Consider the following 72,089-nt stretch of genomic DNA (forward strand, 5'->3'; position numbering starts at 1 on the left):
GACAGAAGACAGAAAGAGAATGAAAGTCATTCCCTATGCCTCAGCCATAGTTCTATAAAGTATGCCATGCTGTGTACTAGATCTATTGTATACCCTACATTGAGTTTAGCAAGGGAGTACAATAGTGATCTAGGAGTAGATCACTGGACAACAGTCAAAATTATCCTTAGTGGAATAAGGATATGTTTCTCGAATATGGAGGTGACAAAAGGTTCGTCGTAAAGGGTTACGTCGATGCAAATTTTGACACTGATCCAGATGACTCTAAGTCTCAATTTGGATACATTTTGAAAGTGGGAGAAAGTAGCTAGAGTAGCTCCGTGCAGAACATTGTTGACATAGAAATTTGCAAAATACATACGGATCTGAATGTGCCAGACCCGTAGACTAAACTTCTCTCACAAGCAAAACATGATCACACCTTAGTACTCTTTGGGTGTTAATCACATAGCGATGTGAACTAGATTATTGACTCTAGTAAACCCTTTGGGTGTTGGTCACATGACAATGTGAACTATGGGCGTTAATCACATGGTGATGTGAACTATTGGTGTTAAATCACATGGCGATATGAACTAGATTATTGACTCTAGTGCAGTTGGGAGACTGAAAGAAATATGCCCTAGAGGCAATAATAAAGTTATTATTTATTTCCTTATTTCATGATAAATGTTTATTATTCATGCTAGAATTGTATTAACCGGAAACATAATACATGTGTAAATACATAGACAAACATAGTGTCACTAGTATGCCTCTACTTGACTAGCTCGTTAATCAAAGATGGTTAAGTTTCCTAACCATAGACATGAGTTGTCATTTGATTAACGGGATCGCATCATTAGGAGAATGATGTGATTGACTTGACCCATTCCGTTAGCTTAGCACTTGATCGTTTAGTATGTTGCTATTGCTTTCTTCATGACTTATACATGTTCCTATGACTATGAGATTATGCAACTCCCGTTTACCAGAGGAACACTTTGTGTGATACCAAACATCACAACGTAACTGGGTAATTATAAAGGTGCTCTACAGGTGTCTCCGAAGGTACTTGTTGGGTTGGCGTATTTCGAGATTAGGATTTGTCACTCCGATTGTCGGAGAGGTATCTCTGGGCCCACTTGGTAATGCACATCACTATAAGCCTTGCAAGCATTGTAACTAATGAGTTAGTTGCGGTATGATGTATTACGGAACGAGTAAAGAGACTTGCCGGTAACGATATTGAACTAGGTATTGAGATACCGACGATCGAATCTCGGGCAAGTAACATACCGATGACAAAGGGAACAACGTATGTTGTTATGCGGTTTGACCGATAAAGATCTTCGTAGAATATGTAGGAGCCAATATGAGCATCCAGGTTCCGCTATTGGTTATTGACCGGAGACATGTCTCGGTCATGTCTACATAGTTCTCAAACCCGTAGGGTCCGCACGCTTAAAGTTTCGGTGACGATTGTATTATGAGTTTTTGTGTTTTGATGTACCGAAGGTAGTTCGGAGTCCCGGATGTGATCATGGACATGACGAGGAGTCTCGAAATGGTCGAGACATAAAGATCGATATATTGGACGACTATGTTCGGACACCGGAATGGTTTCGGGGAGTTTCAGACATATACTGGAGTACCGGGGGGTTACCGGAACCCCCCGAGGAGTTTAATGGGCCAAGATGGGTTTTAGTGGAGAAGAGGAGGGGCGGCTAGGGCAGGCCGCGCCCCCCTCCCCCTCTAGTCCGAATTGGACAAGGAGGGGGGCGGCGCCCCCCTTTCCTTCCTCTCTCTCCTTCCCTTCATTTTCCCCTCCTACTCCAACTAGGAAAAGAGGGAGTCCTACTCCCGGTGGGAGTAGGACTCCTCCCTGGCGCGCCCTCCCCTGTCCGGCCACCTCCTCCCCCTGGTCCTTTATATACGGGGGCAGGGGGCACCTCTAGACACAACAATTGATCTCTTGATCTCTTAGCCGTGTGCAGTGTCCCCTCCACCATATTTCACCTCGATAATATCGTAGCGGTGCTTAGGTGAAGCCCTACGGCGGTAGCAACATCATCACCGTCACCACGCCATCGTGCTGACGGAACTCTCCCGTGAAGCTCTGCTGGATCGGAGTTCGCGGGACGTCATCGAGCTGAACGTGCGCTGAACTCGGAGGTGTCGTACGTTCGGTACTTGGATCGGTCGGATCGTGAAGACGTATGACTACATCAACCACGTTGTTCTAACGCTTCCGCTTTTGGTCTACAAGGGTACGTAGACAACACTCTCCCCTCTCGTTGCTATGCATCACCATGATCCTATTTGTGCGTAGGAATTTTTTTGATATTACTGCGTTCCCCAACAGAATCATCACCAATACTTGACCCACAGGCTTCCAAAGAACAAAGTGAAGGTCCTCAATCAAGTGAACAAGATCAAGAGCAAGATCAACCTCATGATGAAGGTGATGCACCAAGTGATGCCCAAGATCAAGTTCATGACTCCGAGCAAGCTCAAGTCGATGCTCAAGATGATTAATATGTAGCTCCTCAAATTCCACTTGAAGAGCAATTGGAGTATCGTGCCGCCAAGATAGCTTCCAATCTCAAGCATAAAGGCCATGTCTTGGAGAACATCATTGGAAGCTTAAGAAAGGGGGTATCTGCTCATAAAAAATTAATAAACTTTTGTGAGCATCACGCATTTGTTTCTTGTGTTGAACCCCAAAAGGTCTATGAGGCGCTCGAAGACCCGGATTGGCTAGAGGCCATGCATGAAGAACTCAGCAACTTCTAGCGCAACAAAGTGTGGCAATTGGTGGAAAGGCCAAAGTATCATAATATCATCGGAACCAAATGGATCTTCAAGACCAAGCAAGATGCACATGGGATTGTCATCCGCGACAAGACAAGATTGCTGACTCAAGGTTACTCCCAAGTGGAAGGTGTTGACTATGGTGAAACCTTTGCCCCTGTTACTCGCCTTGAATCTATTCGCATGTTGCTTGCATATGCATCTCATCACGATTTCAAGTTGCAACAAATGGATGTGAAGAGTGCATTTCTTAATGGTCCTATTCATGAATTGGTGTATGTCAAACAACCCCCGGGGTTCGAGGACCGTACGCCATTGTAGAGGCGATCAAAGACATTTTTTCGCATCCATAAGCACCAACGAAAATTTTCTATGAATAGGGCATTGGGGGAAAAGTAGTCATCCATCAGCGTCAAAATTGAGCACTCGATGACCCTTCATCGAGTGAAATTGAGAACGTACTCTTCCGCATGCTTCATGTCTGCAAGGACCGCCTGCATCATCACCATGTCATCCGCATAGTCCTCGTCAGGCAACTCAACGTAGTGCTCATATATGTACTCCATGTCCGATCCATTGCTTCAAAGAAGGGACAGAAATTTTAGCACATGCATTTCACCAAACACTTGCCGGACGTGGTGGCCCTCGTAAGGGCGGATGGTACCTGCGCGGCGGACATACGAGAGGTGTGGACCGGCGGTGGAGGATAAGCGGCATGGAGGCCGGGTATAGTGGTGGAGGTCGCAGAGTTCTGGGAAGGGCTTGCCGGGTTGGCGAGGTGGTAGAGTGGTGGCAGTGGCAGCAGCGACGAGAGAGAAAGCGGATGAAAGAGAGAGAAGGATGAAAACGCGGGTCCGATGGTCGGAGTCCTATGTGGATGTTGTCCGGAAAACGGACGTCTGAACTGGTCCGCGGACCAATGCGGGACGACGTTGAATGGCACACTGCGCCCGAACAGCTTGATCCAGACACTTGCGGAAGATTTGATGACCCACTTTGGAGATGCCCTAAACAACTTGTTGACTCACTCTATATGCAAAGTAGCACTGGCCATGTAGGGTCCAAGTTGTGAATCTTGGCGTCTGCTACCTAATGTCAATGGAGACAGTATATTGATGTCTTGATCTCTCCATTTTCCTGTGAGGCCATTGTTTGACGAATTAATTTGTAATAAATGGTGTGATAAGTGAGGCCATATGCATCTATAAGAGGCAGGGGTAATAGAAGCTTTTATTATCTTAGAAAAATACAAGGTGTAAAAAACTTTTAAGAGCTTTTGGCCGACAGGAGATACTACCTGCTTTCTGGTTTAAAAGGCTCACATGTACCCCTAGGTCAACAATTTAATCAAGATAACACGAGTTATATGTCATAAAAAATATATCATGGAAAACCTCAAATGTTATATTCTCTAATGGTATAAATTAGGTTATATTGATCAAACTGATAATCCAGAGACACATTGGGTCTTTTAAACCAAAAATGAGGAAGTACGTGACTGAAACTCGTTGAGTTGATTAGGGTAAGCGGTCCACACATAGTGAGATATACAAGTGAGAATGTCCTCCAATAAAAAAAGTATATATGGTTGCAAAAACGATACAAACAAAACACATGCCTATTTTTTTCCTAACATTTGCCAAATTGTTTATTACACCCGGCATTCTCCTGAGCCCTTCTGTATTTCCGGCATATGAGCCCTTATGACTGCCCAGATGCATGTGATTTCTTGGAGTGTCAAGAAACTCCAGGGCAAGTTCCCTACACCTTACAACCTACACTAGGGGTTGGGGCGCCACCTGGTGGCGCCTCTTGAGAGGAAGTTTGTATGGTGCCAGATTGACGAGCAACCTTTTCATCTCTTTTTTTCCAAATTGATGAACATGCACATATAAGCAAGGAACTTGCAATAGAATCTACACCTGATAACCAAACAAACAACCTTTGAACAAACAACAATATTTTAGAGACCTTGATCCCATTGGGTGGTGGATTATTCCCAACCATATTAAACACTATATCGTATGAATAACTACAGAAAATTGTGAAACCAATCTGGCATATAACTAACTGTACGCATAAGTGGCTAGCAGGTTTAAGCTCGGCCAAGAGTGGAAGTTTATGATGACGGAGCAGTTGTTGTCTTTGCTCCTCCTGTTCACTGACTCAAGCTCTGATAGCAGCGGATGTTTACAGCGACGCAAGAGATGTTGTCTTTGCTCCTCCTATTCACCAGTTGCTCCATCAGATGCTCCGCAGCTGCCTGTCCGCCCCTCTAGTGTCATTGATCTCATCAACAGCCTCTTGATTGGTCGTCACCTGAATTTTCATCATACTATAACAAAGCTTAATCGCACCAGAGCCAAAGAAGGGAAATATGAAAGCACTTCTAGATGCAGATAATTTGGTACGAAAAAAGAGCGAGCTAAAAATCCTCACCAAATCCACAAAAATAATAAAATACACTGCTACCTACCGTAGAGGTATAACTGGTATAGCTACAACAAGCAAACATCTTTCAAAACGCCCTATTGTCAGACTACTACTTGTAGACTTTCAGGCACGCAACGCTAACTTCAGTGGCTTTTTCCTAGAGCTTACAGAATGGATAGTAACAGAAAGAGCTACACAGATGTACTGAAGAGGCAACATTGTACTGCAATAAATCAATAGTTCTCATCAGAACAGCGCGTACTTTTCAACGATCATCTGGTCCTTCACATTGTTGGCCGACCGGCATGACAGCTGAGACTTCTGGCAGGCTGACGATCAGGAGAATCAACACGAGGCATATGGTATGCGGCTGCTTCGGGCACTGGAAGAAGAGGCCATTGTTGAGTGTCGATGAGGAGAGTGACTGCAATTAAAATCTGAATTGTATGATGCATGATTACCCAAATCGACATGAAGTAAATACAATAAGAAATATAAAATTACCGGAAAGAAATAGTTTGTGGAAAATCAAAATGAGAATTAAAAGCAGAAGATTTACACATGACGATGACCCATTTTAATTAAGTTGTATAAACAGCAACATTAACATCAGAGTAGGCTAGAAATATAAATTTATCATACATTGGCACAACTTCTGTTGCTTGAAATCAGTGCTGGAGAAACAGTCGTATGTGTCATAGAAAGACGCATTATCAAGGGCAACTTGGCGATGTATTCATCTTCTGAACCACAGCAAGAAGGTTTTCTAAAAAAATCATAGTAAGAAGGCAAGTCACTGTCACTGATTCTAAGTGGTAGTGAGCAAGCGAGTTGCATGGAAGGTGAAATGTTCAAGGCCAATAACCACGGATGTGCTTGTGATATGACTTCCAAGAGCGAATGAAAACACTACAACCTAACTATTAGTTTACAGCAAAGGGAAAGCATACATGATATAAGGAAGCCAAACATTACATATGTACCATTCTAAAATAAGCTGTATTTGATGCCATGAATGAGATATCGCCTATTATGGCAATATAAATTGATAGATTTTGCCTACTCGAAAGACTTACTTAAGTGTCACAGTAAGTAATAATTAACCAAAATGTTTTTAGTATCTCAACAATAAGAATATTATATAAGTATACTTCCGTCAAAAAACTATATGTTTACTTTCTCACAAAAATAACTATATGTTAACGAATATAGTCTACTAACTGAGACAACTTCGTGCAACAATCCATTTCTACAGATGTATAAGGTGAATTGTGTTTTTGTAGGCTGCTACAAATAGTATGTGCCCTTGCAAATTAATTGGTGGTGAAAAATTCTGATGCGAAGACATATCCGAGCCAAAGCAAAGAGCCAAAGAAGAGAGATATCTGAACGGAGTAAGATTCAGCCAACATACTGTATCTGAATCGAGTAAGAGTCAGCGAACATATTGCAAGAAGTTAAAATAACTGGAAAATACCTGAGCAGGTATTTGTGCATTTTGATCTTGCCTACACACATTAGGGTGGCTGGTAAGCAATGTGTTCGAGCAATCACTAAGAAAATTTAACTCACTATCAGTAACTTCAAGGCAAGAAAATATAATGACTAGCTTTGTGAGGCCACCACTTCCATCCAAGCATCCTTAACGCCAGGATACTCCCCCCAAACAAATGTTCTGATAGTGAAATACAACAAGCAGTTATCTTGTGAGGACAAAACTCTGTCTCAAAAGTATACAATATATTTTGCAAGTAAGATTTAGGTCTGAGAAGTTTCCTAGTCATTTAAATGTAGGGTTTCAGTCACAACGAAAACAAAAGGGTGTCAACCAAGAAAACATATGACACCCAATATACTATGACCAAATTGCTGCTTTTTTCTTGTGATGAAGTTCACCCAATTGAAGAGATGGCAACTGATCAATGACCAATCCACCCACTTTCTCCCACCGCGGCTCAACGCATGGCAAGAAGGTGAAATCCCCTGCACCCGGCCAAGAACAAGAGTGATTAGCCCACAACCAGCCAATAGAGAAGGATGACAGGGTGGTCACCTTTGATACTTTGGGGCTTAAAGTATCTGCCGAGATCTTCCCATGTAGCTTTAAGACTTTATAACAACAACCTATAGTGATATAAATGATTAAAAGCACAATTAAATTATTACCCAAAGACAGCACAAATTGATATGATGCTTTAGACTTGAGTATACACTCCCTGGTTTAACTTTTTCATGAACATTGGGTGAGCATGCTTGTAACCAAAAAGGGATCAAAGCGACAGTACAAAGAACTTCTTGAGATAGTAATTAATTGCAAGAATGTGGTTAGCATTAAATACTCGCAAAAATGGCATTCAAATGGGTTTAACCCATATGTTAGGATAATTTGCTCATAATTTGATAGCTTGAACAGTTAATTTAGTAAAATCATGGATTTGTGGAGGTTAGAGAGCCACATAAGATCATCTGTTAGATGTCTATGGATGCCATGAATATATGCCCCAAAAATAGTTTAGTCCACATATATCTTCTTGGATGTGTAGGCTGTGTTTATAGACAGTACAAAACAGAGTTTTGGATCAGGCAATGGCATGTCCTTTATGCTGTGATATTATCTTGGGGCTAACAAAAGGCATCAGCAAGCATGCATTATGCAGCCTTTTCAATTTGACTACACTTCTAACATGAAAACTTTGCAAACTAATCCAAAATGGAGCTTTTTCAGTTCAGAAAGGAATCAATGCAAATACAATCATGAAACATACTACTTGCCTCAGTAACCATGGACACAGATATGCAGACAACCATGTTGAAAACCTGAATTTGGACATAGCAAAATAAAAACAGTAGAAAACATGAACTTCCTACAAGTGAACCTAAATATACATGGTAGGATCAATATGCAAAAGAAAGCATTGCCAATTTGGCTCTTGAACAGATAATGAGGATTAACATTATTAAGGAAACACTGAAACAATACTTAAATGCTCAGCTAACCAATCCCGGCCAAGCAAAAAATAAAATGGCAGATCATGAATATATGAATTCGTTTAGAAGTGGATCAGTCCTATCAACTGATCTGTTGTCGGCGTTTTGTTTGCTTCTTCTGCACTGTTTTGTTAGATAGAGCACCAGATGGTTTACTGACACTCATAAATATGTGTGACTACCAGCCAAGATCTTATCCTTAGTTGCAGCATTTGATGCGTTGAATACACATGTTTTATCACAATATAGTTGGTAAGTTACTCCAGTGAAAATTACATAAGTATATTCCCATATAGAAATAGTATCACTGTATTAGAGGCTCATTGTGCACCTGTAGAGCTGCTCTCTGAGTTCTATTAAAGCGACTTGGTGATTCAAACCAGTGAGGATAGCCTAATTGTTGCATCCCCAAGACTATACGGCCTACGAATACAAAATATCAGCAAGTATGTTCTCTCAAGGATTTTTTTCGAAGATGTTCTCCCAAGAAAATTTCAGCAACTTCAACTTGAGAACTCTATCTAAGTAATTGCCGACTAAAATATTTGATAAAACAAAGTTAGAGCATACCGTATTTTCAACATCCCCAATCAGATCAGCTATCTGCTCAGATATGACATCCTTCCTGTTTTTATCCAACACAACAACCCAATCATGCGCACTACCATCAGAACTATTAGACTACTAGAATCTAATGGATGAGTGAGCTATTTATTAGGCAAAGACAGGTAAGCGTTCAAACATACGAAATCTTCAGCTTTGAGCTGCTGCATCATAGACGAATCTTCTGTTTCAATTTGCACCTTCACATATCTGAAAAGTAAAAGAATATCACATGACGACATCAACAATCAAATTTATCATGAACAAGTTATGGTTTATTAATTTCAAATTCCGTAAGGCGATAGTATAAATCAGAAGAAACAGAATTAAGTGTATGGCAAGTGAACTTGGCACCTGATAAATTCTACAGGCCAATATATGACCACGGGACACAAATTTACATAAATGAACTTCACCTCTTGTGCAGGAAACCATCCCCGACCCCTATCCAACACATGAATATCCAAACTTGGTCCTATCTGAGCCATCTTCAGTTGAACTGAGAAACAGTAATATGATCCATCAGAACCAAATGCTTTAACATCGGCATTTTCCTGCACCAGATAAGTGGCACTGAATCAACAAAGCGTAGTGTTCATGCCTTAACGCAAACAGATTGAGTGTTAACTTCGCAAGATTCTGCTGTGTCGGAGACATCACCTGGATGACGCAGACCGACAAGGAAATTACCAAAGAGCAAACCTCATTATAATACCCAAATTAGTTCACCCGCATCACCAATATAGGAAATAGACAATGAATTTTTTTTCCCAAGAACATGAACTTGCAACACTGGAAAAAACTACAGACATGACCCAATCAAACTGTACCTGTGAGATTGATAATAACAAAAATGGTTTTGCTAAAGGCCTAAAGCACATCTGGATAATAAGATAGCACACAAATCTTGTAATATCTACAACATGGCAAACACATGGTTTAATTGATTGACAAGCAGTCAAGGTAATTCCGCAGCAATATGTATAAACCAACCTGAATAGTTGAATTAGGGGGCTCGGTCAATAGCCATGCTTGAATGCGTTTCAGCTCAAGAGAAAAGGGCATGCAATCCTGACCTTAAGATTAAGTTCCGGTATAAACTGCAGGTACCACAAACTCAATCCGATATGCCAGAATCATGTGGAGATGACGAGAGACGAAATAAAAGGGAACTCACAGTGCAGACCAGGGTGAGAGAGAGAGGGAGACGAACCTGTAGGTCGAGCCAACGCCTCAGAATCAGCAAAACCAAAGAGGAGGACGACCTCGTGTGGGGCAACAGCGGCCTGCACTCCTTTCTGACAAGCGAGAAGAGGGAAAGGCAGGTCGGGATGGAGGTCGTGGGGCTCAATCCGCGGGCAGATGTGGAGAAGGCGATGCCGCGCGGCAAGTCGGGCCCCTCGCCGGACAGCACGCCATCCGGTTTTGGCGGCGGCTACCGCACGCTAGCCGGTCGCCGCAGCTGGCGGCGGAGGGAAGTGGCGTCCCCAAGCATCGCGTGATGGGCCGCTTCACCGACCTCAACCATGGGTGGTGGGTGGGAGCATCGCCAAGGTGGCTGTGGCGGCGCTGGAGAGGGAGGAGGGGGCGCTGGAGGCGAAGAGAGGTGGAGGGTTTCGCTCGACAGCTTTTCCTTTCTTTCTTTTTTCCCTCTTATTTCCTGCCCAACCCACGCATTCGACGTGGCACGCGCCAGCAACCCCCTTGATGCACACCTTATTGTTTTGGATTGCCATGTGCTGCCTTTTTTAACAGCATGTGCAACAATTTTCAGAGCAGCAGCGGCACATAGAAATACTATGCATAACTCACAAGAGAACTGAACGCGGTAAAATGATACGCATTAGATTTAGTCAAACACTGCCTAGTTGCATTGTTAGTAGCATGTTAATCAGTCCATCAGCTAATCCCATACAAAACTAGAGGGAACAAGATTCATAAACAACTAGAACAGTTCAGCAGTTAATATGATGCCATGTGACCATCTTTGTAGACCACATTGTTAGATTGCTACAAGCCCATTCGTCTACTATGACACTGGGTGATACTGATCAAGCTGGCTGCCACTGGGCTGGCTCATTACCTCCGCCATCTCGTCGAATTTGCGTTTCTTCTTGTTGCGCTTCATGACCAATTTCTGCCGATTCTCTTCAGCTCTTCTTATCTTGTTCTCCACTGTTTCCAGAACATTCTTCTCTGCGTTCATCTTTTTTACTTTGGTGAACACATCCTCAGGGTCTTCCAGAATGTCAGGAGCATCAGGCATGACGGGAAATATGATCTCCGGGTCACTGTGAAATGATCAGATGATAAGTATGGACCGCATAGATGATGTCACAAAACATCAATGACAAAAATTAAGAGCGGATAATTCATGTTTTGGTACAAGTACAACTCATGGTGAAATATATTTATGAATGCCAAATCCAAACCAACTAATGTCGAAACAGTCGATAGTCAACCAACGAACTGAGTCTCATTTGACAACCTGATTAATAAATGGGCAACTTGGGAGAAAATCACCAGTTCATTCTGCCTTTGTTCAAAAAACGTAAAAATAACTGACCTGTAACCAAGCAGCAGCATACCATCACCCTTTATAATCCCACCATCCAAAGATATAGCCCCATTCCTCAAATGAGGCATTGCTTGCCGCATGTCATTCCGTGTTTCATAAACTTGAAGCTCTCCAAAGAGCCTATAAAATAAGGTTTCACGGAGACCATGTCCACTACTTGTGATTATCTCCAAGTTCTCTGCAGAAAGATTGATCAAGTTGACTGCAAACCCACGAAATCCCTTGGGCGTCTCCGCATGTGGAAAAGGCAGATTTAGCTTTTTTTGCCTTATGTTCCAAAAGACGTCTCCATTATATGGCCTGTCAAATAAACATTTATTAAAAATGCTGAGTTATCTATCTTGTATGGCCTGCCAAACAATTGAATTTATGCGATAGAATTGAATAGACAAATAATCACCTCATAGAAGAAATTGCACAAGATTTCGTTTCTCAAAATTTTGACAGAAAAATGTTCTATCACTATTTTTAACTAGAAACATTTATCAAAAATGCTGAGTTATCTATCTTGTATGGCCTGCCTAACAATTGAATCTATGTGAGAATTGAATAGAACAAATTATCATCTCATAGTAGAAACTGCACATAAAATTTATTCTCAAAATTTCAACAGTTTTATATATTAGTACTTTGTGTTAGATAAGATAGGTAAATCCACATTTTGTTGATGATACGAGTAGGATTATCACCATATGGCAATCAGCAAACTACGTTTGCAACTTTTACACATACACTTTTTCATATTAGTCATACACAAGCAACGGGGGTTGAAGGGCTTCTGCTTATGGCTATGAACAGGTTCAGGGTTCAGAAGACTGTAAACCAGGAATTTTTTAGTTTACTGATGCATTAGCAGCACTCCGGTTTCAAATTTTCTAACACCCAGAAATGCATCTACAGACCTGCTAAAATTAAGTAAATATAGATATTACCTTATTTCATCCAGGCATATGATAGGAAATCTCCTGCTTATTGGGACTCCTAGTTTAGCTGCTTCCTGATGAATACCAAAGCGAATATCCACATTTCCTTCAGTGTCATATTTTTCAAAGTAATTAGCAGCGTCCTGAGTCTTGCAAACCACTGCAAGCATGTTGTCTTCACCAAGATACACAGAAAGCATCCTACCAAATGAGAAGACAGAGATTCAGATGAATAAAATTATGCATCATGTTAGAATAGGTCTGACATAAATAATGTAGGAGTCTGCAAATTTACCTACTGAGCTCTCTGTTAGCAACAGTTCCGAGAAGAGCAACAATACCAACAACTTCATCCTTGAAAGATCGCCCTGGTGCATATGCTTTACGGTTGGAGAGATTACATAGAACAGCAGCAGCAGTACCAACATTCTCTTCAATTTTATGACGAGTTATCTCTTTTGCGCCAACTCTGTGGCCAATCTCATCTGCATACATGAAAATTAAATTATATAAAGCGACGAGCAGGGAAGACAAGTGCAGGTATAAGAGTAATGTAACAGAGCCCATTATAATGAGACCATGCAGATTAAGTCCATACTCAGCGGAAGACAAAAGCAATAAAAATTTTGCACGAGCACAGAAAATAACCTTTCAGACTGGCAATACGATTCTCCACAGATTTCTTTTGAGAATCAAGAAATTTAATCATTTCTTCTTCAGAGCGTATATTGGAATCAATTGATTCAATCTCATCAGAAACTTTCTGAAAAAAGTGACAAATTAAGGCACGGACAAGCTAATAATAATATTCTGCAGGTCAAAAAAATTGTAACCTCTAATCAAGCTATAACAACCTTTATTTAATGGTGTAAGTATCATAGATTTTGAATCAAAATACACATAATATTTTCAACTACCAAATAGTTATTAATTTTATGAATAATTTAATGATTTATTCTGTCAGAAGGTTTGTATTTTTCTTGATATGCACAGGAGAAGGAACCCCTCTAGCGTTATAATAAGCAACAATTCAACTCAGCTCTACTTCATCAACAATTTAATGATTGGATGGTTTCCATCAACATTGTATTTTGAGTTTTGCACAATATACATTAGACTAACCAGGATAACAGAGGATGCTGAAAAAACAAATCACTGCACTAAATGGGTATTAAGTTTCCATACCAACATCATAAAGACATGTATTGACCCACGGTGCATCATATGCAAATAGCGATAACCTTGGCGCTATTTTGTTTAAATCTGAGTTTGTAGTTTTCTTGAAAAAAGTTTGAGTTCAGAAAACGTTCTAGTTTGAATAATGTATTCCTTAGTAGTTTTTTAAGATCTAAATAAGCCAGAGGACTTCAGCAACACTAGAAATGTTAAATCAAGGTATTGAAGGCTTTTACCCTCAGAGCATCCTCAATGTATCTAACAGATTGACAAGAAGCAAGTTGACTTGGAGATAAAAGATCTTGACTTGATAGAGATGAAGTTGGGTAGCTGCATATAGGTTCAAAGTCGTTCTCCGAGTTTACTCGCACTAAATCAAGAGCATAAACATGAATCTGCCAAAGGAAAATCCAGGACTTCAGTCTGAAATAATTATAAATTGTGCAACAAGAGCTACCTTGTAAGATCAACCTGAATTATTGTTTCCAGGTCAGCAAAATGTGTATGATATGCCACAAAACTGACTGTTCCTGGTTCATTAGGAACCTGTGCACGAGGAAGAACACATCTTCCATGTTCAAATGCATATTGTGCTCCTTGCACATCTTTTAATTGATTCGACCTGATGCTAAGTGTATGTTGGAGTCCATGTATTGACTCGTCAATCACTCCATCACAGTCAGAAACTTCAAATATTATGTTCTCCAAGAAGGTCCCAGCAGGACAACTTTCCGGAACCTGACAAATAATAATAATCACGAGGCTTCCACCTTTTGAACAAAATTAAGCACCACGATGTCACTAATAAGAAATCAAATGAACGAATCAGTATTACTACCTTAACAGCTTTCAAATTCCTGATAGCAATTTGAAATGTTCTATTGAAAATCTTTTTCTTGTGATCAAAAATCGTCAAACAAACTGCACAAATATGCACATAATTATTAGAATGAAAATGTACCAGCAATATTGGAACCACTATGTAACTGACCTTCTGAACCAAATCCGCTAACAACTTTAAGCATTCCACGTAGGTCAACAAATCCTTTGCTGTTTACCTGCAAAATTAACAATATAGTTTATATGCCGACAGACTACAACTGTAAAATTGTCAAACAATTTAAGGGCTCCCAAGATGGCTTCATATGATGGAACCATAGATTTGGAAAAGAATAAGAGTGCAGGATATAAAAGGGTGCTGCATCATCCAATCAATTAGAACCATGTAATTAACAAGCTACTCTTAGTCCCTCATCAGTCATCATAATGTCAAAACAACGGGGTTCAGGTGGCATAGCTCTGGGTTTCGCTAATGCTTCTAGTCCGGTTGAGGGTAGGCCAAGTCAAGCATAGGTAGGAATTGGACCAGACCAGGCTTAGCCTCGTTGAGCCAGTCCATTTGTCAAAAATCTAATAATTCTCCAACCGCTCCCAAATTCAGAAGCAGCAAATCCCAAAGCATCGAAACTAGAGGGGTAAAGTCTTTAGTTTCCTGTTTCCCTGCATACATTTTGCCCCTGTTAAAATGTACTTACTTACTCCCTCAGTTTCTTTTTAGTCTGCATATAAGATTTGGTCAAAGTCAAACTTTGTAAAGTTTGACCAACTTTATAGAAAAAATATTAACATCTACAATACTAAAGCTATATGGTATGAAAGTTTATTTCATGATGCATCTAACAATATTGATTTCATATTGTGAATCTTAATATTTTTTTTCTATAAACTTAGTCAAAGCTAAGAAAGTTTGACTTTGACCAAATCTTATATGCAGACTAAAAAGAAACGGAGGGAGTACTTACTGAGCCTTTTGTCCCAAACAAGTTGGGGTAGGCTAGATATGAAACCCTTTCACGAGGACTTCCCAGGAGGTCACCCATCCTAGTACTACTATCGCCCAAATGGGTTTCATACCCAAAGGACTGGCTAGTTTTTACGTTGGCTCGCCAAGCCTATCACAACCCTTAGATATGAAACCCTTTCACGAGGACTTCCCAGGAGGTCAGCCATCCTAGTACTACTCTCGCTCAAATGGGTTTCATACCCATGGGATAGTTTTTACATTGGCTCGCCAAGCCTATCACAACCCTCCTCCTTTACCCGGGCATGGGGCCGGCTATGCCTAGAAGACATAGGCGGAGTTGCCCCTGTTAAAATGTAGCAGCTCAAATTTTTTCCACCTCATTGACAACTCTGACTGGAAGTCTATTTTTACGTTACTAAATTACATAGAAGAAAATAGCAAAATACAGCACGTGCAAAGAACGATATTTTTTTTAACAATCTCCACTGCAGGACTGTTACCGAGCGCACCACATCATTCTGGCTAATGTTAACCTGGTCAAAATATACATTTACTAGCATTGCAAAAATACAGTTTAAAACAAACGATTACCTTTCGAACAGGTCCGCATTTATCTACAAAGGAGAATCCAACAGTATTGACAATAAGTTCCGTCCCTTCTTCAACATGATTGCCACAATGATCGAGCACCTGCGAATGGTTGAAACAGTATATAGAGGGTAATTTTCGGAAACTGCATACGAGAAATTAGTAAAACAAGCCCCATCGCAAAAGGTAAAAAAATTATTAGATAGTAAACCTAATAAAAATGGTAGAAAAGTTATATATGTGCCATTACAAAAATCCATGTCTGAAAAATGCCACTACAACCTCTCATACTCACTCAGATGCGATTATCCATCTTTTCCCTCAATTTCAAGTCAATACAGGTGAGTATTTGACCTAGTATTTTTGTATGGACAATAATCCCCCTAACCTAATTGCTTTAGTCATCCATCTAGCGTATTTTTGTATTTTTGCAGCAGCGCACGACATGGCAGCATGCAGGAGGCAGGCTAGAGAGTATTGTGGGGTGAGATGAGGGTGAGAGATGGGGTAGGGCATGAGGGTTGTTGGGTGACATGTATGGACTATTTAATATTGTTCAACATAAGGATGTTGTTCTTGGAGTGGAGAACCCACAGGCTCACTTCTGACAGGCTCTCATTGGTCAGCATTTGGCAGACTAGAATGAGATCATCCTCAAGGTTGCCGAGGTGCAACTAACTCAAGAGCAAGATGGGCTTAAGTGGGGCCTTCATACTGGTGGGGCTTTTACAGTGCACTCCATGTATTCAGTTTAGATCTAAGCAATTTTTGGGTCTAAAAGTATCATCAAAGATCAAGGTTTTCCTATGGTTCATATGTCAAAAAGTCATCCTTATCAAGGAGAATTTCATTAAATGCAAGTGGCAGGGGATGCACGATGTAGCTTCTGTTATGAGCAGGAAACCATCCAACGTCTCTTTTTCGATTGTGTTTTGGCACGTATTGCGTGGCAAGTTTTATAATTAGCTTTTAATGAAGACGACTAGGCTCATGCCAACAGTACTTTTCAGAAATTTTACATATTTATATATACTGGGAAAAGGAGAGTACCATTTAGGCATGGTAACAGTACAACTATCTTTTGATGAAATACGTAGTTCTTTTAACTTCTAAAAGGTTCTCAAAAAAGGGGTAATTTTTTCTCAAAAGCAAGGCTCAACGAAGCAGGAGCAAGAAGTCCATCTGAGTAACAAAAACATCAAAATATTTTTTTCGAGAAAACGCAAAGGACTCTCTGCGTTTCATTTCATTGAAGAGATGAGAAAGTACAATCCTCCTAGGAGGTGGTGGTTATATGGATTAGCACCCTATCAGTGGACATCCCAGCTAGTGGGGAGGACTACCCTGAGACCCAAAGCGCCAGCTTGTGCCCAACATTTGGCTTCGGCCTTAATCCTATCTATGAGTGCGGTAGCCGAGGGCCGTGCATTCTTGAAGACGCACTCGTTGCGCTGTTTCCAGATCATCCAAGGAACGAGCATGGTGATGGATTGCAGACCTTTCCGTAGCGCCTGTGGGATCTGCCCTTTCGTTCGTTGCCACCAGTCCGTGAGGCTGGGTTCATTGCTTGGCGGTTGAGAAGGTATCCTCGCCCAAGCCAGCACGTCGTACCAAACCTGCCGCGTAAACGGGCACTCTAGGAGCAGGTGCCACATCGACTCAGGGGCCTGATCACAGAGGAGGCATCGTGGATGGTGCTGTAGGCCGCGACGGGCGAGTCTATCCGCTGTCCAGTGAAAGAAATGGACGCGCCGCGGTGCCCAGCTCTTCCAGGTAAGCTTCCAGGAGGGGCATTTCATAGATCCGTGGAAGGTTGCAGCGTAGCATGACCGTGCCGTATAGGTGCCACTAGCCGTCCATCTCCAGAGCATCTGGTCAGGCCGGTTTGGTAGGCTGATGTGCTGCACGGCATGCCAAAGTCTGAGATATTGGCCAATCTCATGAATCCCTATCGCTCCTTGGATGTCTGCGGCCACCGTTCTTGACTTGCGTCGCCGTTTGGGGATGCATTGGTAGAGTGCCGGTGCGAGTTCGCGCACGGACTGACCATTGAGCCATCGGTCATTCCAAAACAGTGCCGTCAGTCCATCACCGAGCACCATGGTCGTCGATGCGTAGAACAACGCGCGCTCCTCGCTGGAAAACTGGAGGTCGAGGCCTCGCCATGCGCGATCGTCGTCCGTGTGGGAGAGCCACATCCAGCGCAGGCGCAGCGCGAGGCCAGCGCGCTCCAGATCCTGGACCCCAAGCCCGCCGTACTCGAGCGGGCGGCATACACGTCGCCAGTTGACGTGGCAGTGTCCGCCATTAGCAACGGCGCGCCCGGCCCACAAGAAGCCGCGCTGGATCTTTTCGAGCTGTCTCAAGGTCTTCTTGGGCGGCGCAAACGCGAGCAGTTGATGTATCGGGATCGCGGCGAGCACCGATTTGACCAAAGCCAGCCGCCCGGTTTTGTTCATGAGCCATGCTTTCCATGTGGGGAGCCGAGCAGCCACCGAGTCGACGAGGGGTTGTAGTTGGGCAGCCGAGGGGCGGCGTAGCGTGAGAGGGATGCCAAGATAAGTAATGGGCAGCTCCGCCTTCGTGCATCCCACCTGGTCAATTGTTGCATCCGCCTCGGGGTCGCCATTGAGGGTAGTGGCGGAGCTTTTGGCATAGTTCACTCGGAGGCTGCTAGCTTCACTGAATATAGCCAGGATCGCACGTACGGCCTCCACGTTGCCATGCGTGGCGTGGCAGAATAGCATCACGTCGTCTGCGTACATTGATATGGCCGGAATGTCTCGTCGGGGGTGCAGCCGCTGCAATATGCCGGCGTCGTGGGCGCGGCTGATTAGGCGCCCAAGGATGTCCACGGCGAGCACGAAGAGCTGCGGAGATACGGGGTCTCCCTGGCGCAGCCCGCAGCGCCAAACTGGTGGTCCCGGTTCACCGTTGATCATGATCCGAGTGCTCGAGGATGATAGCAAGATCGCGAGCCACTCCCTGAAGCGAGGTCCGAATCCGTATTGGCCAAGAACCTCGAAAAGGAAGGGCCATGACAGGGAGTCGAAGGCGCGCGTCAAATCTAGCTTGAGCATCACTCTCGGAACCCAAGTTGGTGCAGCAGCTTCATCGATTGCTTGACGAGGACAAAGTTGTCGTGCAAGCTCCGTCCCGGAATGAAAGCGTTCTGGTGGCGGCTAACCATGTCTCCCAGTCTGGGCGCTAGGCGGAGCGATAGCACCTTCGCGAAGATCTTCGCCACAAGGTGGATGAGGCAGATTGGCCGGTAGTCGCGGAGTTGGCACGCGTCTGCTCGCTTTCGGAGTAATGTCAAGAGGGCCTGGTTGAGCTTGCTGAATCCGCGGCCGCGCAGCTCAAAGAGCTGCTGGAAGGTGTCGAGGAAGTCTTGCTTGATGATGCTCCAGCAGGCCCGCAAAAATTCCGCGGTGAATCCGTCCAGCCCCGGCGCTTTGCGAGCCGGGAGGCGCTTGACGGCGTCCCAAATCTCCTCCGAGCTGAATGGTGCCTCGAGGTCAGTCAGGTCATGGGGCTCGATGATCTGCGATAGATCCAGCGTGTGGTTGCGGGCGGCGGAGGAGCCAAGGAGCTCGTCAAAGTACGTGAAGGCCGCTTGAGCCATTCCCTCCTGATCAGTGATCACTTGTCCATCGGTCACAAGGCGGAATATGTGATTCTTCTGTCGGCGGAATGAACATTGCCGGTGGAAGAAGGCTGTGTTGGCATCGCCGTCCTTGAGCATGGTGATCCGCGCTCGTTGCCTCGCGATTGTGCGCTCGAGAGAAGCCAGCCCCAAGTATGAGATCTTGAGCTGTTTTCGCAGCCAATCTTCCGGGGGAGAGAGCGCGCGGTCTTCCTGGGCTTTGTCAAAACGCGATATGAGCTCGCGGGAGATGGCCATCTTGTCACGAATGCAACCCTTGGGCCTGGCGCTCCAACTTGTCAATGCGCGGGCCGTGCTCTTAAGGCGTAGCATGAGGCGCCGGAAAGGGTCCGGGTCATGCACCGATCCCCAAGCCGCGGCAACCGTGTCGTGGAATCCGTCAAGTCGCAGCCAGAAATCCTCAAAGTGGAACCTCCGGTGCGCGACGTGCGTGGGTGCGCAGTCAAGGAGGAGCGGGTAATGGTCGGACACGACGGAGGCGAGGCATCTCAAGTGACAGTCACCATGCGCGTCCTCCCAGTCCACGGTGCAAAACACGCGGTCTAGGTGCACCAGGGTGGGCGGGGTTTGCTCGTTGGACCACGTAAATCTTCTCCCATTGAGGTATACTTCCTTGAGCGCGAGATCGTTGACGAGGCGGCGGAATCTTCCCATCATGCGGCGATTTAGGTTGCCGTTATTCTTGTCTTCATCACGAAGGATCAAGTTGAAGTCACCGCATAGCATCCAAGGCCCGGGGCAGTCTGCGCGTATATCGCGAATCTCCTGCAGAAAGGCGATCTTTTCCGCGTCCTCTTGGGGGCCGTAAACGACGGACATCCACCAAGGCATGCCACTGGCCGTGGCCACTCTTGCGGTGACGGCATTTGTGGTGAACAGGTGGTCAGTGATCGACACGACCCTGCTCTTCCACGCGAGCAGGATGCCTCCCCTCGTGTCGTTCGCCGGAAGGTATGTGTAGTCGTCAAACTCCGAACCGAGGGCATCGAGGACAACAGACGAGCACATCAAGGCCATTTTAGTTTCTTGTAGGCATACAATGGAGGCTCCGGTGGTGTTGAGCAACGATCTAACGGCAAAGCGCCGGGCACGCGCGTTGAGGCCGCGCACATTCCATATAGCTATCTTGATGGCATGATCCATGGGTGCACATGATCGACGGGGCGGACGTTACGGTATCCCTATGGCGAGCCGGCCAACCGAGCAGTGGCCGTCGCAGCAGCCGCGGTAGAGAAGTCCGCGGGTAGCTCTCGGTCTACTAGGGCAGCGATGGCCGTGAGTACCGAGAGCGGGATGGGTACCGCAAACATGTCGTCGTACGCCTTCATCTCGGCCGCGGTGATCCTCTGGTTGGTCCCGACTATCCCGAGCGTGCGGAGGATCTGAACTTGCACGTGGCGCTCGGCGGTGGGTGGCGCAGCCGACAAGACGGCAGTGGTGACCGAACGGCCACGTCTGGGCGTGAAGTTCAACGGGCGGCGCGGTTTCTTCCCTGGGGTTGGCAAGGCCGCGGCAATGTGCTTCGTTGCTGCTGCGAGAAACTCGCCCAGAGTCCAAGTCTTCGACGTGCAGGGGCGTGCGCGAGATCGGCGCAACGTGATTGGCGCCGACGCGAACCTCCCCGGTGTCGGACGTGGAGAGCCATGCTGGGCCCCCATAGATATGGGAGCAACGGGGCCCACGATGTCCTCCTGCATGGTGGGCTGGGCATGGGCCTGTCCAGTCGTGACTCGTCCATCGGGGGTGCGGGATTGGGTGGTTGCGGGTCGGTCGGGGACAGCACGCTGGCCTCCACGTGGGGTCCGGTGGGCAGGTAGTCGCCGTCACTAGGGCCCGTCTCCCCAGTCGCTGGCGTGGGGGAGTTGTTGCTTTGCCCCGACCGAGCCGCAGAATGGCCCACAGGCGCTGGCGGCGTATCAGAAACCATGCAGGCGGCGTCCAGATCCCGACAACGCATGGGATCGGGAGAGCCGGACATGGCCCCCACGCGATCGTCCTCGGGCGCGCCGTTCCCAGCCGGGCTCGAGCCCCGCGCTAGTTCCAGTGAGTTCGCGGCCAACGAGAGTTCGCCATCTGGGGCCTGGCCCGCCACCACGCCCACCATCGGGGCCGCAGCAGCCAAAGTGTCGCCACCAACTGGCGCGGTCGTCGTGGTCGCGGGGACAACTGCGTCCCCGACAACCTTATCCACAGGGCCCGCCTGCAAAGTGCCCCTTTGTGATCCTCTGCCTCTTCCTTTTCTGGCGCGTCGACGAGGGGGATGGGTCCCCTGCTGACCAGGCCACGATGGCATGCAAAGATCCCGGCCCAGCACGGACGGTGGCGCGCCCTCGCCGGCGGGAGCAGGCCAAGCATGCGACATGGCGAGTCCGTCCGCGCGTCCCGGCCGGTTTTGTGCGCGCCACAGCACGTCGTCCATGGCCATGCCATCAGCGCGGCCGGGCGGCGCGGCGTCCGTACGCCGGCGCTTGCGGCCCCGGCGGCGCGCTCTGCCTTGGCCTGGTGCGCGGTTGCGGTCGTCGCGGGCGTCGTCGTGTGCATCATCCCCGCCCTGTCCCGTGCCATGCTGGCCACGGAGAACTGGAGCGCTAGCTGGCACGACGCGGGCCACAGCAATGGCGATGGGGTAAGTGAGGATCCTGATGGTGGGCTTGTCGGAACTCAGACGCGCAGGGATCTGCTCGACGATCTCCAGAACGGCGGCGCGGCGGATCTTGTCAGGGTGGTGAGTGCGCGCGGCCAGCTTGAACGTCGCAAGGTTGGCTCTGGAGCGTGTCCTGGGGTGAAGGCGCTCGATCCAGCAGCTCGTTCCCAGGACATGCTCTGCAGTGGACAGGTGCCAAGCCTGCGCCGGAATGTCGCGGAGCTATAGTTCGACGCACTACTCGAACTCGCCGGAACTAGCGTGTGCTAGTTGCTCCATGGCCTGAGGGAGAGCGAGAACCGCGGCGAGTTGATGAAGTGCTCTCCGTCGAGGCGGCGCTTGGTGGTGTGTGAGCCGAAGAGGATCAAGAAGTCCTCGGGGTGGTGCTCATGCACGGTGAAGTCGCCATCGGCCAGCTCGAACGTGTCGATGAGCACAGCGGAGATCTCAGCACCGGACACACGTGGTCGGTTGCCGGTGATGGAGGCGACCAAGGCGCGGCTAAGGACGTCCTCCGCCTCCTCCATCTTGACGGAGTGGGCCATGATTACCCGCACGGGCTCAGGCTCCGACGTGCGGAGGGAAGGCGCCACGACCAGGGCGGCCGTCTGCGGCAAGGGTGGCGGCGGAGGCGCGGCCCAGCGCGGCGGGGGGGTGCCATGGCGCGTGGCCGCATCCACGGCAGAGGGGGCGGAGGTGCGGGCCCGTCCGGCGGCGTCGCGGCACCTGTTGTCGCAGGAGCGCGAGTCGTGGCCGGACTCGAGGCATCGGCGGCAGCGTATGTCGTTGGTGCAGTCACGGACACGGTGGCGATGGTCGAGGCAGCGAAAGCAGAGCCCCGCGACCTCCTCCGGCGACGGGCTGCGACGGCGCAACGGCGGGGGACTCGGCCCAGTCGGGGAGCGCGGGCGGTTGCCGCGATGCCTGCGCCGCGGCTGCTGGAAGCCGTCCGCATCGACCTGAACTCCGCCGAAGACGCGGTGCACCTCAGAGCGGGGGCCGAGGCGTGTTGCAGCGGGCTGCCGGGAGGGCGCCGGGGCCGGCGGGGTCCGGGCGACGTCGCTGTAGGAACGCAGCGAGGACTCACTCTCCGAGTCGAACACGTTGCCACCAGAGGACACGCGGTCGCCGTCGGAGAGGGTCGCTCGGCGCCCAGCAGGGTCAGCACCGGAGGAAGCCATGGCGGGGGCCATGAGGGGAGGGGCTGGGGGAGGCTCGCGGTTGGGAGGAGGGCCGCCGGCGGGGATTCGACGGCAGCTGGCTAGAGGTGGGAGAGGGCTAGGCAGGGGTGGGAGCGGAGCGGAGCCATAAACATCAAAATATCATTGTTCTGGTTGCTGAGATACTGCAAATCGAGTTATAGAATCTACAACTGAAGTACCTGAAGCCACAACAATCTAGGATACTCTTTATCAGTAACAAAAACATAAGTTTATGAATTTGAAATATTGGATAGACAAACTAAAGGAAGATCTGATGTCACTATCAACCAAAAAGAAACAGAAATTTGTGCCATTCATCACTTCAGAAATTATGCGCAAAGAACTAAAGAGATATGGCTTTGTAATTGTAGATTTCATTAATATTAAGAATGAACCAAGAACGGAAGAAACACACCATGTTATCATACCAAAAAGGCAGAAACCATCAGCCAAACAAAAAAATAAAGACAACTTGGTGGTAGACTTTAGCAATGGTGCTATACTGGGATCTTACAAATCTTTCGTCAATTAATCAGGTGTGATAGTTGTGTTATCGGAACTGCATGAGAAAAATTGGAAGTGTGGAAAAAAATTGTGGCAGACGTACTTTGTATTGACTGGAAGAAATTGTGGTGAATTCTATGGTGTTTTAGTACCCAGATATTCAAATCGGCTCTCAAGAGTGTATGCTCCCAGGGTGAAACAAATGGTGTTCCTGAAGTCAAAAAATTCTGAAACAATCTACACATGTACATCTCCATGTTACTATATGTACATATATATTTACATGGGAAAAAGGCAAGTTTTGTGTCCTGTGCGAAAAAATAAATTTGGCGCTTCAAAAATTGTCGTTTCAGAGCACCAGGTTAGGTAGTTTTTTCCCACAGCACAATATATGCCATTTCTTCATGAAAATTTGCATGCCAATTGAAGATGCAAACATATATGACAGGGGACGCTTCCCTGAATATTCAAATCGGCTCCTGAGAGCACATATTCCTTGGGTGAGACAAACACTACCCAAGACAACAGAGTAACGACGTACCTCTAGAAGGGCATCATCAATAACTTCTCCAGGAGTTAAATTCTTCTCCCAAGCAAGGGACATATCCATATTAATTGTTGACGGAAGACCTGGCTTAACTGCGTGAAATATATGTGAACTCTTAATAATAGTGAGTAATCCACATGACGGCAAGAAAAATCTCTTATGAAAAGATCAGCTCAATAGGAAATATCCATCTTATTTCTGGGTATAGTTCACCCACATCTCATATACTACCATGTGTATAATAGCTTATCATTGTTAGTATGTTTTTATACCAATTTCTAACATACCCCAAAGCGAGATACATGAAAAAACTGCAGGTGCGGCCATGGTTTTGGCATATTCACTAAATTCCTTCATTTTTTAATAATCCCTTCAATTTCTACATAAAATAGTAGTATGTGAAAAAATTACACATGCTACCAGTAAATTATATGTATAGGTATGCTACCTAAGTGGTCTTATACACACAAATACTGCCACTACTGCACTACATACTCCTAGTTACGCTAGATACTCCCTAGACTGTACAAAATGCACATGGGTGTGACTACACTGGTAGTAGCAAAATGGCTTGCATTGCAATATATGAAATGTAACCGGAACATGCAGAACTAGTTTTTTCTAGAGAACATGCAAAAAACTTGTAGCAATTCTTTTCATTAAGATGGGAAGCATGATAAATATGAGTTTAGGAGCAGGCCAAACAAGTGTCCACACGCATACAATCTCATAAATGTAAAACAACATGAGAGCTTGTCATCTTACCTTTACATGGATGAGAGAGTTCACTATCAGATAAAGAAATCTTTAACATCGCTTCATAATTCGGCCTTACTCTGTCCAATTTGTTGGTTTTGAACAGAAAATCCTTCATGTGTAGCACAATAACATATATGATTAACATGGAAATGCAGTGGATTCACTAAACTTATGACCAGTTCTATACTTAAAGAGGTACATATGGCTCACCCTGATATACAGAGTCAATAAATCTGTTGAGAGATCCACTTTGATGTCCTTAACCTGAGCCAGAATATCATCACCACCAAGTATAGTTATGACGGCCTTATGTATATCAAGGAAAGGAATTCCGTTCCCATACAAATCATGGCTTCTAGCTGCAAGACATCTAACTGGCATTCCAAGCCTGCACACAATTTTATAAGTAGCTGCAGGTATATGAATGTACGAAAGAAATATAACAAATCAGACAACACAATTCCAGCATTCATGCCAGACTATGGAGTGAGAATTTCGAGGTATTAAACAAAATGAGGGTCGGGCAGTTTGATATCAACATTCTCAAAATCAGTACATATTAAGCGTCGGGCAGCTTGCTTGATCTATCAAAATGAAGATATTGAATAAATAAGGCACTACTGGAGTACTTTAATAGGAAGAATTAGAGAATGTAACATTACGGGGCAACGGACAATGCGTGCACATCATTTTTTTCAGATAGACAAGGCATGGACCCCTCCTTCAGTTGAAGACAAAGGTTGCTTATGATGCAGACTGCTTAATCCAGAAAATGATGGATGGCCAAATTCCAGGTGGTGCAGCTTTGGTGGAGGTAATAAATGTAATGATGCTAACATAAGACTTGACTGATCATTTGCACAGGAAAAAGACAAGGAATGAGAAAAGAAAGGAAAAGAGTACACTAAAGTGAAGCAAAGCTGACATAGTCCCACCAACTAACAGAATGTAACACATACTGCAGAAATATGACAAGTAATAAAGTTTCTATAAGTTGAAACAGGCCATTCTATCTTTTATCCTTTATCAGTTTGAACTTAGGACTATTCGCTAAGCTGCCGCTCGCAGTAAGAGAGTGGACCAGAACAACACCAAGTTTCACAGGCCAAAATGCAACTCATCTCCATCACCAGTGGACATGAAAAGCATTTGGAAATACGAAATTTTGAGTTAGTAGCTAACCTTATATCTACTACAGCATTGTCAGCAGACCAATCAGCATCGCAGGATAACTGCCAATGTCTAGTATTGGAGTTTGGACGAACTGTTATCCTCGTTTCATGCTTAATGACAATTGAATCTCTGCACCTCTACATTTCAACACTTGACATTAGGGTAAGAAAGCAAATATTTCTTGCTCGTTCAACTGGAAATGTTATCATACTTACAACTGAGAAAATAAAACTGTAAACACCAGATTTAGTAAACATGCTTGTCTCTTCGCTCAACTGAAAGATATACAGTCCATTTATGCTATTGCGCGATGAGGGTTTCTTGAGCTTTTTATAAATAAGCTTTGCATGAAGATGATCTTTGCTTCCAGGCAGATGATAAATCTCCATTGCCATCTCTAGATCATCATCCTTCACAATATATCTCTTGTCAAGGAGGCTGGTGGAGCAGGTAGTAGCATTTTGTGGCCGGATTACAGCTATTATTTCACGTGGAAGGTTATAACCAGCCGTTATAACTTTTTCAAACGGTACATCCTGTGACAGTAACAGATTAGATCAAAAATCAAACATAGTATGAACACAGAAAATTAAAGGCCAAAAATTTCAGTCCTGAAAATTTTGCAAAGATTTAACATAAAGATAAAAGTCTGTCGACTACTAACCCCATCTATAGCAAGATCATTGCCATGTAAATTCCGTAAGACCTCAATACACGCTGGAGCCTTTGCACTTTTCTTTCTAAGCATTTGACACCACGAATCCTCGTCCATGGTTTGACACTTCCATGTGTACAAAAAAACATAACTATAAGCATATAACATGCTCAAAGAAATTGCACCAGTAGTATGAACTATAGAGTACTTACCTTGTTATCATCTATCACGCTGATAGGGAAGGAGAAAGATTCCTTGATATTAAGGTGCACACTATCTTGACCTACCTCGAGTAAGCAACCTTGATCACCAGAGCACTCAATAGACCTTGAAAACGAATTCATTTAGCACTTGAAATTGAAACAAATTTCGTACACAGAAAAAATGAAGGCAAAAACCTGCATATAAGTCGAGCTTCACCTGCCACAAAAGAATAAGGTATTAGTGAGGAGATATCGGGCATGACGAATACTTCAGACCATGAAGTGAACTAACCACAGATATCTCCTCGAAGTCCTTCAACAACAACATATTCCAGTGTTCCATAGAAATTGCTTTTCGATGAGTAGAAATTGTTTTTCATTCGTGCAACTACTCCTGGTTGGATTTTCAGATGATCTCCTCTTCTCCATGTTTTTCCTTTTCTGCTAACCGAGGTGTGAACTCTAATAACTTCGACTGCATCATGGTAACGAAAGACAAGAAAAAAATTATATAGCAACAACAGCATGGTTTCTTAACTGAATAAATAGAAGAATAAAACTAAAAAAGTGAGCATAACAAATCACATGGTAATCCCTCACCATCTTTAGATATTCCAAGTCGCTCCTTGTTGCTTGGGTTGATAATAACAGTATGCTCGTCGTCCCCTCCGTCCATTTCCACATCATACTTTGCATGCATATTATTAATCCAGTCATGATACTGCTTCTCCAATTGCGTACGATTTAGTGATCTTTCACCTTTACGAGCATCAACACTAACCTCCTCAACTAGAAAAATAAACATAGAAGTACAACAAAGATTAGAATGATGGAGATTTATTCGTATAACTGACTAGTATATCAGCAAGTTTGAGAGGAAAAAAAACCTGAGCTGTGATTACGACAACTGCCATCAAAGCAGCGAAGTGCCTTAGTAAAAACATCGTGTTGTGCTAAATCAGTCTGCAGTTGAATACAGCTTTAACTGGTTAGACAATAAATACATACTGTGATACTGTAATAAAGAGAACTTGAGTTATGTGCAGGAGCACATAATTGCTACAGATGGGAACTCGGATTTTTCAATTTGATCAGACCGTACATGTTTGAAAATATGCATACGGCATTACAAAAGATTCGGGAAAAAAAATGATGATACGACAAAATAATAGAACTTCCAAAAGTAGAGAAACTAAATTGTGATAAAATCTTTAGGAAGCAGTAATATTGTTTAAATTACAAGTGGAGACGATTGTTCTGCTTACAGAGCTAAAGTCAGAGTGAGGGGAAGCAGCCACATAGGGTTAGGGTTTGATCAACTTTGAGCACGTCTGTTAGATGTGTATATATTGGTGCAGTGCATATACAGGGGTTCCATGCATACTTTGCTCACTTGTACCTCTATGTAGGCTTTTGGCCTTGGACTAATACAAGCCACATTCCTTGTAACATGGTATCGGGCCAGATTTAGGTTTTCTTTCTCACCCTCGATCGATTTCCACTGGTCTCCAATCTCTAATCCTAACCCCCGTCCCCCATCCCTATGTGGTTGGAGGGTACTCTTCTAATATTTCTAGATATTAAGAACACAAGCTTTGCCCACTCTCCCAAGCCTCCACTTGAACTAATCCTAGAGGGTGGGTGAGGGGATTTGAGAGGGGAGTGAGCACCACTTGAGCTTCAAATTTTCCCCCCTTTTGCAAGAGCATTTGAGCAAGTTATAAAAGCATCCTCATGCTTGTTTCTCCTGGGAGTTTGGGGACACCTAGATGGTTGGAGTCCACCGGGAGCATCTAAGTTGTGGATTTGCCAAGGGTGCAAGTGACGTCATGCATTATCTTCGATTTGGGGCTTCTTTGGTTTGCAACAATGGTCACCCCCTAGAAGCTCCAGTTCAAGTTGCATGTCAATCAAACTAGGAAGATCTCCTTAAGCTTGGGCCTCAAGCCAATTGGAGATAAGATCTATGATTTTTCTTACTTCGATCAAACTGTTAGCCCTCTATATAAAGAGGACCCAATGAGATAGAAAAAGCAAGCAAGAATTAGAAAATAACAACTCTTCTATCTTGCCCATGGTGGCGAGAGCCTACCCCCTACCCTCCCTAATCCAAGTATACAACAGTTCATACACCAAATCAACATAACACAGAAAACAAGGAAACATAAGGAAACAGCACGACATAAGCAGCACAAGACTAAACTCAAACAATTGTACCTTAGAAAGAGTTGGATTAAAACCCGCATCCGTTTCTGCAAACATAGAAATAACAATGAAGAAAGCACTAAAGCAACAAAGAATAGAGTTTTCTGATTCTTTCAGATATGAACTTAAAGTAATATTATGAAAACCTCACCAACAAAGCATTTCACTCTCTTGCAGCATCGCTTCAGGAGTTCAGCCTTTTGTCCTTTACTCTGTTTAGGTTCCATGAACGGAAGAGAACCCTGTGGCAAACAAAATATTGTCAGTTGATATCTCCAGCAGTAAAGATTAGCAAAATGTAAAAAAAAAAATGGAAGTGACGACATGGAGAAAGTTCTTTGTCAATGTCTGCAAAAGTACACAACCAACCACATAAGAGAACTTCGTTCTGAACGAAATTGAGCAACCGTTTCATAAAGCTAATTTTCTGTTTATAGGGCATAAGATGCAAATGTGGAGATTAGAGTAATAGAGAATCCTTGACACAAGTCCTCTGTTCATAGTACCAGTCAGAAGATAAGAACATCAACCTGTAGCTTTTTTAATCAAAAAGAAACTGAGGCAGAGATGATTTATGGACGAGTTTAGGACACGACCTGTTGATCTTTATGAACCCACAAATGCCTAGTGGTGTGAAACAGAAAGAAATACATGGACATGTATTTCATTAAGTAGCAAGTACAATATGACCAAATTATAAAACTTGTTAAAAGTCGTAAGTATAACAAAGAAAAGTTCATCTAATATCTGGGATTTTCCCTAGCATGAATCATCCACAGTATCTTACAGAAGTCGACCGCCTAGTTTCTAATCCCTCTGTCCCATAATATAAGCTGTTATTACATTTAATATACTCACATATTAGATGTAATAACGTCTTATATTATGGGACAGAGGGAGTACGTTGTAGACAAATATCACTGAGGTACTTATAGTAGCATGTAAAAGACAAAAGTTAACAACATGACCTAGTATTTGAGAAGCACCAAACTGAGAAACATAACTTAGTCCTGAACTAGACAGGTCTAGGAGGCTAAAGCAGAGTTTATAACCATTATGAGCAGCATCATTATTAGATGGTGAGAAATTCAAATGACACATAACATATTAAGCAAGAGCTTCTGTAGAGAACCAGCCAAAATTATCTCATGAAACGAGGTTCAGGTTGCTTAGGCCAAATTAGATAATGAAATGGTTCACTAATGAAACAATGTTTTAGTACTATTTCTGATAATAAAATGAAAGGACACGCAGACAGAATTATTAACAATTGGCACGCTTAATACTTCTAACAAGAAAAAATTGGCAAGGGTAGGTGAAAAGTTGAATATATTTATGGGAATATTAAGATGACATTCAATATAAATGAAGCTGCCCATGAATCAGCTTACCTAACACACACAGAAATAAAAGAAAATATAGTAGTAATACTGACAACGTGGAAAAGCACACAAATTGATCAGATTAGAAAAAACAATCATTGAAGTACATAGGAAAATGCTGGGAAGATTACAAAGACGGAGAGGAAAAGATAAGCTGTAGAAAAAACCCAGTATGGCAGACATCAGAATAGCCTTATGCAGGCACCAAAGATACACTTGCTCACTTGCTATGTGCAATCATAATCAAAAGAAATGTCTAAGAAGGAAACATCTTATTGGGGTGGGTTTTCGAGTACGAATAGCGTACCCATCTTGCATCAGGGAGTAACCGGCCAAGTCGGCGGACTGACACATGTGAAAAATTGTCAAAGTTTTCTTTCACCCCCAAGGCATTTTCGCTTAACTTTTCTAAAATAGAATCGATAGATTCTTTTCCCTGTGAAAAGAAATTGTTGTCATGGTAGGAAATTATAAGCTAGCTGTTTAATAGTTATTCCATTATACCTTGACAATTGGAAAGTATACACACTTGATCCGAGCATGTGCTTGGCGACTAGCTGTGATTCATCATGAGTATAAATTAGGGAAAGACATGCAGTAAAAATATATGTTTATAATTTTAAGTTAAAATAATTTGTTACCTGCATTTGTTGAAGTACAAGCAAATTTTAGATGCAGATGAAAATCAGGACCATTAGAAGAGTGCAGATTAGTAAGTGTCACTTCACTTTCCTGTATTTCTGCTAAATCTACACCATTCACCTGAAGATAAAACAGATCCAGAAAACACAGCTATAAAAACAAAATATACATAAGGCCCCTGAACATAGCAGAGCTATAGTCAGTATTTGATCATAAAGTAGACAAATCTAAGACAAGTAATTCGGGATGGAGGGAGTATGTCCATATTACATAAATATAGTAAGGCAGATCGTAACACAAGCTTGCTTGATTTCCTGGAGAACTCCGTTCATATTACTCCCCTGCCCCCACCCCCTTTCTAATTTTCAGAAGTCCAAATTACACCATAAGATATAAACTGCTCATGCCTTTTAACCAAGTGCAAATTTCATCCACTTGGACGATGACTACTCCTTAGTTGAAAGGAACATAGTGCAAACCAAAAATTCATTGGAAACAACACCACATGGGTTGCTGAAATCAGTATCCCGTATATGTGTTGTTATGTTTTGTGGGTGAAGCCCAGGGACAGCCCCATAAGATGCATGGTGTCTAAGGCTAGGGGTTTTCAAATTTGTCCAGTCAATTAACTCATCTCCCAAAGATAAGACTAGATTTCTCTTCCCAAGTATGTTAGACAACTGCAGCGACTTCCGCGGCCGGGCCTTCGTCCCGTCTGTTGAAGGAGACGACCAGGTCATGGAAGCCATGGCCAGGTTCGATGAGGGACTGCCGCTCATCCAAAACGCCCCTCCGTCCCCGCTGGCGGTCGAAGCCAGCAACGATCTTCTGGTCACGCCTCCTGCGGCCACAATCTCCGACGTCCAGCTGCCTCCTCCCGCAGCTTCCCCGACCATCTTCAACACCCGCCGGAGCGCTCGCATCTCCAAGTCTGAAGAGCCAACCTGTCTCTCAATGCTGGAGAAGGCCAAGCTGCGCAAGAGGATGAAGCTGGAGGGCAAGAAAGCGGTGAGAGGGCCGGATCTGCTGCTCCCGGAGGTGGAGCTCCTTGAGATCGCCGGGGAGGGGAGCCACCTATCCCGCGCGATGACGCATTGTGCTGGGAAGGTGCTGCTCCCGGAGGTGGATGTCAGACCCGAGTTGTCTGACGGACTAAATTCAGAAAACGCACTCAGAATTCAGAGAATATCAATAGCACAGCTTGATTTCAGAGGGAAGTTCTGCTAGGGTTTTGGTTACAAAAAGACCAACCGGGAACACCAGCGGCTAGGGTTTACCCCAAGGGAGAATAATCATGAGCACGCAGGCTCTCAAAACCTGGCTATATAGCCTTACAAGACTCTAGAAGGTGCGAGAAGCGCACATGGAGGAGAGGGGAGTGGTTGAGCTTTCCAGAGAGATCAACAGCGACGCCTTGACCACCCAGAGCCGTCCGATGAAAGATTAACGCACCACGTCTTCTGTAGCTTGCCGAAGCGGTACGAAGCCACCAGGAGCGTTGGATGGAAGATGGATGGTTCCCACAGCTTCACGCCCATGGTTAGAAGTCTGAATTCAACTGAATCACGAAAACAGAGAGAACACTGCAACTAGGTCCTGACAATTCCTCCGTGCGAGACCAGACCTGTCCTCAAGGCTGAAAGGAAGGAAACACCTTCTGAATGAACTGAGCATCCTCCCAGGTGGCGTCCTGCAATGGCAAGTTGACCCACTTGATCTTCCAGCGTACTACTGGTATGTCGATGTCCCCCTGAGTTCGAGGAACCAATTTCCTTTCCAGAAGCATTTCTGGTTCCAGTAGGATTGTGCCATCTGGGTTGATCAATGGAAGTTTGGGATTGGGCACAGCAGTAGGGCCGATGTGTTTCTTTAACTGGCTGATGTGGAATGTGTGGTGAAGCTTGCAATCCTCTGGTAACAGCAGCTTGTAAGCGACCTTGCCTATTTTTTGTAGGACTCTGAAGGGGCCATAGAATTTTGAATGAAGCTTCAGGCACCTGTGAATGCTTAGTGTGGTATGTCTATACGGTTGCAATTTTAAGTAGACCATGTCTCCCACTTCCAAAGACCGTTCACTTCTCTTTTTGTCTGCATAATGTTTCATTCTTTCCTGTGCTCTGAGTAGGTTGCCCTTGATCTGATTGGCCGTCTGTTCAGCAGTGAGCACAGACGGTAATGTGTCAGTGCTGTCCTCAGGATATAAAGCAGCTTCAGCTAGCATTTGAGGTTTCCTGTTGTACAAGGCCTGAAATGGTGTGATTTGGAGAGCTGTGTGAAAGCTTGTATTGTACCACCACTCAGCCAGGGAAAGCCACTGGTGCCACTTAGTTGGTTTGAGGAAAGCCATGCATCTTAAATAATTCTCCATGCACTGATTAACCCTCTCGGTTTGACCGTCTGATTGGGGGTGATAGGAGGTACTAAGGTGGAGTTTAATTCCCAGCTTCTTGAAAAGTTCCTGCCACAAGTTGCTAGTGAAGATCTTGTCCCTGTCAGTTACTATCACGGATGGAAGACCATGGAGCTTAAAAATATTATCCACAAAAGCCCGTGCTACAGAGCTGACAGTGATAGGGTGTTTCATAGCAATAAAATGGCTGTACTTGGTGAACCTGTCCACAACCACTAGGATTAAATCCTTGTTGTTGGATGTAGGCAGCCCTTCCACGAAATCCATGCTAATATGGCACCAAGCAAAGTCAGGGACCGGCAGTGGCTGTAACAGGCCAGGATATCTGCAATGCTCTGCTTTGTTGATTTGGCAAACAGGACACTGTTTGATATAGTCCACTATTGCTTGTTTCATGCCAGGCCAATGGAATAGTAGCTTGATTCTCTGATATGAAGCTCTGTGGCCTGAGTGACCCCCCAATTCAGAGCTGTGTAAAGCAGCAATTAATTTGTTTTGAAGGGGTTTGCTGTTTCCAATCACAACTCTGTCTCTGTATCTGAGAATACCATTCTGGAAAGTGTAGTTGGGCAAGCCTGCAGGATTAATGGATAATTGGGTGATCAAGTCTTTGCACTTGCTGTCAGATTTGTAAGTATCAGTAACCTCTCCTATCCAAGCAGGTTTGGCTATACTAACAAACAAACTATGGAGTTTGTGTTGCACTCTTGAAAGTGCATCAGCAACTCGGTTGGTATTTCCCTTCTTGTACTCAATTGTGTAATTGTATCCCAACAGTTTAACCAAGAGTTTATGCTGAATGCCTTCAGTAAGTTTCTGGTCTTGGATGTACCTTAGACTTTGTTGGTCAGTTCTTATTATCAGAGAAGAAGCTGAAAAGTAATGTTTCCACTGTTTGAGTGCTTCTATAATGGCCAAAGCTTCCTTGTCATAACTGGACCAAGCAATAGCTCTAGGTCCAATTGCTTTGCTGAAGTAAGCAATTGGCCTTCCACCCTGCATGAGAACAGCACCAATTCCATAAGCACAAGCATCAGCTTCTAGCACAAATGGTTTTGTGAAGTCAGGTAGAGCAAGGACAGGAGCTTGGGTCATCTTATGTTTTAGGGTGTTGAATGCCTCTTGCTGCTCATTTGACCACTGGAAATTGTCCTTCTTAAGGGCATTGAAAAGGGGTTTGCAGATATATCCATAATTTTGCACAAATCTTCTGTAATACCCTGTGAGGCCCAAAAAACTTCTCAATTGTGAAACATTTTCAGGGGCAGGCCATTGAGTAATTGCTTCAATCTTCACAGGGTCTGTGGCAACCCCATCTCCCCTAATAATGTGGCCCAGGTACTCCACCTGAGGTTGAGCAAAAATACATTTGCTTAAGTTGACCACCAGTTGGTTTTCCTGTAGGGTTTTAAAAACCTCCTCCAAGTGTGCCAAATGATCCTCCAATGTTTCACTGAATATCAGTATGTCGTCAAAGAAAACCAAAACAAATTTTCTGAGATATTTCTTGAGGATTTTGTTCATTAGCATTTGAAAAGTGGCAGGAGCATTGGTTAGGCCGAAAGGCATGACCAAATATTCATAATGCCCACAATGAGTAGTGAAAGCAGTCTTTTCAATGTCTTCCTCCTTCATTCTTATTTGGTGATAACCACTCTTCAAATCCAATTTGGTAAACACAGTAGCCCCATGAAGCTCATCCAGCAAATCCTCAATAACTGGAATAGGGTATTTGTTCTTGATAGTTTGGGAATTTACTTTTCTGAAATCATTGCACAGCCTCCAAGACAGATCCTTCTTTCTAATCAGAATAGCTGGAGAAGAATAAGGGCTAGAGCTGTCCCTAATTATTTGCTTATTGACCATGTCCTGGATGATTGTCTCCATAGCATTCTTCTGATGATGTGGCAGTCGATAAGGTCTTTGATTGACTACTTTGGCCCCGGGCATAAAAGGAATTGCATGGTCACAAGCCCTAGCAGGGGGCAGCATAGTAGGACTAGAGAAGACCTTTTTGTATTTTCCCATCATGGCCTTAATTTGAGGATGCGCAGGGGCCTTTGGTGTAGCTTCAGGTTGTAGCTTGTTTACAACAATGACTGCCCCACAGACTGATTGCTCCAATATATGCTTATCCATGCTAGATTCAGTGACAGGACCAGATGGCAAGCTCTCATCCGAGAAAGTGACCAACTTTTGTTTGTCCTTTGTAATCTGGAATTCCATGAGGTCAAAATCTAACTTCACAGGGTTGTGGGTGGACATCCAATCAGCTCCCAAGATAATGTCATAGCCCTGAAGTTTTAGAATTCAAAAATCTGAAACAAATTCCTCTCCCTGAATGATATATGGACAGTTTGGGGCCATGAATTCAGTCCATAAAGTGCCTCCATTGGCCTACGTCCTGCTTACAGTGTATATTGATCAATGGGAAAACAATGCAAGTGTAACTAGGTGTGTGTGTGTGTGTGTGTGTGTGTGTGTGTGCGTGCGTGTGCTTTCAGCTAAAATAACCTATTACTATTTTGTGCTTGACATTTGAAAAGAAGCCAATGTTGGCAGGTTCATTCTAGCCCCTTTTAGCAATCATCTAGCATCATTGATATAGCTAAAACTGGATACAGATGGCCATACCATTCAAGTAGGCCAACTTTTGGCTAGCAGAAGATCTTGCACTGCACAATTATCTAGATATTACAAAGATAAACATGTAAAATAAATAGCTCAGCATTTGATGAATAAGATGCCACTAAAAGAACAAGCTGAAAAGATCCACTCAACAATCAAAGGGGCAAGAAATAAAGGAGAAAAATCCCGTGTTTCCAGTAGTAACTATATGACAATAGTCTTATTATTCAAGCCTACAGTAGTGATAGGAAATTCTGGACAGACCTCAAATTGAACTGGCCTCCTTGTACTCGCAGATCCATTATCCTCGTCATACTGGAAGAATTGACAAGGTATTTCAGTTAGCATAATTTGTTGAGGTAGGTAACTGCACCAGTATGAATTTTAAGAACTTTGCACACAAAATAATTTTAATTCACTTGAGCTGAAAAATACTGAGTTGTAAACCTGTAGAGAGCTCCCAAAATGGCACTGGTTCAACAAGTTATTTGAGATTAGCTCAGACTTGACTTGCCTCAAAGCACAGAATTCGTAAATTCAAGCTGTGCTTCACTCATCATCAATTCAGAATCAGCTTGGACTAGATTTTTTTTACGCGTGCTTGAACTAGATTAAGTACATATACATACTATATTATTACAAACAAGAGGGCAGAATTGAGCTAATCTTGAGCCACATATGTTTCTACTTTGATCTTCTAATACTCCCTCCGATCTATATTAATTTCGCTGATTTAGTACAAAGTTGTACTAAATCAGACAATTAATATGGATCGGAGGGAGTGTTATTCTTTTAGTTTGAACCAATTTCTTAGTTCGTTTTGAGCTTGAGATATTATTTCAAGTGAAAGCATGAACTTTAGTGGGCTTGGTCGAGTTCAGCTTGTTTGAAACCCCAGTACGATGGATAATTGAGACTAAATCAAACAATATGACAATTGTACGAAACAAAATACATCTGACAGCTGCACTGTATCATTGCACTGTACATTCCAACCACATCAGTGAATTGGCCAAGACAAGGAACGAGCATCGTGACATAAATTCTAAAGCAATGTCATATTGCTAGTAAAATCATATGTTTTTCTCCAACATCCACAGAACTGCAAAGTATTCAGCATGTATGTTCGTTTATTTGTACTTCCATCTCATTCAATCAATGCTTCAATAAATGATTATGGATTTGTTCAGAAAGGAACCTGTATATATGGAAAATATATGTCCTTCAGAAATCCTCGAAGTTTAGCTGGCTCCAAGTGCCTATTCAAGCCGTGGATTTCCACCTGTAAATGTTGACAGAAGCATGTGCGTGGACACGCATAAGTGTCGCATTAATGAATTTAACAAGACTAGCAAAAAAAAATTATCATCACAAGAAATCCATGAATCTGGAGAACATAGGTTCCTGAATGCCAAGAACCAGTACTGTTTTGGGTCTAGTATTTGAGTTTGATAAGTCAGCAAAAGCTAGATCTCTAAATTCCATAAATCATCTCAGCTTTAATCGTAAGATATAATTAACCGGTGCATGACTCTCAACAGAAAAATAGCAAGTTACAAAATCAGAAGTAATGTGTACTAGATATTTTTAAGTGTTGCATAATCCTAGATAGTAGAGCTAATTTTGTTTCCTTAACCGTGGGTATATACAAATGATAAAGCTTTCACATCGACAAGGATAAACATGCCACATCAAACCATAGCTGATGCGGAGCATCCCAAGGTCATCCCCATGGACCTACCATCGTCTCACCAAGTGACTAGCGGACCAATGACACAAGCACGTGCAAGAGCCCTCGAAACTAAGGTGAACTCACTCCTCTCCGAACTACCACTTACCATACATGAGAATTGGCTACTACCTCAAGCGGAAACCCTATGTGTGATCAGGTGTTTGGAGGAAGGCCACGGACCAACTACATTCAACGGACAAGACGGTGAGGACGCCAAGTTCACGGGACAAGAAGAACTGCTCGAAGTCCCCAGGCTCCGGACGACCGACGAACCCCGGACGTCCGACGACCTCCAGGCTCCGGACGTCCGGCCCTCTCCGGACGACCGACACTTCCATACCCGAGCCAAAACTACGGATTTCCAAAGCGCTACGGACGACCGACGACCTCCAGGCTCCGGACGTCCGACCCCGACCGGACGTCCGACCGAAGTCCACCCGAGCCGAATCTACGGACGTCCGACAGGCACCAGACGTCCGGACCCTCGCAAGCCTCCGGACGACCGGTGACTCCCGCACGTCCGGCGCCTGTGCGCTGCCATGTGTTGGGGCGCAGCCCATGTACCCCCCCCCCCCCTTTCGCCCCCTTTTACACTAAGACTATATATAGACCTCTCCCTCCTCCTTTCTAGGGTTAGCAAAGGATTAGCTCATATTTCGTGTGAGAGCTTTGTTCATCCACTTGGATACCTTCTCCTCGGAGATTCGAGCCTCCACCGGAGAAGATCCCCCAAGCGGATTCAAGACCCCTTTTTAGGGAAGAACTCAAGACCTCCTCACGGAGAAGACCGGCTACCCTTGTATCGTCCTTAGTTGTCCGTGGATCGTGTATCTTTCCTTATGTACTCAAGGATCTAGCACATGTGTGACTTATTCGTGGTGGTTTAGTGTTTCCTCTTGTGTTTCTCCTTGTGTTTTCCCTCGTTTTCCCCCTTGTGTTCCTCGTGTTCTTCGCGGGGTCCGCTCCTTTCATGAAAGATCGGGCGATTAGGGTTCTACCCTACATCAATAGCCCTCATGCCAAACCTCATACAAATGGGTGGTAAGGAATATTTCTGCATAAGACATCAAAGAAACTTCAATATACCATTGTCTTTAGTGAAAATTCACTTTGTGTTACTGTGATTTATTGGTTTTCTTAAATGAGTATTTCCTCCAAAAATGGAATGGGCATACACAGGAGAAACAATGTATTTGATTTAGGGAGGATTGATTCTTCAAGTACATACTTGAACCAATGGACTCACGCAGAGCTAAAAACAGAAAGCTTTCCCTAAAAAAAATCCTTGTTCTGGTACTGAAGCACGAAAAACAATACAGACCACAACATTCTGAAATAAGATTTGACGTCCTGAATTTTATCCACACATCAAGAAACAAAAAAGGCATATTATGCTTGAATAATTGCTTCACCTTATTGTTTTTTTCTAATTTGACTTTGTACTACCACTCACACCATTGCTTGTTCTTTTTTGTTCCTCAATGTCTACGTCGCAATTAGACTTCAAAATTTGCATCGTGATATATTTATTTCGAGCCAATGTTATGTTGTTCATCAAATACAGAATTTGTCGTGAAGACTTGAATTACCTTTTGTAGTTTGGTACAAGAAATACTACAAGGTTTTACAATTTCAGATCCTATGTTTGAAGATGTCTAAGAGATCCACCCAGAGAAAGTGCCCAGTTAGGCAATGATCAATTGCAATTGGCCTAGTTATCTTGGTTTTCGGCCAGAACAGGTCTTTTGACAGTTTTCTGAATCCAGACCTCAACTACTGAATCATTGAGATTTTCGGTTCTATAAAGTAAAATATGATGATAAATCCTAGTGAAAGAACATATGCCTGTTAAGATTTTATCAGTATTGAAAGAAAATTTAAATTAAAGAAACGGTGAAGTAACAAATACTCCAATAACCAGGAAATAGGTATCAGTAAATATGGAGATTTCATACTTATGACCGTTACTTGACATGAATTGGTATCTTGGTATTCTATACCAAACATATGAAACATGCAATCACAACTCAGATATCAATTTAGCATTGCTGATGGGCTGATATTGCAGGGCATCAGAACATCTAAAAGACAGTCAAGATAACTGGATCACCTGTGTAAAACTTCGATGTGGCGACAGTGCCAACTCTTCTTCAGATGGATCTCTAACTCCTCCAGCAGTCTGCAATTCAATCGTGCTGATGTCTGCTACTTTGCCAAGGTACAGGAATATAATTAGAAAAACAAGGGGTTGGCAGAACACCTTCCAGCTGAGTTTAGATGAAGACTTCTCCAACAGAGCCTCCCTCGAAAGATGCAAGGTAAACACTTTCCTTGATTCCTTAGTTTTAGAAGAAACTATGGCAGTTCTATTGTAAAAGAAAGAACATGGCAATCAATTAAACTGAAAAACTTCAATCTTTGATATAGATTAGCTGGTAAATTCATACCTTCCAAGATGCATCGATGCAATAGTTCCACCATAGCCAAACATGCCAAAGAAAGGCTGTAGATATTCGATAGAGTAACAAATCAAGTACTCCACATATGAATTGTCGTCTATGAATATTTCATTTTAGTGAAGTACAGTGTATTTTCACGTGAAAAAATATATAGACGGAGAAGCAATGTAAAATACAGGACCAAGCAACTTCTAAAATCATAGTTTGTTATCTTCAAGAATTGCATAAAACTGTCCCTCAGTTGGCCTGATAAGCCAAATAATCGAAATGGCATACACCTCTTTATTTTGCCAACTATGGAAAATAACTGATACAGTAAGTGATATAGCAATCATAACATGCCCAGCTATACTTTAAAAGGTAGCATAATGAATTAAAAAAAATTGAGGAAGCCATACAATCACAATGGTAATAAATGATGTATATGAAAAAATCGTGCTTCTTTCTCCTTTAATTCTGTTAATCCCATCCAACAGAAGCTGAAACTCATTTGTACTCTCTCCTTTGAATAGGCATAGACATACTGCTAAAGTACATGATCTGTTTTACGGTACATCATTTAGAAAGTTTCAGCTGCAAAGGTAAATTCAAGAAAAATGAAGAGACTCCCATAACATCCAATGGTTACTTACAGAACATGTCCAAATGGAAATCATATATTAATGCAACTTAGATAAATGTCACTGAAGGATTGTTGATAAGGCAAACAAATTGCAAGAAATGGAATAAGTACGATCCATATGTTTGTGATATATAATTGCTCACCACTAAGTATGGCGCTTTCCCGCCGATACCTTGTTTCCGAAATACTCTGTGGTTAGAAGAACCCATTGTACCCCTAAATAAATAAGACTAAATGAGATCCAAACTATGTTGCATTAGGGCTTAAGTAGGATGGTTGTGCAATCGAACTCTGCATATGGAAACTATGAAGAAACATAATAAAAAAACAAAGTACAAGTACCCTCCATATAAACAATATTAATATCAAAAGGGCATTCAAAATGTTCATAAATTAAATAGTAATAACCATTTTTCCTCTTTATATCGTTACTGCTCTTTGAAAACGAAACACTAAATTACCCCCACCCCCCTTTTATGTTTCTCTTGTGCACTCCAACCTCCAATTTCCCCTAACACATTCGACAGAGTGAATACTTAAACTTCATGTGGTAAAACTTCAACTAAAGAGCGTTACCATTTAGAGATAGAATTATCTTCTGAACCGTCCATCCCCCTACCAGTATCAAAGACCACAATCTTTTCTCCATCAACAGTTATCCTACAACATGATCCAACACTCGTGTGAAAGTGATTCTGAGAAGTAATGAATCAAAGATAATAACGTTTGTCAGGAAAGAAAAGGGGAGAAGAAAACAGAGTAGATTGATGTAATGGTATAAAAGAAAAAACTGAAACCCAAAGATTCCATGCAATGAGCAGCTTTCCTTTTCTTGGTATATTTATCATTATGTTTGCGATGAGATCCTACTTGGAGGGTAATTTATACATGATTACATCTACTTAAAGCCAATTCTACAGCTAAGTATCTAGTGCTGCAATGGAAAAAAGACAAAACTGAAACTACAACCTGGAGCATAGCCCAGTGCATTATGAAAACTGCCTTTGTGCTTCAGCTGATAGTAACTAAGCTTTGATAATATATCATATTCTCTCCTGTATTTGTGACTAACATGATATTACTTGTGTAACCAGTTCGCTTTGCATTATGTGCAATGCATAGAGCATTTAATTCAGCAGGGAGTTATGAGGGAAACAGAGACATAGACAGGTCCAAAGTGGAATTGAAAGGGAAACAACCCAGCAAGGATAGCTACCGTCTGATACCATAATTGTCAATTGGGATGGCGATAAATGGGAACTAACCTGATTAACTTTATTTCTTTGCTACCATTTGACCACAAAGCCTGTAATGAGTTGTCCTGATGACAGGAAAAGACAACGAAGGTCAGATCTTCACAGGTGGTCACCTATGAAACTGAGGAGGCAAAATACTCGGACAAGAAAACTAACAACAAGGTCTGCAAGAGCACTCTCAGTGCTATATTCTGCCGGAAGCTCTTGAAGCAGTTCAGTCGGAGGTGTAAGGTCCCACATATTCTGAAGACAAGCAAGTAAACACATAAGCACAACGAATGTAAGGATTCATCTACATCATTTTCTTGTACATGTTAACTGCACCACGGCTTGGGTTTGGCACAATTACACCAATCGTTTATGAATAGTGAATGACACCGCAAAGATTATAGGATCCTCAAGGGATACTAAATTAGGAAATGTATCTTAGCATGATAGAATGAAAAATTCTCAGTGCTACATGACACAGATATGGAGTAAGATTAGTTCAAATACTGACCTCATATGTCCTGACAAATTCTTCACCATCCTAGCAAAGCAAATGGATAGAAAGAAAATGTGTTAGATGGTCTGCAGTCATTTCGTGAATCAGAACATGAATGAGTTGGGGCTTACCTGAAGTCTTAATATGTTAGTACCCTTAGTGACAAAATCACTGAACTGCACTTTCTTGTCTATCTTTCTGTCCAGCAGGTCCTCTAGATAAACATCGCCATCCCATTCAATTCCCCGCTTTTGACCACAATGTGAGGAGGCATCGCCCAACTCTTCCCGAATACGATGTAAGAAATCAGGAAGCGGCATCTCTTCTCCAGGATCGCGCAGCTTAAGGCTGGTGCTTGTGCCATTTGGCAACAGGATCTGAAACTGGTAGACTTTGGTTGCAGGACCGTGGTGTCCGTATTGCACCACGGCCCACTTCTCGGATGCGCTGCTCGCCATCTTCACATCAGCCAACGGGACCTGCTCAACACCGACTACAGGTTACATGATTTCCATATATAGAACGGGAAAGAAAACCCTCAAAAATCATAAAAGGGGAAAACAAGAACAGAGGAAAAACAGGGCAAGAACCCCAAAAGCCCAGAGGAGGGGGAGAAATTCCAAAATAAAATCGCGCATTCCATATAGAACGGAGACGGCTTCCCTCAATAACTAAAAAAAAAAAAGAACAGAGACGAGACGCCGCAAACCAAAACCCCAGGAGGAAAAAGGTCGATCCGACGAAGAGAAGACAGAAAGCATTGATTGTTCCAGGGCAAGAAGCCTAGCAAAGCAAAATCAAGGAACCCTCGGCAGAAAAACGCCAAAAGAAACGCAAAATCAAGAAACCGCCGGCAAAAAAAATCCCAAAAGAAATGCGAAATCAAGAAACCGTCGGCAGAAAAAACCCCAAAGAAATGCGAAATCAAGAAACCGTCGGCAGAAAAAAAAACAAAAGAAATGCGAAATAAAGAAACCGTCAGCAGAAAAAACCCAAAACAAGGGTAAAAAGGAGACCGGAAGGGCAGAGGGGGCGCAATGACGAAGAAGCAGGAAGAGGAAACGGGTCTGATGCCGCGATGAACTCTGTCGGAGCCAAGAGAGAAACCCTATCGTACCAGGGCAAGAAACCGGTGAGCGAAATCCACCCCCAAAAAAATGCGATTTCTCTCGCGCGGCACAATCGAAAAGGGGGAGCGGGGTGGGAAGGGGAAGGGAATCCAAAACGCACGCACCAATGAGAAAACCCCAAAGGGAAGCACGTTTGGTGAGGAGGAGGAGGCGATGGAAAAGCCCTTGGCGCAGGCAGCAGCTGGGAGTTTTGAATGCTGGGAAGGGAAAAGATGGGGTGGTGGGAAGACAAAGGGGCGTCAGTCTCAGCCGTCACTCGGTCCGGTCAGGTCAGGTCAGGTCAGAGCAAGTATAATAAGCCTAGTCAGCTGGCTATAAGGTTTTACATGTCAGCAAAAATCCTTACTGGAGGAGTGAGAAACGAAGAGAGAGAAGAGCCGGCGCTCCGTGTATCGCCCGGCTGCAGCTCAATCTTCGATGCAATACAGCCAGCATGCAGCCGGCGTGAGTGCTAAACGCAAGAGCTCCGTCTTTCCTGCCAATCATGTGAGCCTGTTTGACCTTCTTTACATGCAAACATTGAATAGTATAGTCCATCTAATAGCCAGCCTACAGCCAGCCTATTATACTAGTAGTCTTTTATCAAGCCTTTGGATGATGTGGCACCCATATACAGCCAGCAGTAGGCTCTTCTATTAGCCATGCTCTCAGGGACCAACGCGGAAGCTATCCTCGAGTCCTCCGTTGGCCGCGCTAGGCACAAATCTCTAAGGCCTTCTCTGTTCATAGGATAGGATAGGAATTTTATAGGAATAGGAAAATCATAGTAAGTGAGATAACATGCATGTCAATTTTTATAGAGAAAGAGATGTCATTTGATGCATAGGAAAGGATTTTTTCCTTTGAGTGCTAATGTATTTTTTCCTCCAAAACATGAAAGATTGATTCCTATCCTACATAGGAATAGGAATCCATTCCTACAAACCAAAGGGCTTCAAAAGAATTTTTCCTTTGCAAATCCTATCCTATAGAATTCCTACAAAAATCCTACAAACCAAAGGGGGCCGAATCAAACGTCGTCATGGTTCGACCTCCTATGATGGTTCGACCTCCTATGATGGTTCGACCTTCATGATCGCCTCGCTCCCCTCCACCCCACCCTCCTACGATTCCTGAAAAATCGGACTGCCTCCCCGCCACTCCACTCACGAGATAAAGAAAAAAGAAAAACAACGCACGTCCCCCACGTCCTCGTATCCCACCTCCCACTCCCTTCCCCAAATCCCTCGCTCTCGATTCCCTTCTCTCTAGAGAGGAATCACCGCCGCCGACCTCCTCCCGCCTACAGCGACGGAGGCGGACGCCGGGTTGGGTCGGACGCCCACGTGGAAGGAGCGGGAGAACAACAAGCGGTGCGAGCGCCGGCGTCGGGCCATCGCCGCCAAGATCTTCACCGACCTCCGCGCTCTCGGTGGCTACAAGCTCCCCAAGCACTGCGACAACAACGAGGTGCTCAAGGAGCTCTGCCGCGAGGCCGAATGGGTCGTGGTGGACGATGGCACCACCTACCGCAAGGTGAAGCCTCGCTTCTTGGTCTCGGGATCGAGATCGCCCCCCCCCCATCCCATGTTTCTTCTCTCCTTCCGTTTCCTAGATCTAGCCAGCCTTGCTTGGATGTGTAGATCTGATTGTTTGGTTCGATTCATGGCAGGGATACAAGCCGCCGTCGTCCGGGCCGTTTGGTGGGGTCTCGTCGATGGGCATGAGCTCCTGCTCGTCCTCGCAGCTGCTCAGTGCGCCGTCGTCGTCGTTCCCGAGCCCGGTGCCTTCCTACCACCCCAGCCCGACGTCATCCAGCTTCCCGAGCCCCATGCGCCTCGACAACCCCAGCCCCGCCTACCTCCTCCCATTCCTCCGTGGCCTCCCCAACCCGCCCCTGCTCCGGGTCTCCAACAGCAGGGGGTGAAGCAAACACTTATTGGGAGGTACTCAAAATTTGATCACTTTGTTGTAGAATCACGGTGCTGATCAACTAATCCTTGACTGATTTTGAATCTCTGCTAATAGTTCAACATCTTTTTTTAATCACAAGGTCTGAAAGGTATCATTCAAAATCTGCAGATGATCAGTAGTGTCAAACCCACATCCTCTCTGCCATCTTCTACATGAACTGCTTTGTAAAAAGTGAAAAATTGTTGCTCGTAATGTTGATGTGCAGACTACCAAATTGGGAATTTTTTTATCATGGTGAAACTACACTGTAAAAAGTGAATCATGTTAGTAATGTCTCCCAACTCTCAAACTGTTGCTCGTTATATTAATCTGCATAGTACCAAATTGGAAGATTTTCAATCATGATATGATTCTGAGAATGGATGCATGATTGCAGATGGCTACCAAACCGTAAAATTTCAACATTCAAAAGATGTATTTTGTACTGGCAGTTTTGATGCATGATTGCAGCTGCATGTAGGTTTCGGTTTGTCCAAGAACTGTCTATGTATACTGATAATGATTACTCCATCCGTCCCAAAATAAGTTCATTTTGTTTAGTACAGTTTATACTATATCAAAGATACTAAATCAAAGATACTTACTTTGGGACTGGGGGAGTACTCTGTTTTCAAATGGCGCATGGTGTACGCATGACAACTGTGGGTGTATAAATTAGTATCATGTTGCCTGCACGTTGAACTTATAATTCTTTTTCTGAATAATGTGTCATATTTTGATTGCTGTCAAAATGACAATTGCTATTTGCTTTCTAGACATCTTGTATGTGGCCTGTGGTGATAACAATTTTTATTTTTCTCAGGATTTGATTATGATCGTGAAGGGTACATTATGATTTACGAGCATTTAATCTTCTCTGATAATCAAAGCGCCGCATAGTCTTATGTGCATTCATCAGAGCTATTCCACAATTTTGTCCCCACTTATGCCTTTTTACACTTTTATATGTGTAGCTTTTAATTTTTTTAAGACATTCATTCTTTTTTTTCTAAGTCTTCATGTGTGCAGAATTACTTCTGCAGTGAGCCGGAGTGTGACGTCTTCTCACGGGCTACTGTCATCAATCAAGGTGGTCATTGGTCTATATCAAGCTTGACGAGTACTTCCTGAAGGCTGATTTCTGCTCCTGCCGTGTTGCTGACCGAGGCCCCATCTACGTGGGAGACTGCTATTTTTTGATAGATTGGTAGTGAGATGCTCGGATAGGAGAAAAGTGAATCGGAAGAGCATGAGAGATAGATATTGAGAACCTAAATAATGCACACACATTTACATATTTCATGTGATGGTAGTATGTCGTCGTAGTTTTTGTGTTGGTTGTCCTACTGAATGTTCCTGTCAGTCCTAACTCATCACATCACTCTCAATTTTCAGTCATTCTTGGAGCTTTTATCTCTAACTCTACAAAATCAGAAAGCATGTCTAAAGCTCAAGGTAATGTTGAAACTTGGAGGCGATCAAACCATATGCTTTTTGGGATGTAAGAGTTTAAACTAACTATTGCTTTTTGGGCTGTACGAGTTTGAACTAACTATCGCTAACATCCTGGCTTTGAATTTTTAGTTTGTATTTTTTTGCAAAAGTTTGTATTTGTCCATGGTCAAGATAGGGGGCACATAGAGCTTGGTTTGTTAAGCTTCTTTATATTCTCAAGGAGGTCAGGAGTTCCTCTTGAAAAGAAAGAGGACAGCCTTTAACTCAACCTACGCCTTCAAAGAGAACTGCTTGAACTCAAGATGCCCCTCCCAGTCATTTGATCGATGCAGAAATAACCTTTTATGAGAGTGACCTAAAAGTCAGATGTTTTACATTAAGCATACTTCTCTTGTAGGTCTATTTAACTTTGGGTTTGGGAGTATTATATGTTGTTTGAGAGGGTCTATTTTTTTAGAAAATATGATTTTGTTCTTTGTTTCTATACTTATCGAAGTTCATGTTTCTTTCCAGTTAGTTGTGAGAGGACTTCGTAAGTTTCCATTCAAAAAGGAGATCAAATAATATTTTGAATGATGACATAATAGATGAAAATAGAAGATTTTGAATAGGGCTTGCCCACACGACACTGTGGAAAAAGGTGAAGGGAAAGGAAGGGTGAGGAGAATAAAATGATGCAAGGGGAAGTTTTTAAAGACATACGACGATTGCCTAGGAAGAAATAAGAGGGAGAGAATCAATTTGTCCAGGAATTGAAACCAGTCCTATCATATCCGACACGCATTTTTTAATTCGAAAAATTATTTGATCATAATGCGTTTTTTGACCCGTGGCAACGTACGGGCATTCAGCTAGTCTAAATAAAGAGCGTTCACTTACGAGTCTTAAGAGCATCTTCAACAGCCGCGCTAAACAAGCGCGGCGCCGCAAATTTGGCCATTTTAGCGCGCGTAACCCACGGGGTGTCTCCAGCGGGCGCGCAATAACCGAGTGCGCGGTATAAGGAGTTGGGCGCGCTGTCCGATTCACTATCTCGCGTGGTGTATTTAGGGCGCCCGCTTCCGCACGCGGCACACTCGAGCGCTCGCGCCGCACTCTCTCCTCTCCGCCTCCTACGCCCCGCGCGCGCCGAGCCGGCGAACTGCACCCCATGGATGCACGCGTCGGCACCCCGCTCACCCCATCCTATAGTCGCGACCCATCCACCGCCACCGCCGCCCCTAGCGCGGGGGGTGTTGCCCTCGCCTCCGCCGGAGCTCCTCTGACCATCGGCCTCGCGCGCGGCCTCTTCATGCCGCCGCGAATGACCTCGGCGGCGGGTGGCGTCGTGTCGGCGCCGCCCTGAGACCCCCCCTCGAAGCTCCCCAATGCGGCGCGACCGAAGAAGGGCAAGGCATCGGCGAAGAAGAACAAGGCGGCGGACGGCTCCGGTACCTCGAAGGCGAGGAGGAAGAAGCTTGCAGGGCGTGGGGCGGGCGCGGCGGCTACCGAAGCGCCGGCGAGCTCACTCGTTGAGCCGGCGGCCGACGCGCACAACGTGTTCGACGAAATGCCCCTAAGGTAAAAAATCAATGTTTCTTTTCTTGTTATTTTTTGAATGCATTCATATAGATGGCTTATTCGCATTTTTCAAAAAACTTTGTAGTCTCAACGACGATGCATACATGTCAACTATGGGTGTTGGCTCCAACAATTCGCATTGGTCTCAAACCAATGACATGCATTTTGAAGACCATGAGTTCGAGGTGGACAAGAAGGGTGAGGGCATTGTCGACGCATCGAAAGGAAGAGCAGGCAATTACACCAACGCGGATGACATCTTACTATGCAATACTTGGTTGCAAGTGTCGAGGGATCCATCCGTTGGAGGTGATCAAAGTAGAGATGCTTATTGGGGCGGATGAAAGAACACTATGATGTTCACAACGTGAGTGGAATTGACCGCTCCGAGAGATCACTCCGGTCCCGGTGGTCGACAATCAACTCAGATTGTCAAAAGTGGGCGGCTTGTCAAAAGGCGGTTGACAAATTGAACCCAAGTGGCACAAATGAGGACGATAGAGTAAGTGGCATTTCCATACATGTTCATCAGACTTGTTGTTGGTGTTCGAAGTGCTAACTTGCTTTGTTTTCATGTAGTATCACATTGCACAAAACTTGTTCAAAGAAGAGGACAGGAAAACCAAGAAGGGGAAGATCAAGAAAGGAAGGGTCTTTACCTTGCCTCATTGCTATAACGTGTTGAAGGGTGATGAGAAATGGAAGAAGCGTGAAGATTTGGATGATTTGAATTTGAGCAAAAAACGCAAGCGAACAATTGAGTTGAATGATGATGGTGATGAGGAGGAGGAGGATGATGCATCAAGTGACGGCAAGAGAAGCCCCGCACCCAACTCGGTTTCATACTCGAAGCCAAAATGACCGGATGGGTGCAAGAAAGACGCAAAAGAAAAGAAGAAGAGGAAAGGATATGATGAGCTCAAAAATGCTATGGAATCTATTGTGAAGGTAAGAAAAGAAGCCAACGAGGTGAGGAAAATGGTAAGGAACCAAGATGTCGCGGACGAGGAGAGGAGGTTGGCGTCCGAGGAGAGGAGGGTGGCGGTCGAGGAGAGAATGGTGGCTTTGGAGGAGAGGAAGGTGAGCAATGAGGAGCGAACTAGATTGTTGGAATGGGAGAAGCACTTGTTCTTCTTGGACACATCCATCCTCAATGAGGTGCAAAAGGAGTATGTCAATCTTACCCGTGAAGAAGTCTTGATCCAAAAAGGAGCCATGATTCGCGCAATGGGTGGTGGTGGCCTTGGCGCCATGGGTGGCGGCGGCCTCGGCGCCATGGGTGGCGGTGGTCTCGGCGCCATGGGTGGCATGGGTGGCTTCGGAGGTTCCATGGGCGGTTTAGGTGCCATGGGAGGCATGGGTGGCTTTGGAGCACCCCCCGACGCTATGGCCGCAATGGGTGGCATGAGTTTTGCTTCTCTCATGGGAGGCATGGGTGCACCTCCGGCCTCCATGGGCAGAATGTTTTTCGATGTGCCTCCTCACACACATTCCCATGAAGGTGCCGTTGAAGATCTTACCAACACCGTCGGAGCTTCACGTGATGCGGTGCGCGATGGGGAGAGGGAGGAAGAATCATCTTCGGAGGAGGCAAAATCGTCTTCCGAAGATGAGGACAAAGACGAGGAGGAGGATTGATGTGTCTTTCGTTTGTGTCTTGAACTTGGTTTGCATTTTGAACTTGGTTGGATGAACTTGTGGGCATGATTTTAAACTTGTGGGCATGAATTTTTATTTATCAACTTGTTTGTGTGAAAATTTATATGTCATGTTCATTGAATTTTGAATGTTTTCAAATCCATTTTGTGTCCAAAATGCCATATATGCAATGCCCCGGCGAGTCGCGCGCGCTGCATTTTTTGTGCGCTGCTGGAGCGGCGCGCGCACTGCATTTTAGCGCGGCTGTTGGAGCCAGCGCTGGCTGCCGCGCAAAACCAGGCGAACGGCACGCGGCAAACTAGTTTTTAGCGCGCGGCGCGTAGCGCGGCTGTTGGAGATGCTCTAACATATGGACCATTTATCTGCCGTCCGATCTTTCACAAAGCCTGCATTTGAGGATCTCCTCACCGGGACTTCTCTCCTTTCCAGCCAAAAACAACCGCTAAGGGCTAGTTTGGTTCCACGGGATCCCCTCGGGATCCTCGCCATTTCCCCGGGCGAGAGACCCGCCTCGTATCTTCACCATGGTTTTTTCAGCGGCCTATTTGGTGTCATCGGGAAAAGGGATTTCTCAGCCTGATCCCCCCCCCCCGAAATCCCTGGGCTGCTCACCCTACCTCCGCACACTAGGAGATTTATTTCTCCTTGTCTCTCACGACGCAATGACAGGAGCTCCTCTGCCTCCACCTTTGCTCCTCTACCTTGTCCTACCCCACCTCTTTCTGGTGACCTCAGATGCCTTGGCACACGGGACCTACTCCACATCTGGATGCCCTCGACGGCCTACGTCCTCCGTCAATCTAACTCCCACCGGCATCCACCCCTCTCCTCAAGCTACAACAAATGGTTGCTTCTGTTCCACTTGGTGAGAATCCCCTCCTCGATTCCGTCCTTGTCTTTCTCCACTCCCTCCCTTCCTCTACTCCCATGGTTTCCTAAGATTCCCTTAGATTTGGGCTACGAGGTTTCACATTCCGAGGAAAAGGGTAGAGGTGACGGCTGCTGGTCATGAGGAATGGTGTAACATGGATATAAAGAAAGAGCTTGTAGGGAGACAACCCAATAGTTATCTTTATTTTTCTTTTCTGTTTTGTGGGTCAACATGGTTATTTCTTCTGTAGTGATTATGTTTGTGTCTTTTAATTTTTGTGCCAAGTAAAGGCTTTGGATGATATAAATGATAGTAAAATTGATGTTGTGCAAAAACAGAAACTTTCGCCCCAAGTGCTAGAATTTTATTTCTGTACTGGAACGTGATAAAATCCTGATATTTTTGCATTGTATTGGGTTACAAAATTATTTGTGTTGTCCTATTTTTCAAAATTTACAGAAGTATGGATAAATATTCTATCATTACGTATTGTCCTGTTTTACACATGTTTTAATTGCATAATGTGCTTATTTTAATGATGTTATGGATAATATCGGGGGGTATAAGTCATGGAGAAGTTAGAATAGAGTAGATATTATGTAAGGGCAATTATGAATTTATTTATAATAGTACCTAAAGTGGGTGATTGATTTATTATACTAACGGATCTGACGAAGTTTCTGTTGAGTTTTGTGTGCTGAAATTTTCATGTTTTGGGTGAGATCACGATGGATGAAGGAATAACAACATCTCTAGCATACTCCTTATTTCGTGGGCCTTTAAAACCATGATAAGGGTCACAAAAACGTGTTTCAAGGGTTGATTTTACCTCCCGCGGAACAGATCCTGCAAACGGCACTGTAAAAACGAATATTCCTCTCAGAGATGCTCCATGTCGTCCTCCTCAGCCTCCCCTCCTCATTCCCTGCCGTCCTCCAAAGGCCCTTGACGGTGGTCAATCACATCCGCAAGGTGGCTCTCATCCTGGCCGCCTCACCCCACCCTTCTCCGGCCCCAAATCGAACCGGCGGCGGCCGATTCCGACAGGTGGCGGCAGATTCCGGTGGGCAGCGGCTGATTCCAGTGAGGTATGCGATGGAATTGCGGCGGCGTGTCCTTCCCGACAAGGTTTGGACGGTATAAGGGTCACACTCAGTTTGGCCTTCAAGCCTTCAAATATATGGGTCTCGGGTGTGGGTTTTCGGTGCCCTTTAAAATATTTAAGGGTCGGACCGCTTTTACAGAATCTGTTATGGACACTTTTTTCGACCAAAACCTTAAAACCTGAAAATTATAATGGTTTGGCCACTTTTTAAGGAGTCTACTAGAGATGCTTTAAGGAGAGGGAAGACCATGAGCTTAGGGATGCCCAATGCACCCCAAGGTAATATTCAAGGAAGACCCAAGAGTCTAAGCTCGGGGGTGCCCCAGAAGGCATCCCCTCTTTCGTCTCTAATCTATCGGTAATATTACTCGAAGCTATATTTTTATTCGTCACATGATATGTGCTTTGCTTGGAGAATCGTGTGTTATAGTTTTATTTTGTTTGCTTGATTGCCACAATCATTGTTTGCTAGACGCACCTATTGAGAGAGACATACATTCATCATGACTTGTTAGAATGCTCTTTATACCTCACTTATATCTTTTGAGTTAAGGCAATTTGCTCATGTGCTTCACTTACATCTTTAGAGCACGACGATACTTATATTTTAGAAATCAATTGGACTCTCATGCTTCACTTATATATACTTGAGAGTTAAATAGGAAGTGGTAATTTGCACGGGCTATATGTTTAGTCTAAAAATGACAGGTATACCAAAGTGATATAATAAAAACTTTCATGTAGATCATTGAATGTGAATCGTATGATCAACGATATTGAAGTTATAATATGGAAGTTTACTAGTAGATAAGCATTAGTTAGTAAAAATATAGATGTTAAGGTTTGTGATTCACTATTTCATTAAAGTGTTAGTCATGACATAATGGGGAAGTTTGAGCACAATGTATCCTGTATTTATATCCTTTGTGTTGTCCGGGCCGGGGGTGTGTGATGGTTAACTCCTCCCAACCTCCTCCCCAGGAAGCATGCGAATAGTACTTTGCTTCGAGGGCTAATAGAACTTTCACAATAAGTATTTGAGTTCTTTATGACTAATGTGAGTTTTAGGACTAATGTCATTTTGCTTTGCGTGATCATAGATAGCTGGCATGATATTTGTGGCAAAGCCACTGTTCATCATTGTTATACGTGTTATGCTAGATCACTGCACATCATAGTACACTGCCAGAGGCATTCATATGTAGTCATATCATTTGGTTTATTGATAACCCACAAGTATAGGGGATCACAACAGTTTTCGAGGGTAGAGTATTCAACCCAAATTTATTGATTCGACACAAGGGGAGCCAAAGAATATTTGTAAGTATTAGCAACTGAGTTGTCAATTCATTCACACCTGGAGATTAATTATTTGCAAAAAAGTGATCAGTAGCATGGTAATATGATAGTTTTGATAGTAGCAGCAATAGCAATAGCAACGGTAACAGTGATAACAGTAATTTTGTAGCAAGTGCAACAGTAACAATAGTAGTGGTAACTTAGTAAGAACAATATAAGAGAAATTCGCAGGCATTGGATCGATGATTTGTTGGATGATATTCATCATGTGACGGTTATAACCTAGGGCGATACAGCACTAGCTCTAGTTCATAAATATAATGTAGGCATGTATTCCATAAATTGTCATATGTGCTTATGGAAAGAACTTGCATGACATCTTTTGTCCTACCCTCCCGTGGCAGCAGCGTCCATATGGAAACTAAGGGATATTAAAGCCTCCTTTTAATAGAGAACTGGAACAAAGCATTAGCACATAGTGAATACATGAACTCCTCAAACTACGGTCATCACCGGAAAGTATCCCGACTACTGTCACTTCGGGGTTTATGGATCATAACACGTAATAGGTGACTACAACTTGCAAGATCGGATCTAGAACATAGATATAATGGTGATAACATAAATGGTTCAGATCTGAAATCATGGCAGCCGGGCCCAAAGTGACAAGCATTAAGCATGGAAAAGTCATAACAACATCAATCTCAGAACATAATGGATACTAGGGATCAAGCCCTAACAAAACTAACTCGATTAAATGATGAATCTCATCCAACTCCTCACCGACCAGCGAGCCTACGAAGGAATTACTCACTCCCGGTGGGGAGCATCATAAAATTGGCGATGGAGAAGGGTTGGTGATGATGAAGATCGGAGATCACCCTCTCCGGGGCCCCAAAACGGACTCCAGATCTGGCCTCCCGATGAAGAACAGGAGGCGGCGGCGGCTTCATCTCGTGAAACACGATAATTCTTTCTCCCATAATTTTTTCTCCGAAAATAGGATTTTATAGAGTTGGAATCAGGGTCTGCGGGCCCACCAGGTCTGGGCGCGCTAGGAGGGGGCGCATCCTGGTGGGTTGTGCTCACCCAGGGCCCCCCTCCGGTGGTTCTTGGCTCCAGTATTTTTCTTTTATTCCATAAAAAATCTCCAAAAAGTTTTGTGCCATTCCGAGAACTTTTATTTCTGCACAAAAACAACACCATGGTAGTTCTGTTGAAAACTCCGGGTTAGTTTCATCCAAATCATGCAAATTAGAGTCCAAAACAAGAGGAAAAGTGTTAGGAAAAGTAGATACGATTGAGATGTATCATTTATCGAGTTGTAAGTAAATAGAAGTGAGCATTGTCCCGGTGTGGAAAAGAATGATGGATACTAATGAGTCCTCAAAAAAGTGGGGATGGGGTTCATGATATTGTTCTAAAAGGAAATGAGAAAAGAAAAAAAAGTGAAAAGGAATGAGAGAAAAAGAGAGAAGGGGAAATGCTAATATCCTTTTACCACACTAGTGCTTCAAAGTAGCACCATGTTCTTCATATAGAGAGTCTCCATGATTTGTCACTTTCATATACTAGTGAGAATTTTTACATTATGAGAATTTGACTTGCATATTCCGATGACGGGCTTCCTCAAATGCCCGAGGTCTTCATGAGCAAGTAAGCTGGATGCATACCCACTTAATTTCAGTAGTGGGCTTTCATACACTTATATCTCTAGTACATCCGTTGCATGGAAAATCCTATTCCTTGCATCGATATTGATTGAAAGGCCTCTCCATTGCCTAATGATCTGCCGAGTTGATGCGAGAGTTTCTCAGTTTTTGTCTTCCCATATAAACCACTACTATCATTCTCTTTGCCATCCAAAGTGCTAAGTCCATGGCTCACACTCAAATATCGTGTGGAGTTGAAAATGCTGAAGCGAGAAAAAGTATGATACAATTGCTTGGTTTGGTACCGTGGTGTTCATAATTTATACTTTGTGCTAGGAAGGCCGAGTTATGCCATGCTTACATGATTAAATGAGTAGGAATAACATTCTTTAACATGGATATTTTGAAAAGTAATGATTATTTTCTTGCATTCTTTTATATTATCATTTTGATATCAATTAAGTCATCGTTTCTCAACATTCATACCTAAAAAAATACATGATTAAGACATGTTAGGTAGCATTCAACATCAAAAAAATTATTTTTATCATTTACCTACTCGAGAACGATTAGGAATTAAGTTTGGGGATGCTGATATGTCTCAAATGTATCTGTAATTCTTTATTGTTTCATGCTATTATATCATCAATCTTGTATGCTTTATACGGAATTTTATAACATCTTTGGGAACTAACCTATTAACTCAATGCCCAGTGTCAGTTCTTGTTTTTGCCTATTTCTTTGTTTCACAGAAAAACCATACCAAACAAAATCCAAACATGATGAAACTTTACAGTGATTTCTTCTAGACCAGGAGAGACCCTAGAAGCTTCGGTGGGAGGCCATAAGATATACGAGAGATCCACAAGCTCACACGGCGCCCCCCAGGGGGCGCGCCACCTAAGCTAGTGGGCCCCTCGTAGCTTGGATTAACCTAATTCCAAGCATATAAATCCCCTAAAATCTAGAAACCACCAGAGTGAGACCAAACTCAATTTTATCACTACCGCAAGTCTTTGTTCTTCAGGGATCCCATCTGGAGGCCTTCGTCGGTACTCTGCCAGAGGGGGTATTAATCACGGAGGCCATCTTCATCAACCTTGCTGCCTCCGTGATGATAGATGAGTAGTTCCCACAGGACCTACGGGTCCATAGCAGTAGCTAGATCTCTCTCTCTCTCTCTCTGATCTTCAATACAATGTTCTCTTCGGAGATTGATTCGATGTAATTCTTTTGTGGTGCATTCCTTGGGGTCTGATGAATTGTGGGTTTATGATCAGATTATTCATTGAAAGTAATTGAGTCTTTTTAAAAGTTTTATTTTGTGTGATTTTATATGTATGATTTATCTTCGATCTACCCGTCTAGTTTGCCCAATTAGATTGATTTATCTTCAGTGGGGGAGGTTCATGGTAGTAGGTTCAATCTTGCGGTGTCCTCACTCTATGACAGGAGTAGTAGTGAGGCACGTATTTGTATTGTTGCTACTAATGGTAAAACTATGGGGTTCGAACATACTATTTGGTCTTACTTTGTCTACATTATGTCATCATGCTCCAAGCATTACTCTGTTTGTTATGAACTTAATACCTTAAGATGCATGCTGGATATCAGTCGAGAGGAGGAGTAATAGTAGTAGATGCAGATACATGTCAGTCTAATTGTCTCGGACATAATGCCTATATATTGATCATGCCATGAATAACGTCATAATTATGCGCTTTTATGTCAATTGCCTAATAGTAATTTTATCCACCATTCCTACACTCATGAGAGAGATGCCTCTAGTGAAAGCTATGGACCACGAGTCCATTCACTTCATATTACTAAAACCATAAATATCTTGCTGCAATTTATTATCATTTATTTTGGTTTACAATTTATCTATCTATCATTACCAGAATTAATCCTTGCAATTAACGAGTACAAGGGGATTGACAACCCTCTTGACCGTGTTGGCTACAAGTATTTGTTTTGTGTGTGTGGAGGTACTGCTTACACTAGAGGATACCCCGCGTGTTGCTGCGGAAATTGGTTGATAAAAATTTGGATTCATAGCATAAGAACCTAATAAAAATACATATGACTTGTTATATTTGATTATGCATAGTTGTGATAATATTTATTGAATATAAATATAATAATTAAATGGAAAATATTTTCCAATATATGATGATGCTAGTCTGACAAAGAGTTCAAAGGAGAATGGCACGTTACAAACAAAAGAAGTAAAAAAAATATGGAGAAGATGGTGCATAGTATAATGTAACTTTGAAATCTGGTTTCTCAGCATCCTCAAATCTTAGCATCTTATTGAATGATCAAATTATTTAATTTATCTCAATGGAAAGAAAAAAAAAAGCAATGCAACTTGATGTGCTGCTAACACAAAAATATTAGCAAATAATTTGTCTAAATATGTATACATACTAATCGGAGAAGGGAAAGAAAGACCACAACATGACTATCAAAGCAACATATGGGATGTATATGCAAAAAATACTATTTCGATACAAATTGCTTTTCTGCACCTTGAATGAATTCCTAGCTTTAATCTTTCTTGTGCACGTAACTTCACTAAACGTATATAGTGCCACGTACGAATATCTAGTATCCAGGTTACACAAAAAAGTTGTGACGTTTTGTGCTGAAAGCAGTACAAAGGAATCGGCAATCTAACATCGTAGGCTTTTTCTCCCCACAACAACTGGATCTGCAACATGCCTGGATCGGAATCAACATACACTGACATGTGGAGTAGATGTTGCATGCAGGCTTAGGCCAACTAGACGTCCTAGCAGCTGTGACACAACGTGGTGATCTGCTTGTGTATGGGATCAAAATCAGACAGATGTGTACTGGAAACACATCAAGAGATGAGAGAGATGCGTGAGCGACTTGTTGTTGTGTTGCATGATTCTTTGGTAGAAGGCGAATCAGATAGCCCAGACCAAGCGCTTCGTGGCGTTGCCCCACGCTGTCACGGAGCTCGACATCGGCATCATCCTTAGCAGTAGTGGCAGTATCTCGCCCTCTCGCTCATCTCTCCGTCCCCATTATCTATAGCCTTCATGGAGAAACCAAGCCTCGACAATGAGGCCATTGCTATTTAGGAACACATCATCGTATGAGAAGGATTGGAACGACGGGCGTGCAATGTTTGCTCTAGTGGGGTATTTAAAGGCGCCAATGGCTCAACTCCTCCTATGTTGCTCCTAGATTTATTACATGGAGAAGTTGAAGGGCCATGAGACAGTGGTAATGTGAAGAAACATTCGTTCCTTTTTTCATGGAGAAGTTGAAGGCCATGCGTTAGTCGGCATATGAGAACCATTAGTTTATTTAGCATTTTCTGCGTGAAGGGTATCCTGGCACAAACTGAACACTGAAGTCAAGGAACCTGAGACGCTGAGTGGAAGGCTGCATGTCCCACGATTGCAAATGGAGCGCATGACATGGTGGAGAAATGATGACGTGGCTACGTGATGATGTGGACAGGCTGCATGTTGAAAGAATTGGTAGTAGTGGGGATCAACTTCTTAATAATGTAAGATTTGTTTGCGTGAGTCTCCTACTGGTTTGATAAATATTGGTTCTTAACTGGGGGAATACTATCCAGCTGAACTGGTTTGATACATCACCCTTACTCTTCAGGTAAATCCCAATGTCTATCACAAGTAGCAATTGGCGAGCATAGTGGGGTTGGCGTAACGACCCCATTTGCCAGTTATGCTTTAGGGCCATGAGAACCACGCTTTGCTTGTGTGAGAAACCGTCACATTTTCAGTGGCACCAAAATGACTCACATTGAAGTGGCACACCTTGCATTAGAGGACATCATTCAAATGGCCATGGCATTTGGGCCTAGAGTAAAATTATAATGAGGAGTGGTTAGTGTGCGGTGTTGTTTTTTTTGGGTGGGGGTGATGTCTACTATGCAACTTTATTCTTGTAGACACGTGTCAGGCCTCCGAGCGCAGAGTTTTGTAGGACAGTAGCAATTTTTCCTCAAGTGGATGACCTAAGATTTATCAATCCATGAGAGGTGTAGGGTGAAGATGGTCTCTCTCAAACAACCCTGCAATCAAATACAAGAAATCTCTTGTGTCCCCAACACACCTAATACAATGGCAATTTATATAGGTGCACTAGTTCGGTGAAGAGATGGTGATAAAAGTGTAATATGGATGATAGAAATATATTTTTATAATGCAAATAAATAAAAACAACAAGATAGCAAATAGTAAACGGGCACAAAAACAGTATTGCAATGCTTGAAAATGAGGCCTAGGGTTCGTACTTTCGCTAGTGCAATTTCTCAACAGTGCTAATATAATTGAATCATATAACCATCCCTCAACGTGCAACGAAGAATCACTCCAAAGTTCCTATATGGCGAAGAACATACGAATAAATTGTTTGTAGGGTACGAAACCACCTCAAAGCTATTCATTCCGTTTGATCTATTCAAGAGTTCGTACTAAAATAGCACAAAGCTATTCTTTCCGTTCGATCTATCCTAGAGTTTGTGCTAAAATAACACCAAAGAAAATTTATATTCATAATACTCAATCCAACGCAAAGAACTTCAAAGAGTACCCCAAGATTTCTACAGGAGAAACAAAGACAAGAACGTGCATCAACCCCCATGCATAGATTACCCCAATATCACCTTGGGAATCCGCGAGTTGAGTGTCAAAACATATATCAAGTGAATCAATATGATACCCCATTGTCACCATGAGTATTCAATTGCAAGACATATATCAAGTGTTCTCAAAACCATAAAAGTATTCAATCCGATAACAACGAAATCTCAAAGGGAAAAACTCAATTCATCACAAAAAGACAGAGAGGGGAAAACACCATATGATCCGACTATATTAACAAAGCCCGCGATACATCAAGATCATGACATCTCAAGAACACGAGAGAGAGAGAGAGATTAAACACATAACTACTGGTAAAAACCCTCTGCCCCGAGGGTGGACTACTCCCTCCTCATCGTGGTGGCCACCGGGATGATGAAGATGGCCACCGGAGATGATTCCCCCCTCTGGCTGGGTGCCGGAACAGGGTCTAGATTGGTTTTCGGTGGCTACGGAGTCTTGCGGCGGCGGAACTTCTGATCTAGGTTAACCCGGAGGGTTTCTGGAATTTTTGGGAATCTATAGGGTAAAGAGGGGGTGCGGGAGGCCACCGAGGTGGGCACAACCCACCTGGGCGTGCCTGGGGGCCTAGGCACGCCCTGGTGGGTTGTGCCCCCCTTGGGGCACCCCTAGGTGCTGCTTTGGCCCATCTTGGGTGTTCTGGTCCATAAAAAAATCTCCAAAAAGTTTCGCGGTGTTTGGACTCCGTTTGATATTGATTTCCCGCGATGTAAAAAACAAGCAAAAAACAGCAACTGGCACTGGGCACTGGGTCAATAGGTTAGTCCCAAAAAATGATATAAAGTTGCTATAAAATGATTGTAAAACATCCAAGAATGATAATGTATTGGCATGAATACTTCATAAATTATAGATACGTTGGAGACGTATCAGCATCCCCAAGCTTAATTCCTACTCGTCCTCGAGTAGGTAAATGATAAAAGAAATAATTTATGAAGTGTGAATGGTAGCAAAGTGCACAAGTTTGATTAATGAAAAATTCAATCACTTTTCCCAGCATCATAACAACAATTCTTTCTTATAGAACTTCTCATGTTCTAGTAGCAACCAATTCACATGTTAAGGTTCAAACAATCAATTCTCTTGAAACTCAACAATCTATGTTCTTAGTCACCAAGCAATTGCAATTCAACTTATTCAACGGAGTTTAAGTAAGAGCTCCACATACTCAACCATCATATAGTCTTCTATGATTGCTAACACTCGTCGCATACACATGAGCAAAACGTTTCAACCGGACACATAGAAAGATAGGGACTTATGATTTTGCCTCCCAACGTATTCACCTCAAGGGTGATGTCAACAATAATAACTCATACTACCCATATCCAACTGGATATATGTGCCTAGATCTTTCCTCACCACATGATGCTTGCCAAAAGAGAAAAATAAAAAGGAATAGAGAGAATAACTTTGACTCTTTGCATAAAAGTAAATACATAAAAGTAAAAGATAGGCCCTTCGCAGAGGGAAATAGAGGTTGCCATGCGCTTATTTGTTTGTATGCTCAACCCCTTATTGCAAAAGAACGCCACATTATATTGCCCCTTATGATAGCAACCTTTATTATGCAGTCTGTCGCTTTTATTCTTTGCCATCACAAGTTCGTACAACGCTTAATTTTCTCTTACACTAAATGATCTAACACTTTTAGAAGAAATTTGTATTGCCTTTTTGCATCGATGACAACTTACTTGAAGGATCTTGCTCAATCCTTAGGTAGGTATGGTGGACTCTTGAAAATAAGATTTGGGTTTAAGATTTTTGGATGCACAAGTAGTATCTCTACTTGGTGCGGAATTTTTGGCTGGCAAAGATGGGGGGCAAGCACCACATGTTGAAGGATCTATGAAAATATAACTTCTATGTGAATATTAACAAACATAAATCATTACTTTGTCTTCCTTGTCTACTTGGTGCGAAATTTTTGGCTAGCAAAGATGGGGGAAAGCACCACATGTTGAAGGATCTATGAAAATATAACTTATATGTGAATATGAACAAACATAAATCATTACATTGTCTTCCTTGTCCAACGTCAACAATTTTGGCATATAATATTTTGATGGGGGCTCACAATCACAAAAGATTTCCAAGATAGTGTATTTGCATGTGAAGGTTCTCTTCCTTACACTAATTATTCGTGAATTGCTTGTATGACCAATATTGTGATTGTCAAGAATCAAAAGATTTCACTTTCTAAACCCAATGTGAAGCTACCACTAGGCATGATATGATTTCAACTTCTTGACATTCAATTTATTCAATAATTTACTCATAGGATATAAGTGAAGCACAAGATTAAATGACAAGCTACTCCAAAAAGATATAAATGAAGATCACGAGCATAATATTTCTTTCTCTCAAAATAATTTAATTGAAGCAAGAGAGAATTTATTCAAAAATACTAAAGCACATTGTGCTCAAAAATATATAAGTGAAGCACTAGAGTAATTCCATAGAAAAGGGCTTCATTGACGGGATGTGAATGCCGCTTACCTAGCCTCCCTGGTAACTATTTAAGGACTCTATTTTATTTAAAAACTTTCATATCTAAGTCCTTTATTAAAATAGCAAGCAAAAACAAAATAAAATGACATTCTAAGAATAGCACAACTCATGTGAAGAAGCAAAAACTTAGGCTCAACCGATACTAACCGATAATTGTTGAAGAGGAAAGGTGGGATGCCTATCGGGGCATCCCCAAGCTTAGATGCTTGAGACTTCTTAAAATATTATCTTGGGGTGCCTTGGGCATCCCCAAGCTTAAATACTTGAGACTTCTTAAAATATTATCTTGGGGTGCCTTGGGCATCCCCAAGCTTGAGCTTTTGTGTCTCCTTAATTCTTCTCATATACGGTTTCCCTAAATCTCAAAAGCTTCATCCACACAAAACTCAACAAGAACTCATGAGATAAGTTAGTATAACCAATGCAAAACCTTATCATTCTCTACTGTAGAAAATCACTAAAATTATTATTAAACATTGGATACTAAATGCCTCTGCATATTTAATACTCCCATCCTCAAATATCTACCCTAATAATAAAAGGGCTATTGCTTCTGCCCGTACGTCATATAATTTACCCCTAAAGTTGCTACAAATTACCGAGTATGCCACCTATAAGTCAAGAAAATCGTTTCGTTTTTTCCATCGCAGGTCGCCGCGCTAAATTTGGTTTATCAGCTAGCGAACCTCCCTTAACATCAGTAAAGATGTTGTAGCCTGGTGGCTAGAGTGCCACACATCTACCTAGGAGGTGCGGGTTCGAATCCAGTCCGTCATCCTTTTCAATTTTAATTTCCTTTTTTTTAATTTAGTTTTAGAAATTAAGAGAAACCACAAGGAGTACAAGACCTCTATATGAGGTAAACACGTTCCCTTTTTGCCAGTCATTATGTACCCTTGGCCTTTTAATGTGGGAGCTCATGTACAAAGTTTTCTTTACCAATTACTACACCCATGGTGCCAGGGCATGTTTTCTATGTGCCACACTTCAACTAAAAGTCATCTCAAGTCAGAAAAGAATTTCTTTATTTCCGTACCTGAACTCGCGAATCATGATTTATTTGGAAAAAAAATCATGCAACCTTGCAACCACAAAATATGAAGTTTTCCGTTTGTACTATCAAATATAAAAAAGTTCTATGTTTATTGTAATCCTCAAGAGAAAAAGTTACTGCCTGAGTGCACTTCTCTACTACAGATTTGAGTTTATTTTCTTAAAGTTCTATTAGTGTAACTCTTATTTTTCAACCTATTTTTGTCACTCACTTAGAATTTTAGTTCATATTAAAGATATGCAATCTTTGTTCCCACATATCTCGGTAAAGATTAAATTCAGCTTGACTGCAAATGCATTTTGCAGATACAATCGTCTCTCCCATTGCAACGCACGGGTCTTTTTGCTAGTAATCATTAAACAAGCAAACATATGCAAACAATGCATACATAACATCAATCTGCCAAAATAGTACAGTCTGTAAAGAATGCAAGAGTATAAATACTTACCTAACTCCAAAAGTTATGAAAATTTACCACATTGTAGAAAATTTATCAGAGCTTATTTTGCAAAAAGTTTCAACATTTTATCACATCCTTTCTTTTCTAGGGATTTTTTTCAACATCGATAAACTTTCTGTTTTGAAACAACAACTCATATACTTGCAAGATAAGCATGGCAAAGGTTATACTTGAATTTTTTTATTGAAATAGAAGATGCAAAACATTATTCTAAATAACAGAAAGCAAATTCTAACAAAATAAATTGATGCTCCAAGCAAAACATATATCATGTGATGAATGAAAACATAGCTCCAAGTGAGGTTACCGATAATGTTGGAGACGAAAGAGGGAATGCCTTCCGGGGCATCCCCAAGCTTAGTTACTTGGATATTCCTTGAATATTACCTTGGGGTGCCTTGGGAATCCCCAATATTAGGGTCTTGTCACTCCTTATTCTCCTCATATCGACATCTCACCCAAAACTTGAAAACTTCAATCACACAAAACTTAACGGAACTTCGTGAGATAGGTTAGTATGTTAAAGAGCAAACCATTTCACTTTGGTACCGTCAAAGACAAGATTCATAATTGTTTCCACACAATGCCTACTGTAGCATATAATTTTCACAATTTATATTGAGCAATATAAGCCATAGAAACTAGAAAACAAGCAAACTATGCACTGAAGACAGAATCTGTCAAAAACAGAACAGTATGTAGTAATCTGTACTCCAACCATATTTATGCTATTCCAAAAATTCTGAAAAATTAGGAAAACCTGGGTAATTTGTCTATTAATCTTATTCAAAAAGAGTCAGTATTTTATCACGCTTCTGTTAAAAATGAGAATTGTTTTCCTGAGCACAAAAGTTTCTGTTTTTCAGCAAGGTCAAATCAACTATCACCCAACATGATCCCAAAGGCTTTACTTGGCACTTTATTGAAACAAAAGCAATAAAACATGATTACTACAGTAGCATAATCATGTGAACACACAAAAATAGTAGGTAAAAGTGTTGGGTTGTCTCCCAACAAGCACTTTTCTTTAATGGCTTTTAGCTAGGCATGATGATTTCAATGATGCTCACATAAAAGATAAGAATTGAAACACAAAGAGAGCATCATGAATCACATGGCAAGCACATTTAAGTCCACCCCACTTCCTATGCATAGGGATTTTGTGAGCAAACAACTTATGGGAACAAGAATCAACTAGCATAGGAAGGCAAACACAAGCATAACTTCAAAACTTTCAACACATAGAGAGGAAACTTGACATTATTGCAATTCCTACAAGCATAAGTTCCTCCCTCATAATAATTTTCAGTAGAATCATGAAGAAATTCAACAATATAACCATCACATAAAGCATTCTTTTCATGACACAAAAGCATAGAAATTTTACTACTCTCCACATAAGCAAATTTATTCTCATGAATAGTAGTGGGAGCAAACTCAACAAAATAGCTATCATGGGATTGAAAATTAAAATCATGATGACAAGTTTCATGGTTATAATTATTCAATATAGCATACATGTCATCACCATAATCATCATAGATAGCAACTTTGTCGTCATGATCAATTGCAACCTCTTCCAAAATAGTGGATTCATCATTAAATAAAGTCATGACCTCTTCAAATCCACTTTCATCATTATAATCACCATAAATAGGAGGCATGCAATCATTATAACAAATTTGCACATCAAATCTTGGGGGACTAAAAATATCATCTTCATCAAACATAGCATCCCCAAGCTTATGGCTTTGCATATCATTAGAATCATGGACATTCAAAGAATTCATACTAACAACATTGCAATCATGCTCATCATTCAAATATTTTGTGACAAACATTTCATTAACTTCTTCTTATAACAATTGAGCACAATTTTCCGAACCATCATTTTCAAGAAAGATATTATAAAGATGATCAATAATATGATGCAACCTCAATTCCATTTTTTATGGTTTTCTTTTACGAGCCAAACTAGTGATAAAACAAGAGACTAAAAGATTCAATTGCAAGATCTAAAGATATACCTTCAAGCACTCACCTCCCCAGCAACGGCGCCAGAAAAGAGCTTGATGTCTACTATGCAACTTTATTCTTGTAGACACGTGTTGGGCCTCCAAGAGTATAGTTTTGTAGGACAGTAGCAATTTTCCCTCAAGTGGATGAACTAAGGTTTATCAATCCATGAGAGGTGTAGGATGAAGATGGTCTCTCTCAAACAACCCTGCAATCAAATACAAGAAATCTCTTGTGTCCCCAACACACCTAATACAATGGCAATTTATATAGGTGCACTAGTTAGGCGAAGAGATGGTGATAAAAGTGTAATATGGATGGTAGAAATATATTTTTATAATGCAAATAAATAAAAACAACAAGGTAGCAAATAGTAAACGGGCACAAAAACGGTATTGCAATGCTTGAAAATGAGGCCTGGGGTTCGCACTTTCGCTAGTGCAATTTCTCAATAGTGCTAATATAATTGGATCATATAACCATCCCTCAACGTGCAATGAAGAATCACTCCAAAGTTCCTATCTGGCGGAGAACATACGAATAAATTATTTGTAGGGTACAAAACCACCTCAAAGCTATTTTTTCCGTTTGATCTATTCAAGTGAAAGTGCAACTATCCCTGGGTGGTTTTGGTAATTCCTAACAACATATAGCTCATTGAGCTAATGCTATTCCAAGATGAATATTTCAGGAAAGCTCAATGGTTGGCATGGCATGGATTAGAAAGTGGACCCTTCAAAATGGTAAGGATAAAAGATTGGCTCAAGCTCAAAGCACAAGACTCTACATTTTCTATTTTAGTGATCCAAGATCACATTGAGTCTATAGGAAAAGCCAATAGTATTAAGAAGGGATGAGGTGTTGTCTAATGAGGTGCTTGCTCAAAATGCTTAGTGATATGCTCCAAAACCCTCCACTACTTTCTCATATCCACATATGTCCCACACCATATATCCAACTCGGCCCCACCGATTCTTTCTATCCGGCGCCACCGAGTTTAGTTAACATAGCCACTGCCAGAAACCCTAGTCTTTTCGGTCTCACCGATAGGGATCTTGGTCTCACCGAGATGGGACTGTAATCTCTTTGTTTCCCTTAATAATGTTTCGGTCCAACCGAGATGAGCGATCGGTCCCACCGAGATTGCAATGTAAACTCTCTGTTTCCCTTTCGTAACACTTCGGTCCAACCGAGATGAGCAAATCGGTCCCACCGAGTTTGCCTGACCAACTCTCTGTTAGTCCATTACCAAAATCGGTCTCACCGAGATTACGTTATGCCCTAACCCTAACGAAATCGGTCTCACTGAGTTGACATGTCGGTCCCACCGAGAATCCTAACGTTCACATTTTGAACTAAATCAGTCTGACCAAGTTTCATGATTCGGTCCCACCGAGTTTGGTGATTTGTGTGTAACGGTTAGATTTTGTGTGGAGGCTATACATACCCCTCCACCCACTCTTCATTCGTGGAGAGAGCCACCAGAACATGCCTACACTTTCAATACACATTTTCTGAGAGAGAACCACCTACACTTGTGTTAAGGTCAAGATATTCCATTCCAACCACATCAATCTTGATCTCTAGCCTTCCCCAAGTTGCTTTCCACTCAAATCTTCTTTCTACCAAATCCAATCCTATGAGAGAGAGAGAGTTGAGTGTTGGGGAGACTATCATTTGAAACACAAGAGCAAGGAGTTCATCATCAACACACCGTTTGTTACTTCTTGGAGAGTGGTGTCTCCTAGATTGGCTAGGTGTCACTTGGGAGCCTCCAACAAGATTGTGGAGTTGAACCAAGGAGTCTTTAAGGGCAAGGAGATCGCCTACTTCGTGAAGATCTATCCGAGTGAGGCAAGTCCTTCATGGGCGACGACCATGGTGGGATAGACAAGGTTGCTTATTCGTGGACCCTTCGTGGGTGGAGCCCTCCGTGGACTCGCGCAACCGTTACCGTTCGTGGGTTGAGGTCTCCATCAACGTGGATGTACGATAGCACCACCTATCGGAACCATGCCAAAAATCTCCGTGTCAACATTGCATTTGCTCCCTCAAACTCCTCCCTTTACCTTCATATGCAATTGTATTACATTCTGCTGCTATACTCTTTGAATTGCATGTGTAGGTTGATTACTTGTTTGTGCTAAGTTGCTAAAATCTGCCAAGAACTAAAATTGGGAAATGGCTAGATTTTTATCTGGTCAAGTAGTCTAATCACCCCCCCTCTATACATACTTTCGATCCTACAAGTGGCATCACAGCTTTGGTCTCCATTTGCTTTGATTTCCATAGCTTTTGGTGGTCATAGCCTTGGTTTCACAACCTAGGAGAGTATGGCATCTAGCGAGGGAAATTACCACCGTAGAGGTCCTTACTTTGATGGTACAAATTTTGCTAGTTCGAAGCATAAGATGAAAATGCATATTCTTGGATATAACCCCGCCGTTTGGGCTATTGTGTGTGTTGGCTTGCAAGGTGAATCCTTCGATGGGAGAGAACCAAACCGTGAAGCTACCGCGGAAGAGTTGAAGATGCTATAATAGAATGCTCAAGCTTGTGATATTCTCTTCAACGGATTGTGCCCCGAAGAATTCAACAAAATCAGCCGTCTTGAGAATGCAAAGGAAATTTGGGATACTTTGATTGATATGCACGAAGGTACCAACTCCGTCAAGGAATCCAAATTGGATGTGCTTCAAAGTCAACTTGACAAGTTCAAAATGAAGGATGGTGAAGGTGTCGCCGAAATGTATTCTAGGCCTTCTCCCATCACAAATGAGATTGCCGGCTTAGGAAGTGAAGAGATGACCAACAAATTCATCATCAAGAAGATCCTAAGAGCCTTGGATGAAAAAAATATGATACCGTGTGCACATTGATCCAAATGATCCCAATTACAAAGATCTCAAGCCAACGAAAGTCATTGGAAGAATTGTTGCTCATGAGATTGAAGGAAATATGCCCTAGAGGCAATAATAAAGTTATTATTTATTTCCTTGTATCATGATAAATGTTTATTATTCATGCTAGTGTGCACATTGATCCAAATGATCCCAATTACAAAGATCTCAAGCCAACGGAAGTCATTGGAAGAATTGTTGCTCATGAGATTGAAGGAAATATGCCCTAGAGGCAATAATAAAGTTATTATTTATTTCCTTGTATCATGATAAATGTTTATTATTCATGCTAGAATTGTATTAACCGGAAACATAACACATGTGTGAATACATAGACAAACAAAGTGTCACTAGTATGCCTCTACTTGACTAGCTCGTTGATCAAAGATGGTTATGTTTCCTAACCATAGACATGAGTTGTCATTTGATTAACGGGATCACATCATTAGGAGAATGATGTGATTGACTTGACCCATTCCGTTAGCATAGCACTTGATCGTTTAGTTTGTTGCTATTGCTTTCTTCATGACTTATACATGTTCCTATGACTATGAGATTATGCAACTCCCATTTACCGTAGGAACACTTTGTGTGATACCAAACGTCACAACGTAACTAGGTGATTATAAAGGTGCTCTACAGGTGTCTCCGAAGGTACTTGTTGGGTTGGCGTATTTCGAGATTAGGATTTGTCACTCCGATTGTCGGAGAGGTATCTCTGGGCCCTCTCGGTAATGCACATCACTTAAAGCCTTGCAAGCATTGCAGCTAATGAGTTAGTTGCGGGATGATGTATTACAAAACGAGTAAAGAGACTTGCCGGTAACGAGATTGAACTAGGTATTAAGATACCGACGATCGAATCTCGGGCAAGCAACATACCGATGAGCGATGACGAAGGGAACAACGTATGTTGTTATGTGGTCTCACCGATAAAGATCTTCGTAGAATATGTAGGAGCCAATATGAGCATCCAGGTTCCGCTATTGGTTATTGACCGGAGACGTGTCTCGGTCATGTCTACATTGTTCTCGAACCCGTAGGGTCCGCACGCTTAACGTTACGATGACAGTTTCATTATGAGTTTATATGTTTTGATGTATCGAAGGTTGTTCGGAGTCCCGGATGTGATCACGAACATGACGAGGAGTCTCGAAATGGTCGAGACATAAATATTGATATATTGGAAGCCTATGTTTGGACATCGGAAGTGTTCCGGGTGAAATCGGCAGTTTACCGGAGTACCGGGAGGTTACTGGAACCCCCCGGTAACCTAATGGGCCTTAATGGGCCTAGTGGAGGAAGTAGAGAGGAGGCCAAGGGGCAGCCGCGCGCCCCTCCCCCCCAAGTCTGAATTGGACAAGGAGGGGGCGGCGCCCCCCTTTACTTTCCCCTCTTTCTCTCCTCCCCCCAAGCCCTAGTCCAACATGGAAAGGGGGGGGAGTCCTACTCCCGGTGGGAGTAGGACTCCTCCTGGCACGCCCCTTTCCTAGCCGCACCTCCTCCCCCTTACTCCTTTATATACGGGGGCAGGGGGGCACCCCATAGACACAACAATTGGTCATTGATCTCTTAGACGTGTGCGATGCCCCCCTCCACCATAATCCTCGATAATATTGTAGCGGTGCTTAGGCGAAGCCCTGCGACGGTAGAACATCAAGATCGTCACCACGCCGTCGTGCTGACGGAACTCTTCCCCGACATTCTGCTGGATCGGAGTCCGGGGATCATCATCGAGCTGAACGTGTGCTAGAACTCGGAGGTGCCGTAGTTTCGGTGCTTGATCGGTCGGGCCATGAAGACGTACGACTACATCAACCGCGTTGTGCTAACGCTTCCGCTTTCGGTCTACGAGGGTATGTAGACAACACTCTCCTCTCTCGTTGCTATGCATCACCATGATCTTGCGTGTGCGTAGGATTTTTTTTGTAATTACTACGTTCCCCAACAGTGGCATCCGAGCCTAGGTTTTATGCATTGATGTTGTGCACGAGTAGAACACAAGTGAGTTGTGGGCGATATAAGTCATACTTCTTACCAGCATGTCATACTTTGGTTCGGCGGTATTGTTGGATGAAGCGGCCCGGACCGACATTACGCGTACGCTTACGCGAGACTGGTTCTACCGACGTGCTTTGCACACAGGTGGCTGGCGGGTGTCACTTTCTCCAACTTTAGTTGAACCAAGTGTGGCTACGCCTGGTCTTTGCGAAGGTTAAAACAACACCAACTTGACAAACCATCGTTGTGGTTTTGATGCGTAGGTAAGAACGGTTCTTGCTAAGTCCGTAGCAGCCACGTAAAACTTGCAACAACAAAGTAGAGGACGTCTAACTTCTTTTTGCAGGGCATGTTGTGATGTGATATGGTCAAGACATGATGCTAAATTTTATTGTATGAGATGATCATGTTTTGTAACCGAGTTATCGGCAACTGGCAGGAGCCATATGGTTGTCGCTTTATTGTATGCAATGCAATCGCGCTATAATGCTTTACTTTATCACTAAGCGTTAGCGATAGTCGTGGAAGCATAAGATTGGCGAGACGACAACGATGCTATGATGGAAATCAAGGTGTCGCGCCGGTGACAATGGTGATCATGACGGTACTTCGAAGATGGAGATCACAAGTACAAGATGATGATGGCCATATCATATCACTTATATTGATTGCATGTGATGTTTATCATTTATGCATCTTATCTTGCTTTGATTGACGGTAGCATTATAAGATGATCCCTCACTAAATTATCAAA

General features: G+C 43.1%; 1 protein-coding gene and 1 pseudogene across 5 annotated transcripts; one reads left to right on the forward strand and one right to left on the reverse strand.

The window, feature by feature from the left end:
* Positions 1-10,637: 10,637 nt before the first annotated feature.
* GMI1 (gamma-irradiation and mitomycin c induced 1) lies at positions 10,638-44,553 on the reverse strand. 4 transcript variants are annotated; one of them, XM_048684512.2, is made up of 38 exons: positions 44,295-44,553; positions 43,192-43,539; positions 43,076-43,105; positions 42,733-42,819; positions 42,586-42,641; positions 41,897-41,980; positions 41,464-41,536; positions 40,687-40,742; positions 40,500-40,605; positions 40,350-40,418; positions 37,706-37,789; positions 36,772-36,822; positions 31,469-31,589; positions 31,332-31,384; positions 31,135-31,263; positions 29,597-29,687; positions 29,458-29,492; positions 28,128-28,203; positions 27,841-28,029; positions 27,533-27,715; positions 27,436-27,457; positions 27,250-27,364; positions 27,047-27,163; positions 26,598-26,918; positions 26,392-26,519; positions 25,420-25,597; positions 25,216-25,318; positions 24,445-24,542; positions 15,890-15,988; positions 14,486-14,552; positions 14,333-14,415; positions 13,966-14,232; positions 13,731-13,889; positions 12,967-13,081; positions 12,614-12,803; positions 12,328-12,519; positions 11,384-11,695; positions 10,638-11,108 (listed from the first exon to the last, which is right to left on the reverse strand). In XM_048684512.2, the coding sequence occupies exons 2-38, from the start codon at positions 43,516-43,518 to the stop codon at positions 10,847-10,849; spliced, it is 4,728 nt and encodes a 1,575-aa protein (XP_048540469.1). In that variant the 5' UTR covers positions 43,519-43,539; positions 44,295-44,553; the 3' UTR covers positions 10,638-10,846. The 4 variants fall into 4 exon arrangements, with proteins under 4 accessions (XP_048540469.1, XP_048540472.1, XP_048540470.1 ...); XM_048684515.2 differs by having other exon boundaries at positions 44,178-44,335; XM_048684513.2 differs by lacking the exon at positions 44,295-44,553 and adding an exon at positions 44,077-44,274.
* Positions 44,344-47,523, forward strand: LOC147960042 (protein BZR1 homolog 1 pseudogene; annotated as a pseudogene). The gene is made up of 4 exons (XR_015610019.1): positions 44,344-44,469; positions 45,442-45,705; positions 45,842-46,115; positions 47,152-47,523. The product of XR_015610019.1 is annotated as a protein BZR1 homolog 1 pseudogene (transcript).
* Positions 47,524-72,089: the final 24,566 nt, after the last annotated feature.

This window comes from Triticum urartu, chromosome 7A, assembly GCF_056163025.1.
Source record: "Triticum urartu cultivar PI428250 chromosome 7A, HENAU_Tu73, whole genome shotgun sequence".
NCBI lineage: Eukaryota > Viridiplantae > Streptophyta > Magnoliopsida > Poales > Poaceae > Triticum > Triticum urartu.

Excerpts from the sequence above, each read along its gene's own strand:
- GMI1 (XM_048684512.2), bottom strand. The coding sequence starts at position 43,518 with ATGGCGAGCAGCGCATCCGAGAAGTGGGCCGTGGTGCAATACGGACAC. Across the intron at positions 36,823-37,705 it reads TATATTTTCCATATATACAG|TATGACGAGGATAATGGATC; the intron begins GTTCCTTTCTGA and ends CAATTCTTCCAG. Across the intron at positions 25,319-25,419 it reads TATTGACTCTGTATATCAGG|GATTTTCTGTTCAAAACCAA; the intron begins GTGAGCCATATG and ends CTACACATGAAG.